Here is a 72,089-nt window from a genome sequence, read left to right as displayed (position 1 = left end):
TTGAGCCTATAACAACCTACCCGGTGAAATCCTAATGACCGAACAATCTTTTTGGAAGCAAGGCACAAAGAGCAAGATTTGAGTGAGTAAGAATAAGGATTTGGCTAAGCATAAGACACTCCTCGAAAATTCTTGTACGCCTTAGCTCGGTAGATTCTGAAAGAAAATCTCCGTAAGAAGTTTTATGGCGAACCAAGAGTATTCTGTCTTTAAGGCCCTCTATAATAGAAATAACTAAGGAAATCATGAAAATGATAAGGTATAACCAAACAAGGAATAACAATATGAAAGTACAAATATATGGATATGGCACATAGTCATAGAAGGGTAAAATTTGCGAAATAGTATTCACCCAAATCCACTTCTTGGCATTCAAAATGGAAGGACTCCAATGTGAGAATAAAGTAAGTAAGGATTTCATGTTCGATTACTATGAGTGGTGAAATGAGCCTTATAGTCATGTAAAATAACCTTTATAATGTGAGTTCACGTCAGCTCTATCGTACACCCCGTAGCCAATATGGTCATGTGCCAGCTAAATTGTGAGGAAAACTGGTTAGGAATTGATAGAACATGAACTGGAAGGGTTAAAGGCTAAAGGAGTAATCGCGCAAGTTCTTAGAGGTGGCAGATTTTGATAATGGCCACTCAATCTTGATGTGATGTTTATCAAGTTCCCATAGAGACTTAGGTTAAGTTAAAAGGACACTTCGGTTGGGTTAAGAAAAGCTTATCTTTTTTTCCCTTTTTCCTCTAAAAAATAAAAATAGTTTAGGGCTAAAGAGAGATAGAAACATTTCTCTGAACTGAGTTCGAAATCCTAGATATTTCTAGTTATTTTTTCACTACAAAGTACGTTTCATGACTCTGTCTCTCAAGGAAACATAAATCTGTAAGTATGATTGAAGAACTATGGTTTTGAAAGATGTCTGGGTTTAAAATAATGATAATGGTTACCCAGATGGGTTCTAACGAAGTGTTTCTGTTCTATAAGGCAAGGAGATTGTAGCATCTTACTGAATGATGGATCTGAAGGCTAAGCTGCTTTTTGAGGTTATCAGGTGAGTTCCTAGGCTGACTCTTGCATGTAAGTATGTAGTTCTAGGAACTTATATGCTAAGTGAAAAAATAGAGAAAATGAAACTAACAAAGTATGATGTGATGATTAAATTAACTTATCCAAATGCAAGATGGTCCCTATGAAATTTTATCTAAATATAATTGATCTAAATGTATGAATGAATGGCTTTAGGAACAAAAATAAACAACATAAAATAGGCTAGGATAATTATATTAATCAATTCAATTTACTTTATCATGCTTAACAATGTTCGAAAATACTTCCATGGCAACTTGATCTTTCATGAGTTTGGAAACCAAATTAACTTAGTGAAATATGCATTTTATTGATCATATTAAACTAAGGGTTTCTTAATATTTATACGAGGTTATAGAGATTACATTTTCAATAGTTTAATCACGTAAACTTAAAAACTATGCAAGATAATAGAGCTAACTAAAGATATTATGAACCTCAACTTAGTTGGGTTTAATTATCTAAACTGAGCATTGCACTATTCAATTATGTGTCTATTAGCCGTCATCTCGTCTGGTTAGGATCGTTCAACTAATCTGAATGCACCTAATCACGTATGAATGAAATGCATCATGATATTAATTGAAAACATGATCGATTGAGGCACAAACATAATAAACATCAATAAAATAAATCTTATTGAATTACCATAATCATCCTAGAAAATAGGATTTAAAATATCATTGATGATGTCAAAAATAATAAACTCAAAGAAAACATAATTAAAATAAATAAATAACAAGAGGAAAGAGTAAACTCTATTCAATTCAGTAGCTTTTGAATCTATTTTGACTTATGCGCTCCTCCGTTCTACTCAATGCTTCTTTGCTAAGGGTTTCAAGGTAGCTGGCCAAAGAATGCTTTTAACAAAACTTATGTTGCTAAAGGATGGAAAGGGAGATGGTGGCTATGCAAGGGAAAGAAAAAGAGAAATAGAAGAGAATGATGAATAAGAGAATGAATGAGAGATGAGTGTTGAGGGATGATGGCTGATTTGAGAAGTGAAATTTGTATGGTATTTATGGGTGAAGGTAAGGGGTAGAGTTTGCTAAAAATAGAATTTAAATTCCTTCCTTTTCTCTCACATATTTCCAAACTTTATACTAAGCACATCATAATATCAACATGAATCATAGTTTGCATGTATTTTCAACGTCAAACATAACATTCACCAATCACTATGCTTTCCTTATCAACTAAACACAGGAATCCCAACGTTTAATTAGTTTTCTTCATAAGTTGAGCTTAGAAATTCCTCTTCACTAATGTAGTCGGTATAATCATCCAATCCATAGGTCTTTTATTAGGTTGTAATAGGGTTAGGCCAAAGGTTGGGATAAATAGAAGGAAATTTTGAGGTTCAATCATCTTAACCCTAACTTATCTTGGGTCTTTCTGTTTCACAACCTTCATAAAATTGGGTCTTTGGAACACCCCCAAATTTATTTCAAACTCATGCTCAACTTTTATTTTTTTAGACTTTGAGCAAACTTTGCTCTTTATTTTTGAGAATTTGAGCACTCTTATTTGTTGCTCTTATTTTTTCCAGAATTTGAGCAACTTTTCTTTGTTCTTTATTCATTTTTTTCTCTTTTTTTTAACATGGGAAGAGCATGTAAATCTTTTCATATTTTTCCTCAAACTTTGATCACCAAGACAAATTTAGTTAAAATAGGTGCAAAAGAATAGGATAAAATCAAAAAGATGATAATGCGGCTTATAATGTAGTAATTTGCAATAAACAGGCCATTAATCTCAACAATTAAGTTTCAAGGGTTAATTTAATAAGGTCGGCTTGAAAGGCTCAAACAATCCAAAGAAAGTGTGCTTATATCATATTAGATTCTTATGCCTCCTAGGATTTATTTTGCCTTAAGAAAGTTACTAAGTCAATTCTAAAGACTTAAACCTTCATGCATGTCTATTTCTAAAGAAATAAAACTTTCATGGAAAACACTGCATAAAACTAAATATCATACAAGCATTCCATCACTCAAGATAACATACGAATAACTTAGATAAAATCAGAAGTCATGCTTGCATTTGAACATACATATGAACAAAAATTATTTCTAAAAATTCATTTATTTCAGTATACTTAAGTAAAAAGATTGAATTATACTTTAAAAATTCATGCAAAATGCCTTACCTCTCTTTAAAAAAGAAGCAATGTCCTCATTGCGAAAATAAAGTAATGAATGAAAACTGAGCACTAGGTAATGTTGAAAGAAAAGATAGGTGAGTCACAAAGACTACTTAAGTACCAAGTCTTTCTCCACAATCCAATCCTAGACAAGTTCATTCCCATTACCAGATCACTTTATTTTTTCTATTGAAGAGGCATTAAGCTTATATTATTCATGCTTGCTATTTTACTGTGTGAAAGCAAAATTCTAACTAAGAAATAAAAATAAACATCTAAAAAGAAATAAAAACTAAAGACAAGAAATTCCCCATTTTTATTTATTTGACTTATCCTCCTCGTCTTCCTCCTTTGATGTTTCATCCTCGCTTTCATTTTCATCTTCCTTCCATGACTCAAACATATAATCTGAGAACTCAGGAACAAAACTGTTAGAGATATTTTTAAAAGTATTTCTTACAGAACCATCTCTAAATTTTGCATATTTCTAATAAGCTTGTTGTTGGTTATGCATAAATTTCATCATATCTATCATAAATGACAATTCCGATTTCTTCACAGTGTTTGAAGAAGTGGGCATTGGAATAGTCAACTCAAGATCAACACTTGGTTCAACTGGCTCATCAGCATTTGGCTCCTCTCTTGGTTCAGAGACTTCCGATTCCTTTATCGATTCAAGATCATTCGAATTTTCCTTATATTCTACTTCTTCTGTCTCAATAACTGAGTTAGCTTCTATTTCAAACTTGTTCGATGACTCATCAGTTTCTAGTTCTGTTGGTTCACTCGGTTCTATTGGGTTTAACTTATGGACATTCTCCACTAACCTTTCAAGATCATGGGTTGTGATGCAACCTTGAACATACGGGCCCTTCAGGTTTATTTTTGTTTTAACTTGGTCCCTTAAGCAAAGTGAAGTTATCAATGATGGGAAGTAAGTACTTCGAGTCTTCTTTCTAGCACAATCATGGATCTCCTTATGAATATCTTCCCAACATTGATAGACTTTTCTTTCATAATTGCGTACAACAAAAGTATTTGCTCTATCGAGATGGTGGAACTATATGATAGGCATGAAACTATATCGAACAAAGTAAAACCATGCCTTAGCCAATAGCTTTAGATATTCCCTTCAATAAGAATGACTACCATACTTTCTTATAATTCATTAGGATCCCAAAATTTTCACTACATTAAGCATTTTTTGAAGAAAATCTCAATTTATGTTTGTCATCATGGCAAAATATTCATCTTCTTTAACATCAGGTAGGTTAAACAAATCATTACTGGGCTTATAAGTTAGGGGTACCTTTTTCTTACGCAGGCAGTTTACACAAATCATTACTAGGCTTATAAGTTAAGAGTACCTTTTTCTTGCGAACAAGAACTCCAGTAGCATCTGGCTTAGTTAAATTGGCATAGAACTCTCGAACTAACTCGTCATCGGGTAATGATCGTGCATCGCAAAAATAATTCCAATTGAGGGCATCAATCATCTTTTGAATCAGCAAAGACACAACCATCTTATCATTGCTTTCCAAGTTGAAACCTTTTTCTGGCATCATAAGTTGATTATTAAAGATGGAATTAAACCTTTCTCTTACTTCCTCCTCTTAAATCACAATGGGATTTTCAACAGAGGTTTTGGAAAATCTAGTTCTTTTACGAGATATTGTAATCTTTCTCGAAAAATAGGCAAATTTTCGGCAATAGATGAAGCAAGGGATTTTACGGCGACAGTAGGCTTGTAGCAACGACGGGTTTGCATCGAAGATAGGCGTGTGGCAATGATATGCTTTCTCCAAAAAAAGGCTTGCGACAGCAGTAAGCTAGGGTTTTGTGAAAAAGAAAATATTTGGGGGAAATTTTTTGAAATTTAGGCTGACGGCTAAGAGGAAAAAGAATGAGTGGTTAAGGTTTAAGCTAATTGCTTGAAGGGTTGTGAAATTTATGGTGGTAAAGAGGGGTTTATATAGTGGTGAATTAGGGAAAATTTATAGCAAATTTTTTCTACTTTAAGTGACTTGGGCAACAAGTAAAGATGGAGGGAAAAGATGGTGGCAATTTTAGGGTTTTGGGGAACCCTTATGGACAACACTGATGGGGTAAATTTCTCATTTTTGTTGTTTCAGGCCTTGAGCCCAAACTATATTTACAAACTAGACTTCTTTAGATAAGAAAAATTGATGAGTACTTAGGCCAATTTGACCCCTTTATTAAATATAAACAATTAAAGTTAACATTAAAAATAGGAATTAAAGTGAAAAACAATAAAATTAATCAGAAAATTTTTGCCCAAAAGGCTACATTAAATTAATTCCCAAGAAATGTTAGAGGGTCACAATGGTCTCGCTTAAGTTCCAATCTCCTTAGACAGAATTAATTAAATGTACTAATTTAGGGAAAATAATTTCTAATTATTTATAAAAAAAGTAATATCATAAAAATTAAGGGTCTATTAATTTGAACGAGATTTTAATTCACTCAACTTCGCCATCCTAATAGTGCTTGAAACGTTAACCATTAACTTTAGACGTACCTCCATAATTGTCGTATAATTCTACAGCTCCATATGGATAAACTTTGTAGATGGTATAAGGTCCTTTCCATCAAGATTTAAACTTTCCCGGAAATAACCTTAGCTTCGAATTAAACAATAATACTTTCTGATCTACTCTGAATTCACGAGGTTGTATATGACTATCACGCCATCTCATATATTTTTCTTTACGCATCTCGGTATAACCTCAACTCTTCCAACTCATCAAGTTATAGCATCCTTCTCTCACCGGCTTGCTTAAGATCCAAATTCAATTTTTCAAAGCCTAGTGAGTTTTATTCTCCAATTCGAGCGGTAAATGACATGCCTTTCTAAAAACTAGCCGACAGGAAGTCATTCCTAACGGCATCTTAAAAGCATTTCAATAGGCCTATAAAGCATCATTGAGCCATCGAGACCAATCTTTTCTATTAGGACACACCACCCTCTCAAGAATACCTTTGATTTCTCGATTCATCCTTTCAACTTGCCCATTTGACTGTGGGTGATAGGTAGTAGCAATCTTATGCTTCACATCATACTTGTCAAGCAACCATTTAAGTCATTTATTTATAAAGTGAGATCATTCCCGCTAATTATAGCTCTAAAAGTCTCAAATCCTGTAAATACATGCTTATGTAGGAATCACATGACTACCATAGCATCATTTGTTGGGTACACCTCCGCTTCAACCCACTTGGATACATAGTCCACAGCTACCAAATTATACTTATTACCATACGAAGAAGGAAACAGGCCTAGAAAATCAATTCCTCATGCGTCGAATAGTTCTATATCTAAAATATTTGTTAAGGGCATATCGTTCCTCCTTGATATGTTTCCGGTTCTTTGGCATCTATCAGAGTTTTTCACATATGCATACGCATCCTTAAATACTATAGGCCAAAAGAATCTTACTTGTAAAAACTTCACAACAGTGCGGGAACCACCAAAGTGTCCCCCTCTTGGAGATGAATGGCAGTGGTACAAAATCTCTTCAATTTCACTTCAAACTACACACTTTCAAATTATGTTATCTGCACATTGTTTAAACAAAAACAGATCCTCCCAGAAATAATGCAGACTATCATGAAGGAGTTTCTTCCTTTGTTGGTATGTCATTTCTCGAAGAATTATTCCACACGCTAAATAATTGGCAAAATCAGCAAACCAATGTATTTTATAGATTTGACTTACCTCAAAGATATGCCCATCAAGAAAATTCTCATTAATTGGAGCAAATGAAGAGGTTATCTCATTTTGTTCCAACCTCGACAGATAATCGGCTACTTGATTTTCAACAACTTTTCTATCTTGAATCTCAAGGTCAAATTCTTAGAGTAAAAGAATCCAACAAATTAGCCTCGGTTTAACATCTTTCTTCATCAGTAAATACTTAATGGCAACATGATCGGTAAACACTGTAACTTTGGTACCTATAAGATATGAACAGAACTTGTCAAAAGCAAAAACTATAGCAAAGAGTTCTTTTTCAGTTATCGTATAATTAATTTGGGCTCCTATTAAAGTCCTGCTTCCATAGTAGATAGGATGAAAGACTTTGTTTCTTTTTTGACCTATCACAGCTCAAACAGTGAAGTCGTTTGCATCACACATCAACTCAAAAGGTGAGTTTCATTCAGGTGTAACAATTATTGGGGATGAGATTAAACGATTTTTTAATTCCTCAAAAGCTTCTAAACATGTTTTATCAAAATAAAAAAACAATATCCTTTTCTAAAAGCATACACAAAGGTTTAGAAATTTTTGAAAAACCTTTGATAAATCTACGATAAAAACCAGTATGGCCTAAGAAACTTCTAACTTCTTTCACACTAACTGGAGGTGGTAATCTTTCAATTACATCCACCTTTTCTTTATCCATTTCAATTTCATTTTTGGAAATTTTATGTCCTAGGACAATTCGCTCCTTAACCATAAAATGACATTTCTCCCAGTTAATGACAAGATCCGTCTCCTCGCATCTCTTTAATACCTTTTCCAAATTACTCAAACAAACATCATAAGTGTTACCAAAAATAGAAAAATCATCAATGAAAACCTCACAAAATTTTCAATCATATCAATGAAAATTGCCATCGTACATCGCTGGAATGTGGCAGGTGCATTACGTAAGCCGAAAAGCATTCGTCTAAAAGCAAATGTACTATACGGATAGGTAAAAGTAGTTTTATGTTCGTTTTCTAGGGCTACAACTATTTGGTTGTATCCCGAATATCCATCTAAAAAGCAATAAAATTCATTACCTATCAGTCGATCTAACATCTGATCCATAAAAGGCAATGGAAAATGATCCTTACGAGTGGCTTTGTTCAGCTTTCTGTAGTCAATACAAATTCTCCAACCCGTGATAGTTCTCGTCGGGATTAACTCGTTATGTTCATTATTGACAACGTGATCCACCTTTCTTTGGTACACATTGTATCGGGCTTACCCAAGAATTATCTGAGATGGGGTAGATAATTCCCGTATCTAAACATTTGATCACTTCCTTCTGTACTACCTCTTTCATGATAGGATTAAGTATCCTTTACCCATCGATTCTACCTCGTTCACCTTCCTCTAAAATAATCTTCTACGTACAGAAGGAAGGGCTTATACCTCATATGTCAACTATTGTCCAACCAATTGCCTTTTTAAAGTTCTTTAAAATAGCAATTAGTTGCTCCTCTTGGTGTTCTGTCAATTCTGCTGAAACAATCACAGGCAAAGTAGAACAGTTACCTAAATAAACATATTTTAAATGGGATGGAAGTACCTTCGGTTCGAGTTTAGGCGATTCCTCGATTGACAACTAGGGTTGTATAAATTCTCGAACTTCTAACTCTAGCAATTCCAACCGTAGTGGTTGATCATAACTCCTCGGATTGGCTTCCATTAAAACCAAACCTTCATTACCTTTTTCATCTTTGAATGGTTTAGACCTTAAAGTGTTCTCCAATGGGTCTTCTTTAGAATTGCTTTCCATAGAAACTAAGGTTTCTAATTCCTCCATTACTGAACACTCTTCCACCGGATTGGGAAATTTCATGGCCTTTAGAACATTAAATGTTACCTTATCATCTTTAACTCACATGGTGAGTTCTCTTTTTTGCACATCTATCAACATTCTTCTCGTGGCTAGGAAAGGTCTCCCTAGGATGATCAGAACTTCCTTATCTACTTCAAAGTCTAAAACAATAAAGTCAGCAAGAAAAATAAACTTATCAACTCTTACCAAAACATCCTCGATCTTTCTCTCGGGATATGCTAACTAACAATCCGCAAGTTGAAATGTCACCGGAGTGGGCCTTACTTCACCTATTCCCAACAGTTTGAAAATAGATTTGGGCATCAAGTTGATGCTTGCTCTAAGGTCGCACAAAGCTTTACCTCAATACGATTCACCAACGTTGCAAGATATCGTAAAGCTTCTAGGATCCTTTAGTTTTGGAGGTAGCTTGTTTTGTAAGAATGCACTACACTCCTTCGTCAAAGCGACAGTCTCATACTCACTAAGTTGTTTCTTCCTGGATAGGATATCCTTCATAAACTTCACATAGTTGGACATTTGTCCTAAAGCCTCTACCAATAGAATCTTGATGTATAACTGTTTTAAAACATCCAAGAACTTCTTGAATTGTACCTTTTGTTTCTACTTATTCTGCTGAAGTCTTTGAGGATATGGAACTCTAGGTTGATATGGACAACTTCTCTGTGGAGGCAAATCTATAAAAAAAAGGGTGTTAGATTTTTCAAAATTTATTGGTTTAAGGTTTACCTCATCAGATTTTTCAACATCTGATTTTTCTATTTTAGGGACTTTAATTTTGGGCCGACTTCCCTTCTTTTCAGTAGGCTCATCTTCAACCGCAACATGCTTTGTAACACCCCTAGCCCATATCTATCTCCGAAATAGGGTTACAGAGCATTACCGTAAAAATATAACTTTAAAACATACATTACAAACCTCAACATAAACATATCATAAATCATCCATATATACGCATATCGTCCCTTAATCGAGCCCAAACACTTTAAAAACAATTTGGGACTAAATTGGAATCAATCAAAAAGTTCATAAAAAATTTAGTAAATTTGAACTGTAGGGGTCACACGACAGTGTGGCCAAGTCGTGTGACTCACACGGCTGAGACACACGCCCGTGCCTCAGGCTATGTAACAATTAAAATAGGAACACACGGCCGTGTCCCAGCCCGTGTCTATGCTCGTGTAACTTTCGAAGTTGGGTCATACGGCCAAGCCACACGTCCATGTGCCAAGCCATATAACTCTCAAAATGGCCTCACACGTCCATGTGCCAAGCCATGTGCTAGGATGTGCAACTGCCTGACTTGCATGCCTTAAAACTACAGGGGACACACGGTTGTGATGCATGGCCATGTGTCGCACACGGTTGAGTCACACGCCTGTGTCTCAGGCCATGTGGACATGAAATTGGCCAAAATCAAGTCATTTCCATCACCTAAACAAGCATGTACCTAAAAGCATTTTGTGCACATAACCAAAGCATCAAAACCTTACCAAAACATGCATGAAATAACCAATTCAATAAATCATAAATCCATCCAACCAATATGCCAACAAGACACCTTAAATGCATTCAACAAAATCTTACCTAAACATGGAAAACATTACCACATTTCATACATACACATCAAGTCCATTACCATTTCAAAACTTACCCTATCTTGACCACATTAAAACTATTCCATCACATACAATATTGGTCATGGAAACATGTATCAATACTTAGCCATATTGTCACATATCATCAATGCATCAAAAGTATCAAAAGCACATCAACCAAAATAACATATGCATGCCAAACTATCAACCAACATTCAAACACAAGTCCACCTATACATGCCATTATAACCTTGGCCAAAATATAAAAAACTATCAATTTAATCACCGGATAGTGTGATAGATCTTCAATAAGCTTCTAAATCGATTGAGCTTCTGATTATCTATAAAATATAGGAAAGAAAACTACGTAAGCATATAATGCTTAGTAAGTTTGTAAAACATGAACATAACTTACCATTTCAATGCATAATCTTAAATTTTAAACATGATACAATCCAACCATAAGCTTGGCATAAGCCTATGCACCACCGGTAACACATGTTAGTGCATCAACTCATAATTCACTTGAATTTACATAAGGAAAGCTAGGTATACATGAACATCATCATTTGAAATCATCATTTTCATGAACATAGATATACTTTCATTGAACAATTTCTTCTCAACCCTTTTCATAAATTCATGACATAAGTCATTTGAACACTTACCATTCCTTTCCTTTTCATACCGGTTGAACCATTTAAAATAAAATCAGATAGGTGGGAAAGCTCACACAAAGTGTGCTAAACATATAACCTTTCATTTCTTTTTCCTTTACATCATTGCTCACACGAGCTGTGAAATGGGTCTGCTCACACAAGCTGTTGGTTGAAACGTAAGCTACACGATGCTGCTCACACAAGTTGTAGAGTATCCGTAACAAGTGCGGGACCTCAGCCATCGGTAGGACATTCAAGATCAGCAACCGAAACATGAAAACCCTAATGACATGTCATTTGTATCCTACATATTCCTAAGGTTCAAACGAGGCTCAACAATCATCGTAGCATCGTTGGATTTCCTTTGTTTAATTACATGGTAAATAACACAATAACATATTGATCAAAATAACATTAAAATGTTATTTAGTCGTACGAACTTACCTCGACAAACAAAGTGTAAAAACGTAGTCGATCAATCCAAGGCTTTTGCTTTTCCCTGATCTAAATTTGTTTGAGGTCTATCTTGATCTAAATAGATATATTTAATTAATTTAATACTTCTATTATTCAATTCAATCCATAATTCATATATTTGTAAAATTATAATTTTGCCCCTAACATTTTAACCTTTTTACAATTTAGTCCATAAGTTCATAAATTGAAATTTAATCATTTTCATCCTTATTTTGTACTTGTTGAATTCTCTAGGGACCTATACCAACCCATAAAAATAATGGAATTTTACTACTTTTACAAATATGTCCCTAAATGACATTTTCATCAAAAATCACTTTACAAAACTTGTTTATTTAACAACAAAGACTCATAATATTTCATTAAAATTCAATAATAATGCAAGAAAATTCATGGAAAAACCCTAAACCTTTAACCATTTTACAAATTAGTCCCTGGGCTAGCTAGATTAAGCTACAACGATCCCGAAAATACAAGAATCATTAACTACGGAATTGAAATACATCTCATGCAGGGAAAAATGGAGTTGTTGTACCCTAGCTATGGCTTCTTTGACAATTTCAATTGAAGAAGAAAAAAAATTGAAGATGATATTTGTTTACTTATTTGTTTTATGGCTTATTTACCATTTTATAAAATAACCTTTAAAAACTTTAAGAATTTCAATAAAACCTTGCCATATAATTCCACTAACCTTATAAATGGTCTAATTACCATCTAAGTCCTCTTACAATTAAGTTTCATAGCTATTTAACACCTTTACCTACTAGAACTCTACTTTAGCACTTTTTACAATTTAGTCTTTTTCACTTAATTAAGCATGCAAATGTCAAAATTTCTTAACTAAATTTTTATATGACCTTTTTAACATTCCACAAACATTAAAATAATAATAATTTACTCATCGAATTTGTGGTCTCAAAGCCACTGTTTTGATTTCACTGAAAACGGGTTGTTACATGCTTAGGTTCCAAAATCTTACCACTTCGTAACTCAACTACCTTGCAATGTTTTTTACCCAAATTTCTCGGATTTTCTGTATCGCTTGGCAAGGCTCATTGCGATCTACTATGAAGCTCAGTAGCTAACTGACCCATCCGGTTCTCTAAATTTTTCAGCATTGCTACTTGACTTTAGATTGTTGCTGCTTGACTTTGGATCAAGACATCATTTTTTGCCATGTATGCTTTCAACAAGTTCTCCAAACTGTTTGATGACTCAGATTGAGGTGGTTTTGGGGCCTATTGGTTAAAACCTTGGGTTTGGTTGGGTTTATGTTACATCTGATTATTTTTCGGTCCATTTCTTTAATTACTCCAGGAAAACTTCGGATTATTCTACCACGAAGGATTGTAAAAATTGGACTATGGTCCTTGTCCACTTCTATTTTGATACTGGTTCCTTACATAAAAAAACTAATTCGGGATTTGAAGGGAAATTCTCAAAAGAATGACCATCCCCACATTATACGCAAGAAATAACATCATACTGACTTGGTGATTGAGCTACAAAATTATTTAAACCATTAATGGTAAACTGTTTTAACATAGAGGAAATAAAAGATACATGAGCAGAGAGTGAAGTCAGCGCGTCCACTTCATGCACTCTAGCTACTCGTCTTTCGGAAACTACTCGATTTGTCAACCATTGGTAATTGTTGCTTGCGATCTTTTCGATGATCTCGTAACCCTAATTATCAGAATTAGACAAAATCACACCTTTCACAGAAGCATCTACCACTAATCTTGTGTGCGGGTTGAGACCATTATAACATGTCTCCAACTGAATATAATAAGGAATCCTATGATGAGGACACTTACGAAGGAATTCCTTGAATCTTTCTCATCCCTCATATAAAGACTCATCATCCAATTGTTGAAAAATGGTTATCTCATTTCGCAACTTTGCGTTCTTACTCGGTGGAATATACTTTACCAAAAACCTTTCTGCTAATTCTTGCCATGTCGATATTAAATATGGTGGCAATAAATTCAGCCATGCTCATGCTCGATCTTGCAACGAGTACAGAAACAACTTCAAACTTAATGTGTCTTCAATCACACCAACTATTTTAAATGAATCACTCACCTCCATGAATACTCGAAGGTGTAAGTGTGGATCTTCCGTGGGCATACCACTAAACTGGCCCACCGTTTGAAGCATTTGAAACATCACTAGTTTCAATTTGAATTTGAGTGCCTCGATATTCAGTCTTCTAATTTGAAACATCATGCTTAACAACGTTCGAAAATACTTTCATGGCAACTCAATCTTTCATGAGTTTGAAAACCAAATTAAGTCCTCTAAGATTTTTTACTTAGTAAAATGCAATCATAATAAACTAAGGGTTTCTAAGTATTTATGCAAGGTCACAAGGACATTTATGTTTGCAACAGTTTATTCGCATAAACCTAAAAACTATACAAGATAATATAGCTAACTAATGATATTATGAACCTCAACTTAGTTGGGTTTAATGATCTAAATTGAACATTGCACTTTTAAATTATGTGTCTACTAGTCGTCATCTGGTTAGGATTACTCAGCTAATTGAATGCACATGACATTGATTGAAAACATGATAAAATAAATCTTATTGAATTAACATAATCATCCTAGAAAATATGATTTAAAATATCATCGTTGATGTCAAAAATAATAAACTCAAAGCAAACATAATTAAAATAAATAACAAGAGAAAAGAGTAAACTTTATTCCGTTTAGCAGCCTTTCGGATCTATTCTGACCGATGCCCTCCTCCGTTCTACTCGTTGCTTCTTTTCTAAGGGTTTCAAGGTGGTCGACCAAAGATTACTTTTGATAAAGCTTATGTTAGCTAAAGGATGGAAAAGGAGATGGTGGTTATGCAAGGGAAAGGAAAAGGGAAATGGAAGAGAATGATGAATGAGAGAATGAATGAGAGATGAGTGTTGAGGGATGAAGGATGATTTGAGAACTGGGATTCGTATGGTATTTATAGGTGAAGGTAAGGGGTAGAGTTTGCTAAAAATAGAATTTAAATTCCTTACTTTTTTTTCTCATATATTGCTGACCACAATTCATGAAAAAGGGGATGACTTAGTCTACTAATTTTGAATTCAAATTAAGGCTATTAATAGCCATAGGGTGGACGATTTCAACAGCAAAGTTGTTAAGCTGATTTCTAATTATTTTCCAACTGTAAGGACCTTCAATTAAATACCCCAAAGCTTGTTTTTAGGCAGCTATCTACTTGTGCCGAAAGTGGGCTTTAATTTCCCCTTGTTAGACAGTTTCCTTGTCCAATAATTAATCAGACTGTAACTCCCCTAACCTATCTCCACCGCCAGATTAAGGTTAAGGAGCATTATTAAAAAATCAAAAAAACATTTAACATCATCACATTAAATAAATTAATCATATTAAAAACCATTCAATCATATGCATTTGGTCCCTAAATTGAGCCTTCGAGGCCCTAAAAATAGCTTAGAAGCAATTCGAGACTAATTTGAAACAAAATAGAATATTTGGGAAAAAAGTGGAAAATTTTGAAAATAGGGGTCACACGGCTGTGTGGCTAGGCCGTACGACATAGCTCAAGCCATGTAACAATCAAATTATGGGACACATGGCTGTGTCCCAGCCCGTGTCTCCACCCGTATAACTCACTGAGTTGGATCACACGACTGTGTCGTAGGCTGTGTCTCAGACCATTTAACTCTCTAACTTGCAACACACGATCGTGTCGCAGGTCGTGTACTAGACCGTGTAACTCACTGACTTAATACACTAGGAATTTACAAATGACACACGGCCGTGTGACAGCCCATGTCCCAGGTCGTGTGATCCATATTTTGACCCTAAAAACATGTTATTTCAAAGCCTAAACACATCTAACCAACCATCCCATTTGTGTACACATTCAAGAGAGTTAAACAACATTCAAACACTTATAAACATACCATTTCAAACATCGTATTTCATCTAACCAATATGCCATTCAAAGGCACCACATTTGTATCAAAACATCATTGATCAAATTCAAACAACATAGCCACATTTCAAGCATAGAACCTAGTTCTTTTATCTACCAAATGATATCACAAATGACCATTTACATGCCATCACAAACATACCAAAAGGATCTTATATACAAGCACTTAAAAGTGGCCAAAATAATCTAACTTGGTAAGGCATTAAAGTCCAAACCAAACATAAACTTCAAGGCATATGCATACCAAAACATCCATTACACATTCAAGAAATACCATTACTGTAACACCCTAACCCGTATTCGTCGCCGAATTAGGGTTACGAAGCATTACCTAACAAACACAACCATTTTTATAATCAAACTGATCACAAACATAGAAATTAAACCATTTTCGCATGACTATTTATATATTTTACAATCCAAATCTAACCAAAATATACTCAAACCTATACATGCCATAAGATCGAGTTCAAATTTTTAACAAAATACCAAAAGAAGTCGATAGTGTGACAGACTATGCTGATGATCCCCGAGCTCGTAACGCGTCTCCAAAATCTATAAAACAAATGAACAAGAACAATCAAAGTAAGCTTTTATAGCTTAGTAAGTTTATAGCATATCTAAAATACATATAAACGAACATATGAAAAATCATTATATGCTTATAATCAAGTTACGTACACAATCATTAATTGCATATACAAATTCCAAATATACTTATCATTTTCATTTCATGAATACATATCTATGATCTTCCAAATACATATATCAAAAGCTTATATTTTTACTTATCAACTATATGAATCAAATGCACATTTATACTTCTAATCCACATGTGCCGATTTCGTACATGTATATTCAACAATTTCATAGCAACGAATATATGTACTTACTCACTAAACACATAGATCCAAACATTTATAAGCTCATCGAATACATATAAATAAGTATTCATATATTTATTCATTATATATAACCCAAAATCATTTATATATATATCACATGCATATAATCACTTAATTTAACATATTCACCGGCACTTAGCCTGCTAGGCTTATATCCTGATTCAGATCACCGGCACGTAGCCTGCTAGGTTTATAACCTGATTCAGATCACCGGCACGTAGCCTGCTAGGTTTATAACCTGATTCAGATCACCGGCACGTAGCCTGCTAGACTTAAAGTCTGAATTAATTCACTGGCACTACATCCGCTAAGCATCGAGCCTGAATACCACGGGTATGAAATTGGTCTTTCACAAAATTCTTTATAAGAAAATCTAGATATTCTTTATATCTCATATAAATCTTTTCAATAATTGTATCTCAACAAGAATCGAATTATTATTCCAATCTTCATAGCAAACATACATTTGAATAACATCTCTATAGTTCATATCATTAAATTCGGTTCATAGAACTCAATACCTGCATTCGAATATTATACATATTTTCTTCTATATTATAAGCTTCAACTTATAAAACTCAAAGCAAACATTAACTACATACATATAATTCATGTAATTAATTTCAACTTATCGAGTTCAATACATACATTCGGCTAACATACATGTAATCTATTAAATTTCATCCAACTTATAAAATTCAGCATATATATATATTCGACTAAATATATATATAAATAGAATCTATGCAATTTATTTTAACTTATAAAACTCAAATATACATTAACTAATACATATATATATACAATTCATACATTATATTTTAACTCATATACTTACACTTATACAAAATAACTATATATGTATATTATTACTTATTCGATATTTCCATATATATAAATATACTTAACATTTAAACCTTGAAATATGTTCAGAACTTATTCGAAAATATACATGTATATTCTTCAATTCCCACAGTGACATTCATTCAAAATTATAAAGTATATACAATATATACCCTTAATCAAACTCAAAGATTATACTTATTTATACATATACATATTCGAAAATTAACACATATATATACATATAATTTCTTACTTATACTCAATATATATAAGTATTTATTCATATATATACATGCTTATTTAATCCAACTTATACCAATATTTGATACACATACATATATATATCTTTATATATCTATTCGAACATCATGTAAACATATATAACAAACAACATTAACTAAATTCAAACTTTATTCACATATATACATACCTATGTTCGAATACATCACATACCTATATATATAGTTCCATATCTAAATTATTTACAAGGGCATTGATGTATGTATATTTGTATATTCATACTCATTCGAACCTAACACATATATATATACATAATTTTCATACTTTCCATTCGATTTATATACTTTTAAATTTTAACTAATTTAATATACATTTGATATTCATACATATAAACTAATTTAATAAAAATTAAATAGCTAATAGACTTACCCCGGACGATGGAAAATCGAAGTCGGACGATTATTCGACTAATTTGGCTTTTCCCTGATCTAACTCCAATTTCTTTGGTTCTCGATCTAAATATATTCAAAATAAGATAATTTATTTATTAACACATTCAATTTAATCCAAAAACGCATAATTTGGAAAATTACTATTTTGCCCCTAATATTTTCACTTTTTGCAATTTACTCCCTATTACATAAAACACAATTTATACAAAATTTGCCCATACCACACAAGGGCCGAATATTCATGGTTCTCATATAAGTCCACACATTGCATTTATTTCACATTTTAGTCCCCCAAAAATTTAATTTCACAATTTAGCCCTATTTACTCAATTTCACTAAAAATTCTAATACAAAACATATTAATCTATCACATATCTTTCATTTTTCATCATCAACTGTCACAAAGTCTAAGCATTCATCAATGGCACATTTCAAAATCATCAACAATTCACAAAATTAAAACATGGGTTTTGAAGAACACAAAGCAACGATCTCTAAAACATAAAATCATCAAAAACCGAACAAAATCCATACATTAATTAAAGCTTGAAAGTGCCGAATGAAATAAGCTTTAAACCCTTTTATTTTCTCTCCAATTTGGCCAAAAGATGAAGAACATGGCATTTTAATTTGTTATATTATACATATATTAACCTTATTGTTAATTTACTATGTTAACCTTTACTAATATATATATAAAACATATATAATAAGGTTACATTAGTCCTTTGCCATCCACTAACTTACATAGTGGGATAATTGCATAATAAAACCTCTAAATTATAAAGACAACAACAATTAGGCACTTCCATATTTAACCACTACATTTTTATTTTACGCGATTTAATCCTTTTATTTAATCAGACACTCAAACGGTGAAATTAAAGCACGAAATTTTTACACTAGTAAATTCACACATAATAAACACAGAAAAAAATATATAAAAATATTTTTCTAATTCGGATTTGTGGTCCCGAAACTACTATTCCGATTCGGGTCAAAATCGGGTTGTTACAACTCTCCCCCCTTTAGGGATTTTCGTCCCCGAAAATTCTTACCGGTGAATAGGTTTGGATAACGCTCTTTCATCGTATCTTCTGACTCCCAAGTTGCTTCTTCAACTCCGTGTTTATGCCACAATACTTTAACTAACGAAATTTTCTTATTTCGTAATTCTTTGATCTCACGAGCCAGAATGCTAATCGGTTCTTCTTCATATGACATATCAGAGTTAATTTCAATCTCCGTCGGACTAATCACATGTGAAGGATTAGATCGGTATCTACGGAGCATCGAAACATGGAATACGTTATGAATCTTTTCTAACTCAGGCGGTAACATCAATCGATAAGCAACCGGTCCAACACGCTCTATAATCTCATACGGTCCAATGAATCTCGGACTCAATTTGCCTTTACAACCGAATCTGAGTATTTTCTTCTATGGTGAGACTTTCAAAAACACTTTATCCCTGATCTGAAATTCTATATCCTTTCTTTTCAAATCTGCATAAGACTTCTGACGATCCGATGCTGATTTCAGACTATCCCAAATCACTTTCACTTTCTGTTCAGTCTCTTTAATCAAATCAACCCCGTGTATCTTATTTTCACTGAGCTCGGTCCAATACAATGGTGTACGACATTTACGACCGTACAAAGCCTCGTAAGGTGCCATTTTGATACTAGATTGAAAGCTATTATTATAAGAAAATTCAATCAAAGGTAAGTATCGTTCCCACGTACCTTCAAACTCGAGAATGAAACATCTCAACATATCCTCAAGTATCTGAATGATTCATTCGGATTGACCATCTGTCTGCGGATGCAAAGCTATGCTAAAATGTAGTTTCGTACCTAAAGCATCTTGTAGTTTCTTCCAAAATCGCGATGTGAATCTCAGATCTCTGTCTGAAACAATAGAAATAGGTACACCATGCAACCTTTGTGAAATATACAATTCTGCAAGTTTATCGAGCAAAAAATCTGTACGAATCGGAATAAAGTGTGTCGATTTTGTCAACCTATCAACAATAACCCAGATTGCATCTTTCTTGCTAGGTGTCAACGGTAAACCGGATACAAAATCCATCGTGACCCGGTCCCTTTTCCATTCAGGTATCATGATCGGCTGAAGCAACCCAGATGGTACCTGATGCTCGGCTTTAACTTGCTGACAAATTAAACATTTCGAAACAAAGTCAGAAATGTCTCGTTTCATACCGTGCCATCAATAGTGCTGTTTCAGATCGTTATACATTTTCGTACTACCTGGATGAACAAAAAATCGGCTATTATGAGCTTCATTCAAAATCACATGTATTAACTTTGAATTTCTCGGAACACATAATCGATTTCTGAATCTCAAACAATCCTCAGCATCAACTAGAAATTCTGAATCAACATTTAAGTCACACTGAGCTTGTTTTGCAATTAAATCATCTTCAGCTTTCTGAGCTTCACAAATTTGTTGAACAAGTAACGATTTTGCTTTCAATTCAGCTACTATCGCACCATCATCAGATATAGCCATACGTGCGTTCATTGCAAGCAAAGCAAACAGTGATTTTCGACTTAAGGCATCAGCAACAACATTAGCCTTTCCCGGATGATAGTCAATCACAAGCTCGTAATCTTTTAGCAATTCTAACCATCGGCGCTGTCTCAAATTAAGATCTTTCTGAGTCATCAAGTACTTCAGGCTTTTGTGATCGGAATAAACATGACATTTTTCGCCAAACAAATAGTGGCGCCATATTTTTAATGCAAATACAATAGCTGCCAAATCCAAATCGTGCGTCGGATAATTCTTTTCGTGCGTCTTTAACTGTCTCGAGGCATAGGCTACAACTTTGCCTTCCTGCATCAAAACACAGCCCAAACCATTTAAAGATGCATCACTATAGATAACAAACTCTTTACCCGATTCTGGCTGAACTAATACTGGAGCTTCGGTCAAAAGAGCTTTCAAGTGATCAAAACTTTTCTGGCAATTTTCTGACCATTTAAACTTAACGTCTTTTTGTAGTAACTTTGTCATCGGGGTCGCAATCATAGAGAACCCTTTCACTAACCGTCTATAATAACCAGCGAGCCCTAGAAAGCTTCGAACTTCTGAGACATTCCTTAGAGATTTCCAATCAAGTATAGCTGAAGTTTTACTCGGATCAACCCGAATACCCGATGCTGATACAACATGGCCCAGAAAACTAACTTCACGTAACCAGAACTCACATTTACTAAACTTTGCATACAACTGTTTATCTCGCAAAGTTTGCAACACAAGTCTCAGATGTTCGAAATGCTCAGTTTCGTCACGAGAGTAGATCAAAATGTCATCTATAAATACTACCACAAACCGATCCAGATACTGTCTAAAGATCCGATTCATCAAATCCATGAAAACAGCAGGTGCATTAGTAAGTCCGAAAGGCATAACCAGAAACTCGTAATGTCCGAACCTCGTTCGGAAAGCTGTTTTTGGTACATCAGAGTCTTTAACTCGCAACTGATAGTAACCCGATCTCAAATCTATCTTCGAAAACACTGAAGCCCCTTTTAACTGATCGAACAAATCATCAATACGTGGCAACCGATATTTATTCTTTATAGTCACCTTATTAAGCTGCCGGTAATCAATACACAATCTCATCGTTCTGTCTTTCTTTTTCACAAATAGAACTGGTGCCCCCCAAGGAGAGAAACTCGGTCGTGCAAAACCTTTATCAGTCAACTCTTGCAACTGTGCTTTCAATTCTTTTAATTCGGTCGGTGCCATGCGGTACGGAGCTATTGAAATTGGAGTCGTCCCCGGTAGTAACTCAATACCAAACTCTACTTCTCGAATAGGTGGTAAACCCGGTAATTCTTCAGGGAACACATCTGGATACTCACATACAACAGGTACTGATTCAATCTTCTTTTCTATCACTTTACTATCAAGAACATATGCAAGATAAGCTTCACAACCTTTTCTCACATACTTCTGAGCCAACATAGAGGATATCACTGCCGATAAACCATTCATATCATTAGATTCAATCCGAATAATCTCATCTTTCAGGCATCTTAAATCAATAGTCTTCCTTTTGCAGTTAACCACAGCATCGTGTAAAGTCAACCAGTCCATACCCAAAATTATATCGAACTCGTCAAATGGCAACAACATCAAATCAGCCATAAAATACAAATCTCGATTCATCAACGGACAATTCTTGCACACTTTTTCAACCAACACACACCGGCCCAGGGGGTTTGATACTTTAATTACAAACTCAGTAGACTCAACAGGTAGAGTCTTACTGGATACTAAGGTCTCACACACATAAGAATGAGTCGAACCAGGATCAATCAACGCAATAACATTAGTATCATAAAGAGTGAAAGTACCAGTAATAACATCTGGAGAAGAAGCCTCCTCTCGAGCTCGGATGGCATATGCTCTGGTAGGTGCACGAGCCTCAGATCGAACTGCTGTGTCCTTTGTCCCTCTCTGACTGCCACTTACATTACCCAAGTGCCTTGGCGGTCTACCCCGTCCTAACATATTACTCGGTCTAGTATTCTGCACAGTGTTTTGATCAGCTACCATCGGACACTCTCGAATGAAATGATCCTTTGAACGACTCTTAAAGCAAGACCTATCATGAAATCTGCAATCTCCAGGATGCCATTTCCCACAATGCTTGCATTCTGATCTATTTTGTCGAACACTACCAACGCTAGCAACTGAAGTAGCTCGTGAACTCACAGGGGGTCGATCTCGATCATGCTTAGGAGACCCTGCAGTAGCTTTAGATCGGCTATGATCCTCTCTGGATTTCCTTGAGGCCGACTGGAACGATTTACTAAATGATCTTTTACGGGAATCTCGAGCTTCATAGTCAGCTTTTCTCTTCTCTTTCCCGAGCTCCTCGGCTTTACAAGCTCGTTCAACAAGTACTACGAACTCCTTTATCTCAAGTATGCCCACTAACAGTTTAATATCTTCATTCAGCCCATCTTCAAATCTTTTTCACATAATAGCTTCAGTCCAAACACACCCTCGAGCATATTTACTAAGTCTCACAAATTTCTGCTCATACTCTATCACTGTCATCTGACCCTATTTCAATTCAAGAAATTCCTTACGTTTCTGATCAATGAATCTCTGGCTAATATATTTCTTACGGAACTTAGTCTGAAAGAATTCCCAGGTCACTCGCTCTTTTGGAACCACCGATACTAGTGTATTCCACCAGTGATATGCAGTGTCCCGTAGCAAAGATATGGCACATTTCAAGCACTCGTCAGGGGTGCAAGATAACTCATCAAATACTCGAATAGTATTATCAAGCCAAAATTCAGCTCGCTCAGCATCATCATCATCAGTAGCTCTGAACTCTTCGGCCCCGTGTTTTCGAATTTTATCAACAGGAGGTTTAAGTAATCTCATCGAATCACTTACTTGAGGTATAACAGGAACCGAAGATGGATTAGTCGGGGGTGGAGGTTGTTGTGCAACCGGATTAGTTCGGACATATTGAGTAAACCAGTCATTCATCATTTGGTAGAAGCCTTGTTTAGCCTCTCCCTCCTAGTTACTCGAGGTCGGTCGAGCATCTACCGGCTCTGTCCCTTGTCCGGGAGCAGGCGCTATACTCTCAACATCATCGGCTACGGCTCGATCGGGATCCATTACTATACGAAAACATATTTTAGATGTCAGCAGTCATCACACTATCTCGACATAAAAATATGGCATATATAGCTAGACTCATACACACTACGTTAGTCCAAGAATCGACAAAACCGTAGCTCTGATACCAATAAAATGTAACACCCTAACCCGTATTCGTCGTTGAATTAGGGTTACGAAGCATTACCTAACAAACACAACCATTTTTATAATCAAACTGATCACAAACATAGAAATTAAACCATTTTCGCATGACTATTTATATATTTTACAATCCAAATCTAACCAAAATATACTCAAACCTATACATGCCATAAGATCGAGTTCAAATTTTTAACAAAATACCAAAAGAAGTCGATAGTGTGACAGACTATGCTGATGATCCCCGAGCTCGTAACGCGTCTCCAAAATCTATAAAACAAATGAACAAGAACAATCAAAGTAAGCTTTTATAGCTTAGTAAGTTTATAGCATATCTAAAATACATATAAACGAACATATGAAAAATCATTATATGCTTATAATCAAGTTACGTACACAATCATTAATTGCATATACAAATTCCAAATATACTTATCATTTTCATTTCATGAATACATATCTATGATCTTCCAAATACATATGTCAAAAGCTTATATTTTTACTTATCAACTACATGAATCAAATGCACATTTATACTTCTAATCCACATGTGCCGATTTCGTACATGTATATTCAACAATTTCATAGCAACGAATATATGTACTTACTCACTAAACACATAGATCCAAACATTTATAAGCTCATCGAATACATATAAATAAGTATTCATATATTTATTCATTATATATATAACCCAAAATCATTTATATATATATCACATTCATATAATCACTTAATTTAACATATTCACCGGCACTTAGCCTGCTAGGCTTATGGCCTGATTCAGATCACTGGCACGTAGCCTGCTAGGTTTATAACCTGATTCAGATCACCGGCACGTAGCCTGCTAGGTTTATAACCTGATTCAGATCACCGGCACGTAGCCTGCTAGACTTAAAGTCTGAATTAATTCACTGGCACTACATCCGCTAAGCATCGAGCCTGAATACCACGGGTATGAAATTGGTCTTTCACAAAATTCTTTATAAGAAAATCTAGATATTCTTTATATCTCATATAAATCTTTTCAATAATTGTATCTCAGCAAGAATCGAATTATTATTCCAATCTTCGTAGCAAACATACATTTGAATAACATCTCTATAGTTCATATCATTAAATTCGGTTCATAGAACTCAATACCTGCATTCGAATATTATACATATTTTCTTCTATATTATAAGCTTCAACTTATAAAACTCAAAGCAAACATTAACTACATACATATAATTCATGTGATTAATTTCAACTTATCGAGTTCAATACATACATTCGGCTAACATACATGTAATCTATTAAATTTCATCCAACTTATAAAATTCAGCATATATATATATTCGACTAAATATATATATATAAATAGAATCTATGCAATTTATTTTAACTTATAAAACTCAAATATACATTAACTAATACATACATATATACAATTCATACATTATATTTTAACTCATATACTTACACTTATACGAAATAACTATATATGTATATTATTACTTATTCGATATTTCCATATATATAAATATACTTAACATTTAAACCTTGAAATATGTTCAGAACTTATTCGAAAATATACTTGTATATTCTTCAATTCCCACAGTGACATTCATTCAAAATTATAAAGTATATACAATATATACCCTTAATCAAACTCAAAGATTATACTTATTTATACATATACATATTCGAAAATTAACACATATATATACATATAATTTCTTACTTATACTCAATATATATAAGTATTTATTCATATATATACATGCTTATTTAATCCAACTTATACCAATATTTGATACACATGCATATATATATATCTTTATATATCTATTCGAACATCATGTAAACATATATAACAAACAACATTAACTAAATTCAAACTTTATTCACATATATACATACCTATGTTCGAATACATCACATACCTATATATATAGTTCCATATCTAAATTATTTACAAGGGCATTGATGTATGTATATTTGTATATTCATACTCATTCGAACCTAACACATATATATACATAATTTTCATACTTTCCATTCGATTTATATACTTTTAAATTTTAACTAATTTAATATACATTTGATATTCATACATATAAACTAATTTAATAAAAATTAAATAGCTAATTGAAGTCGGACGATGGAAAATCGAAGTCGGACGATTATTCGACTAATTTGGCTTTTCCCCGATCTAACTCCAATTTCTTTGGTTCTCGATCTAAATATATTCAAAATAAGATAATTTATTTATTAACACATTCAATTTAATCCAAAAACGCATAATTTGGCAAATTACTATTTTTCCCCTAATATTTTCACTTTTTGCAATTTACTTCCTATTACATAAAACACAATTTATACAAAATTTGCCCATACCACACAAGGGCCGAATATTCATGGTTCTCATACAAGTCCACACATTGCATTTATTTCACAATTTAGCCCTATTTACTCAATTTCACTAAAAATTCCAATGCAAAACATATTAATCTATCACATATCTTTCATTTTTCATCATCAACTATCACAAAGTCTAAGCATTCATCAATGGCACATTCCAAAATCATCAACAATTCACAAAATTAAAACATGGGTTTTGAAGAACACAAAGCAACGATCTCTAAAACATAAAAATCATCAAAAACCGAATAAAATCCATACCATAATCAAAGCTTGAAAGTGCCGAATGAAATAAGCTTTAAACCCTTTTATTTTCTCTCCAATTCGGCCAAAAGATGAAGAACATGGCATTTTAATTTGTTATATTATACATATATTAACCTTATTGTTAATTTACTATATTAACCTTTACTAATATATATATATAAAACATATATAATAAGGTTACATTAGTCCTTTGCCATCCACTAACTTACATAGTGGGCTAATTGCATAATAAAACCTCTAAATTATAAAGACAACAATAATTAGGCACTTTCATATTTAACCACTACATTTTTATTTTACGCATTTTATTCCTTTTATTTAATCAAACACTCAAACGGCAAAATTAAAGCACGAAATTTTTACACTAGTAAATTCACACATAATAAACACAGAAAAAATATATAAAAATATTTTTCTAATTTAGATTTGTGGTCTCGAAACTACTATTCCGATTAGGGTCAAAACTGGGTTTTTACAATTACAAAAGGTTCTATACATGCCATATATAACATTGGCCAAAATACTCAAAAAAATACCGAAATGGTTGCTGGATAATGTGATAGATCTCAGACAAGTTTCTAACCGATTGAGCTTTCACTAATCTATAAAAGAAAGGAAAGTAACTACGTAAACAACGAGTGCTTAGTAAGCTCGTATAAACTCAAACGTAACTTACCATTTCTTTAACATAATCTACAAAATAAGCATAATTTGATTACCAAGACCATAAGTTTAGTAAAAGCCTATACAAGCACCATCAAACTCACAAGTTAGTAGGTTCATCCATGATACATTTGAGTTCAATCATATAGTAAGTAGATTTCATATACACATCATTTAACTCATCAACCTTTCCATAATATCATGAACCATTTCAATTGTATGCTTACCGTGTCATTTCCTTTACTTACCCGTTGAACCATCTAGAATTACATCGAATACTCGGGAATGCTCACACATAATGTGCCTTTCTATATAACTGTAATCTTTCCTTTTCAATGGTGCTCACACGAGCTGTGGAAATCCGCAACAATTGCAGGACCTCAGCCATGGTAGGACATTTAAGACCAGCACCCAAAACATGAAATCCCTAATGACATGTCATTCGTATCCTAAGAATTCTTAAGGTTCAAACGGGATTTGTTATCTGCCAAGTATTCGAATATCGTTTTATTACCGAATAAATTATAAATATCATAAAATCAATGATTAATCAACCAAAGTAATGTTTAATAAGCATAAATTCATATGAACTTACCTCAATAACTATGGTCGTAGAAGTAGAGTTGAAAGCTAATTCAAAGCTTTAGCCTTTCCTCGGTTTAAGTCTAGTTGTCGCTTATGTTGATCTAAATAGATAATTTCATTCAATTAAGTACTTCAAGTATTCAATTTAATCCATAATTCATATTTATGTAAAATTACAAATTACCCTTAATACTTTAAATTTTCACAATTTAGTCATTCAACTCATAACTTGAATATAATTCATTTTAACCTAAATCCATATTAACCAAAGCTACAAGGAACCTTGAAACAACCCATATTTACCAAAAATTTGCAAAAAAAAACCCATGGATTTACACTTTTAACAATTTAATCCCTATTTCAAAATTCATCAAAAATCACTTAACAAAACAAGTTTGTTTAACAACTAAGATTAAAAATCTATCAACTAACTTAAAAATATATTCAAACTCAACCATGGAAAGTCCCTTAACCTTTAACAATTTTGCAAATTAACCCCCAGACTAGCTAGATTAAGCTAAAACGAACTCAAAATATAAAAATCATTAAAAACGGGACATAAAATCATACCATGCAAGAACAAAGTTTTGGTTGAACCTTCAAGCCTAAAATGGTGTTTTTCTTCTTCTATTTTTGGTGGATAAAACCATGAATGAAGATGATACCATTTTGTGTTATTTTAGTTTAAGTTTTATTTATTTAATTACTATTTTACCCTTACTAATTTAACTTTAAAAACAACTAAATCATGTCCATTTTAGTCCACCATGAACACATATGGTATAATTATCATCTAAGCCCATTAAATCTCCTTTCCATAGCCACTTAGCCCTTTTAGCTAATAGAAACCCACTTTTACACCTTTTTTAATTTAGTCCTTTTTACTTAATTAACCATTTAAACGTCAAATTTTCTTAATGAAAATTTAACAAGACCCTAAGATAATCTCGTAGACAATAAATAAATATTAAAATAATAATTCACTCATCAAAATCGTGGTCCCGAAACCACAATTTTTGACACCACTAAAATTGGTTTGTTACACAGACATGTCTATCTTTTAGTACATCTTTTACCGGGTCAAATTATCAACCTCATGAACCAAGTGGAATGGTTTTGTCGTCCACATGAATTGATTTGTGCATGTCCGTGTCCATGTTTCATTCACATTAATCATATCTTTAATGGTCCTTTTGCATAGTGAAAAATCACATTTTAATAAATTAACATGAAATAATATAAAATATGTACAAAAATCATGTAATTAAGCACAATTTCACATACTTTATAAATTCATACCCAATATTATTAAGTAAAATTCACTTATTTTAATAACAATTACTCAAGATGAACATATTTATTAAGTAAAAAGGTAGTAAAAATATATAGAAAAACCCTATATAATTTCGAGTTTACAGTTATGCACACAAAGGAAGTTAAGTGGCATGCTTAATTTTAAGAATAAGTTTATTAAATATCTTTCCAATATGTATATAGTAGGTCAAGAGATAAAATAGAAATTGATGAAATTTTATTATCATGAATTGTATATGTAATCCATACAATGTACATCCACAAGAGGCTTAGTCATATTCATAGATAGAACTTGAACATAAACAAAAATAAATTTTAAGTTACATCAGTTATAAGGCATAACACCCAATACTTGGATCTGGTTCACCGAGTCGGGTGGAGGGCATTACAGAGCTATTGGGACTTCTTCTTGATTATTCCTTTGTTGTTCTTGTGGCTCTTCAAACAATGGATTTTCTCGAGGTAAATTTATAACTGCGGGTGGATCGGTGTTCATGGCTGGATGCTTACGTCTAAGTAATTGTTTCAGATTTGGGTAAGGTTCAATTGGAGTGCTGGAGCTTCGGTTCATACATGACCTAAAAAAAATAAAAATAACTAAACAAAAATTAAAAATTGTATCTATAGGTCCTAATGTTCCTCCTACTTATCTTATTAATTCTAAAAATTTTATTTTCAAAATTTATTGTTGAAACCTCCCTGGCAACGACGCCAACAACTTGACCGCCTATAAATGTGTTATCATTTATAGTTAAATATAACACAAGAAATATGAGAGATAAGAGCGGCGGTGTCCATAAGTGCATGGGTCAAATTGTAATATAGTTTGTACAACGAAATACTTTGGGAGTATTCTGAGGATTGTACCCAATGGAAGATGGAATAAATAATGAAAATGCTTTTACCATAACAAGTCTAAGTAGTAATAATTAATTCCTATATTACGATGAACCATAAAATAGATAATGTTAATAAAAAGAAATAAATAAGAAAACTAAACAAATGAAATAAATCCATAAAACAATCAGGAAGATTAACTCGCTTCACGATTTATAACTAACTTCAGATTAGGGTTTTAGGGTGGATTAGCTATCGATTAACTAATTATTACCTCTTGGCCTCTAATTAACTAATTGATTAGTTGATACTCATTTTTCTCTCGACCTCACTTTCTCAACCAGGATAAACTACGATTTACTCGGTTCGACTTATCTCCCAACCTTGTCTAGCCTATGATAACTTTCTAAGGTTGTCAAGCCTAGTGGTTTAAGCACATGTAATTCATACCAACTAATTCTTCTTGAGAAACCCTAAGTCCTCTATTAATCACATCCCCATCTACTCATTAATCCCCTATTAGGGGTTTAGCCACTCATGTTATTCAGAATCGCAGTTTCAATTGAATAAGTCATGTGAAGAACACAATTGATTCAAAAGAGAAAAGATATTTGAATAATCGTGGATTTGATCTCGAATAGGGAACGGAGTAGTAAATCTTTTGATTGGAATAAGGAATTAAATTGAATGTAAAAGAAAATATAAACTGAAGTACTTAAATTAAATAAATAAAATCTTGAATCAAAACTGATTTCAAGAAGAGAAATGAAATAGTTAAGAAAAACCAAAAAGAAAATAATCTAAATCTACTCCTAAACTACTAGGGTTTTTGGAGTCTAGGATGACTTAGTTACATCGAACCCCTAATGTATCTTTGGCATATCCTAGGTCTTTGTATAAGTTTGATTGCAGAGATGAAAATAATCTGATAAACTTAGGCAGTACATCGACGTACGCGCCACACCCCTTGCGTGGTGCGACACAACACCCAAACTCTACCTTGGTTGTTCACTTTGTGCCTTAATGTCCCGGGAAGCTTGTGCATCACTCAAACCTTGTTTCCACATCAATTGGGTCATTATATCTTCATCCTACACACTCAATTAAACCAATTAGCACAACCTACGGCCCGTGTCAGCCTATTGGGTCAGAACACCTACAAAATGTGATAAAAAAACTTATATTACTAAATTTTAACCCTAAGACCTATGTGCTGAAAACATAATATAAAATCCTAAATCGATTATAAAATAAGCTCTTTAAGTACGAAATTAACTCGAATTAACTACTACATTTGACGGTAGGTCAAATTCCCGCACATTTAATTCTTTACTTGTCCTCAAGCAAACTACCCAAAATAAAATAAAAACAAAAAATAAACTAAAACTAAAAACAGGAAATAAACATGCAAAGGGAGAAAATGTACTTTAGCTAGTTTGATACAGACAATTAGATCGAGCATCGACACTAGAAAGATTTGCTTAAATATATAACTCTAGCAAGAAAGTTAAATAATTCAAAGTTATTTACACCTACATAGATTAGTTCACTAAATTACAAAGTACACAAGTTAAAGAAAATTAAATATAAATCTTCATCTAAATGTGTATACGAATATAGTATTTATTTTTGTAGAGTATAGTAAGCTCAAATATTTTTTTCCTACTCGGTTTATTTTTACCCATGCTATGAACTCTAATGTAGTAATATTTCCCCGATAATCCGTTTTGATTTTTTTATTTATGCCAATATGATCAAGATTTTTGTCAGGCACTTTTTATAAAGGTTATACTAGTCATACTACGTTGTTTCAATAACCATGGATTTTACTGAGTACTTTCTTTTTAATTTGAGCATCCTACACTTCTACAAGCATAATTACCTTTTCGCATCTACCTTTATCACGTGGTATATTTAATCTCTTGTGCCTATTTAAAGCCTAATAAACTGAACTAAGTAGTCTACATATAAACAACCTAATTTTTTTAATTTTAGATTAAATTTACAATTTAAAAAAACATCCTATGTATATGCTTCTAACCAATCACTTGTATTTCTACAAGCTCAAGCACAAACATGCAATAAAAAACAAAAAAAAAACTACAAAAAGAAAATAAAATAACTGAAAAGAAATTTTTTTAAAAATTTTCCTAAGTCACCCCCACACTTTATTCGGCACATTCTTCCTAATGTGCAATTAAAAATATAAAATAAAGAGGTTACCCGATTGGCGTGATATGTGCAACTCAATTGGTGGGACTACTTATTCTTTCGGTGTTGGCTCGTAATGGTAGTGCCGTAATAAATTGTGAGGTTCCTACAAAGAAAAATCAACAGGAAAATATATAGAGAGAGAATACTAAATCCTAGCTACTTAAAAACTATAGAAAATAAAAATAAAAATCATCCCATATAAAAATATACTACAACAATCCAAATATATAAAAATGTTCAAAATCAAACGGACTAATATTCCAATTCTTCCACTAGCTTCCAAAGTCTCTTCTTCTTCTTTTTGTCGTGATCGCTTTTATTGGTTTCATTCGGAGTCGACACATGATTATTTTGCTTCCTTATTATTGCTTCCCTCTGATTATTATCTTTAGTAGTGTTGCCTTATATTGTAGTATGCCTACTGCTCGATGTTGATCTCTCAATTGGTTTTTCGTTTTCCCATTCGCGATTGTGTCATTGAATGGTGGTGGGTATGGTGCCGTCCACGAAGTAGTTTTATGCCATACCTTTTAGCATAGCCTTTTGCAATCAACTTGATGTAGAAAACACCCTGCACAGTACATTCAAGATGTGCTCGAATGTCGTCTTCCTTTAATACAGCTTGCTCTTCTTTGTTGTTGATAGCGTGCCATTGATTTGTGGGCTTGATGGTCTTGGAGTGGTTTTCTCTAGGGGGTGGCTATGGCAATTGAAAATCTTTAATTCCATATTTCTCAACTGCTCGGGTTGCTAACTTCCCACGTTCTTGATTGCACGCAACTTGATATTCCAAGTGTTGTTATATTCGCACAATCATTTCTTCCAATTTCTACTTCTGTGGTTGTGATATGTTACTTCTTGCTTGCCTTATGTCCATGTGTGGTTTGAATGGTTCAGAGTTTCCATCTGTGCTTCGTCTTGCTACCATTCAATGCTATTTCACAAATAATTGGTTTAAGCTCAATAGGTGAATATGGCTATATTCGAGAGAATATTTAAGGTTGGTGGCTTGGAGGGGGTTGGTTGTTGATAAAGACATCATATAGAGATGTTCCAGGGTTGAATTTGTTATGCAAACTTGGGAGATATCTTTAAAGATCGCGTCGAACCAAGATCGGAAAGTTTTCAAAATTGGCTTATGTCTCGCGCCACAAAGAAGGTATGGCACAACATGATGCTAGTTGTTCCCCTATTTGCATTGAATTCGAGGTTGTGTCGTTCCATACGTAGGATATGGCGTAACACAGCTTCGATTTGGCCTCTTCGAGTCTTGTAGACGGTCCTTGATTGCCCATACATGCACCTTAATAACATCTAGCTCCACCATTGTCATCGGAACCCTGGTTCCTTCTAATTTTGGCTTAAAATGCACATCTAATTCCTACTTCTGATGAATCAAAAACAAAATAATATACAGTATGTACAAACTAATTAAGTTCAATAGTTAAAAATTTATGTTGTGCTACCGAACTTGTTCGGCAATTTCTTGAACTTCACCATCGACTTTAGCTATCGATCTCACCCATCTCAGTCCTTCCAATTGATCCTTTGTAACAGCCCAATTTTGACCCTAATCTGACAAAGTGGTTTCGAGACCACGAATCCAAGTCTAAAAATATTTTAATATTATTTTCTGTGTTAAATATGTGTGAAATTATATATGTGAAAGTTTCGTGAAATAATTTTACTGTTTGTATGCTTAATTTGAGAAAATGGCTAAATTGCGTAAAGTGAAAATTTGAAGGTTAAATATGAAAGTGCTTAATTGTTTTTGTCTTTATAAATTGGAGGTTCTATGTGGCAATTAAGCCATTTTCCAAGTTAGTGGACGGCATTAGGTGATATATATGGTTTTCTTATATTATTAATATAATATATATATGTTATAATAAGGTATAATATATTATTATGTTATAATAAACATTAAAAAAAGCCATTATCATTTTTTTCCCTTCATCTTCATCACGAAACAAAACAAAAGAAAACATAGAAACATAGCTAGGGTATTCGGCCATTGTTGAGCTTGATTCAAGGTGAGTTCTAGCTCGGTTTTTGATAATTTTTATATTTTTGAGATCGTTGCTTCGAATACTATTCGACCCATGCTAGAATTTTTGATTTTGATGAATATTTTGAGTTATGCCATTAATGAATAATTGTGTTCTATGATGTTTGATGATGGATTATGAAATATATGTGTTAGATTAACATGTTTTGTCTTTGAATTTTTGGTAAATTTGAGTAATTAGGGCTAAATTAAAAAAATAAATTTTAGAGGGACTAAAATGAAAAATAAATGTAATGCATGGACTTGTGTGAATACAAGGAAGATTCGACCTAGCTATGTTGTTGTGAAATTTTGTGTAAATTGTGTTTTATGCAATTGGGATTAAATTGCAAAATGTGTAAAATATTAGGGGAAAATGGTAATTTGCCTATTTATGTGTTTTTGGATTAAATTGAATGTTTTAATATTTAAATTAGCTCATTCTGGATATATTTAGACCAAGAACCAAAGAAATCGGAGTTAGATCGGGGGAAAGCTAAAATCGTCGAATAATCGTCCGATTTCAATTTTTCACCGTCCGAGGTAAGTCAACTAGCAATTTAATGTTATTAATTAATATATATATATATACATATATATATTGCATTTGGATGAGCTCAAATTGAAAGTATATAGCTTGAATTTAGTCAAAGTAAAAATAATATGTATATATATAAATATATGATTAATGTTCGAATATACATATATGTATACAGATATATGTAAGCTCTTGAATTTAGTTGAAGAATGAATATGGCTTATGTATAAATTCTTGGTTATTAATCGAAAGGTATGTATAGTGTATATATATATATAAGGTTTGAATGTATATATATGTAAGTACATATATGTACAAACTATTGGATTGATTAAAAATATATATGTTATATTTGCATAAGTAGTTTTGAAATGGTATGTACATGTGAGTTGAAATTTATATGTATATGATAGAATTGAATGAGCACATAAATATATATTTACATGTATATGTTTTTGTATTGAGTTTGGGTATAATTTTTATATAAGTTTATATGAAGTTCGGAAATACAAATATAATTGAATATGTTTTTGTGTTAAATTTAGGTATGACTATTATATAAAGTATGTATGAGACTCGAATATATACAAACTTATATATGTACATGTTTATGTATTGAATTTAGGTATGATAATTATATAAGTTTATGTGAGATTCAATTATGTAATTATATTCATGTGAAGCTTTTGAATGGAGTTGAAGGTACAAAATTGTTAGCTTGGATTACTATAAGATGTTCGAATGTATGATATTAATAGTAGGCCTTAATATATTAAGTTATATATCTGTATATGATCATATGTATAATTAAGTTATTGAGCTGGATTCAATATCTGAACTTTATATACCTATGTGGTTTAAAGGTATAATTTATATATATTGAGCTAAATTTTTATACATGGAATCTTATATACATATACATTTTGAAAGTGATTTGTATTTATATAGATTGAGTGTTCAGGCTCGGTGCCTAGCAGGCTTGTCGCCGGTGAAACATTTCAGACTTTAAGTCTAGCAGGCTTGACGCCGGTGAAACATTTTAGACTTTAAGTCTAGCAGGCTTGACGCCGGTGAAACATTTCAGACTTTATGTCTAGCAGGCTAAGTGCCAGTGTATTGAATCAGGCCTTAAGCCTAGCAAGTTTTGTGCCGGTGAATCTATTCATATCATGTGTTTACATGTATCGAATATGTGTATGATTTAGTCATATGGATTTATAGAATATGTATATACATTTGGTCATTGTGTTTGATGAGCATATAAACATTAGTTTATATGTATTTGATGAGTATGGATTTATATATATATTCAATTTTATGAAATTGTTAGGTATATTCGCATTCAGATAGATGTATGTGAGACATCTATATATGCATTTTGGTAAGTATAAATGTATTTGGTTATATTCGTTTGATGTGTATGTATATATATATTCGGTTATAAAATTTGTTAAGTACATAAATATGCGTTCGGTTACACACATATGAAGTGTATATGCATTCGGTTTTAGGTATTTGATAATGATGTATGCATTTGTTTATATGTAAATGATATATAAAAGTATTCGGTTGTAAGTTTTTGATGAGTATTTAAATATACAATTGTTATGCATATTGTATATACATATTTATATATTCATTGGTAAGCATTCTACGAGTACATATATTTGATTATAAATAAGATGATTATGAGTAACAAATATTCAAATAGTAATATATGTCGTATTTGCGATTTCAATAAGTTTAATTATGAATTTATATTATTCTTTTTTATATATATTTTAGTTATGCTATAGACTTACTAAGCTATGTAAGCTTACTTTGTTTGTTTACGTCTATCTGTTTATAGATCAAAAAAAATCAAATCAAGCTTCAAGCTCAGGGATCGTCAGCAAGTTTATCACCTTATCTATTGTCTCGGTATTTAAAATATTTAAATTCTAACTATGGCATGTACAGACTAGATAAATGTTTTGAAGGTCGTACTTTGTTGTATTGTATATGAATATAATAGCTATACTAAAATGGTTTATTTCCTTATAGATTTGCTAGTTTGTAATGTCTTTACTAGTTGGATTATAATGTCTTTGTTTATTAAAAATGGTTAGAAGAGAAGTTTAACATTTTGCATATTTAATGTATATGTATATGTATAATATATATGTATTGATTTTGAGATGGTTGTGTTTTGTTCAGTAATGCCTCGTAACCCTAATTCAACGATGGATACGGGTTAGGGGTGTTACATCCTTCTTCCATTGGAGTCTTACCATTTGTCCCATTCCTACACTAACACAACTAAAGCGATACTTCAATCAAGTTGCACATGATTACCAGATATGTTACATTGTCTATTAGATCATTTCTAATCAAGTTGCACATGATTGGTGAGTACAAACGAAATTGGCCTTTACTTTCATATTTTAGACATAATAATGCATTTGTAATATTTCATATTCTAATTATTATTATTTTATTAGTTCGTAAAATATTAAATATTGTCAAATTGAGTTCGCGGCCATTCAAAATGTTTAAGAGTATAGGATAAATTTACTTTTTTTTTTTTGTAAAAGGTTTAAATGACATAATTATGTTTATATATTTTATAGAAAATGAAGAAAATAATATATTTGAAAATAAGAAAAGAAAATACACTTATGAACGTTACTTGTATTCCATCGGTTAGCTTGTTTTTATACAAGTTTACATACTCTAAATAAGGAAATAAAATAAAATCTAATTCTAGAATTAAGCCTAAGAATTTGTAATAATATTTTCTTCAATTTAGCTTTTGTTTTCTTGTATTTTGTGTATGTCATTTTATATGTGATATCAAATTTAACCAGAAATTTTATTATATTACAACTAATTATTTTTTTATTATACACATATCTATATATGAAAAAGCGATTGTATACATACATATCCATATATGCATGTGAACTTAGTTTTTAATCCTTTCCTTTCCTTTTTTTTCTTATTTTATAATATATGGCATGATGATAAATTAAACCTTTAATTATACTGATTAAAAATGAAGTTGAATCAACTGCTATAAGATTTTTAGCTTAATTATATAATGAGAAATCGTGTTTACATTAATTAAACTATGAGAAAGCATTTATACATCAATTATATTATGAAAATGTGTATGTTTACATTAACTATACTATGAAAATATGTTAACATTAATTATAAAATGGTAAGAAAAAAATCACTAATTTCATACATAAAGACATCTTATTGATAGGACTTAATTGAAACCCCAACATCATCTTGTTTTGAGAACACCAGAAGAGTCAGCAAACTGCTTTTGAGAACGGAAGTTTTGACCATTTTTGAAGTAAGAAAAACCGAACAAATGTGTGTTGTCGTATGTACCAAGAAAAAGAAAGACTAAAAAACTGCTGATGCTGACAAGGAAAGATAAGAAGAAGATTATTACTGAGCAAATCCAAACAAAACATGGATTCATTTTGTTTTTGTTCTTTTCATAACGTTGTAAATTCTTTAGAGTCTGCAAAGATTATGATTGCTAATCATAAAAATCAACTTTTGAATTGATTGATAAGTTGCCCACTTATTCCTGACAGAAACCAAGCAATGGCTTCGAAAAACTTACACTACGTATTATTGGTGGACAACGTAAGATTTTCTGTTTTCGAATTTACATGTACACATATTTGTTCTTTTCACAAAACCTTTCACTTGACCATAGAAGCTGGTTGGCTAGGCCTGGAAACAGCACGTGATTGATACTTAGAGAAACATAAATAAAATAAAAATAAGAATTAAAAACTCCGACCCACGTTATAAACCACAGAAAACACCCTATGTAGTTTTCATGGATATAGAGTGTAGACAGTAGGAAACTCATATATTCTATATAATATACACATTTATGCACAGTATTCTTATGACTTTGACGTACCATTTATCTTAACAGCATCTAGTTAAGCTTAGCTTAGTTTAGCTTTAAAATTTACATGCACCATGGGGATTGCAAAGCGTCCCAACCAGTTGCTTCCATAAGGTTGCTAGCGAAACTGCCTGGATCACCCATCATTGGAAATTCCAAAGACATAGCAGTTTCAGCCCAAATGGAGTCGTCTAAAAGAGGCAAGTTGGCGTTCATATTTTCCCAGAACCCCTCAATTCCATCTTCAGTAATCTGTCCAAACTTTGCATCCATGTTCCCTTGAAGAGCAATGCTCTCGTTGGGGAAAGAAGGCATTACTGAGGAGTCATTGTTGTACACTGGTATTGGTGTCATGTCATTGACCCTAATAGTTGGGTTATTTGATGATGAACTGATCATACTCATACCTGAATTGCTCACGTTTTGGGGTTGGTAATTCACCATCGGAGCCATCTGAGGATTAGCTGCTGAAGAAGGTTGAGACTGAGGGTTGTTGGCACATAATTCAGGCAAATTGAGCTTGGCATCCGAGCCATAGAGTTTACGTGCGGCAGCATCGTAAGCCATTGCTGCTTCATGAGAAGTGTCGAAAGTTCCAAGCCAAAGACGAGCACCACGATTCGGTTCACGAATTTCAGCAACCCATTTACCCCAAGTTCTCTGCCTCACACCTTTGTAAGTGCAGAGAGCGTTTTCTGGACCACCTTTTCCTCTCATGCACCCTTTTCTCGAGCTTGCTTGTGCTGGCTTCCTCGCTTGTTTTCTTTCTCCAAAGCCACCACCCGTCATTGATGTTGACATTGTTCCAACAGGGAACCTGGGGGAGTAAGGAAAAGGTGCAGAAAGAAAGTGATTGATAACTGATAAGCACATTGGGGTTAATGGTATTTATATGATAGAAAAGGGGAGATAAGAGCTCCAATGGGGGTGATTAAGCTTGCCCGAAACGTGTCTTAAGATGGGTTTGGCATGGAAACCCTGTTAGCTCGTGTCGACAGCAAATCTCACTGCCATTTCTCATAGACACACTTGGCCTAGGCTCTTGTCTGTACACAAGCTCATGTGGCAAAAACTGAAGAAAAAAAGAAATGGAAAAAGTAGTTGGATTTAGGAAATTCTGGAGGAGAGAAAAGAGGAAATGGATAATGGTGAATTTAACAATATGGAACGGCGTGATCGGTTGGAGATAAGAACAATTCTTTCTGAAGTTAATTAAAATCCATCACCATAAACGCAGACTGATTAATTAATTTTTAAATTCATTTAAATTAATTAAACTTATTAATTAATTAATCAAAATATTTTTGTTTAAATCATATATAAATTATATAAAATAAAACTCCAACCCCAACCCTAAAAATAACTAAAAACAAAGGAGAAAAGATGGGAGGGTTATAGAGGTGACATCTGACTTGGTACACTGAATGTGATTTGGAAGGTCAAAGTGAAAGTGTGATACTCAAATGGGGTCCATTCTGCTATAACTTCGTACACTGAATGCTTCCGAGTTGAAAGGACTCAGGGTGCCAACTCGATTGTCTCCACTCTATTCCATGTGTGTAAAGTAGGTAACGCATTCACAAGTAGAGTAAAACAAAATCTTGCATAACAAGTAAGTTGGAGGCACTCCCCTTTCGAGGCTATAAAAAGTTGTATAGGCCAATATTATCATTATGTATGTATGGAAGAGCATATTTCAAATGAAAATCCAACTATAGGAACCCAACAACTCATCTCTTAAGTCCAATATTGCAGGGCCCTAGATTTAGCTGAAGTACAGCAGGTTACACTGCAAACTTGGCCCTCTTTGGGTTATCATGCCAGGCTTTTTGTGCTGCTCAACAGGAAAGAAAAGAAGTGGCAGTAAAATATAAAGGCGGAAGTAAAAATTCTATACTGCAAGAGTTAAATTATATTTTTTATTAAAAAATAAATAAATTAATCTTTATATATTAGATTAAGAAATAAATCAATCATTTTTGTTAAAAGTTTTGTCTTTAAAATTAGTGTTCCTGATAGAATAATTAAACAATGACATGTGGCTTATTATATGTATGTCACACTGACATACAAAGACCAATTTTTACTGTAAAAATAGTTGAAATTTTTAACAAGTGATGAATTTATTAATTTACTCAGATTTTTCAAACTCTTACACTTTTACCTAAAAGCAAATGATGGCAACCCAATTAACAAATAAAAAAATCCATTTATAGAATGTATGGGAACCTCTTAATTATCTTATTATTAGTTCAAGTTTCAGAGTCATTTTTATATGATCTGCAAGTCCCTAGTCCAACCCAACACAGAGGAGGATCACATCAATACAACTAAACCGTGAATTAACCTTTCTATCATTAAAAACATCATTTAGTACGTATTATATAAAAAGAAATGAGATAACATGAAATTTTAACAATTGTTTTAAATATATCTTTTCTAACCTGGTATTTTATTTTTTTTATTATAAGTGGTACTAAAATTATTTTTATATTACTTATTTTACATTAAAATATTATATATATTAAAAAAATCTAGACTGCCATATATTATAACCTTTAAAAAATATTTTTTATTACTTTTACTTTTTTTACATTATTTTTCTTATTTTTTTCTATTTTTTTCCTTTATATTGTTTGACAATGTTAGTAATACTCGAAATTTACCTTCCCGAAGTTGAGATGTTGGTGATTAATTCTCTTTTCAAACTTTACCGGCTGCTTGCTAGACTTGAGGAGATCAAAAAAATTATTTCATCAATCAAAATTAATGTTTTCAAAATCGGACCAGACTAGCCATTTGGATGGAGAACCAATAGAGATATCACTTTTGAGATATGAATTGAATCGATTGATCCGCGAACTAATGCAGATTAATTTAACCAAACTAAAAAAAATCAGTTTAAATGGTTTTCTCTATTTAAAGTATTTTTTTATAATTTTTAATAACACGAACTAATCAAACTAAAAATTAGTGGCATGACCGGTTCAACTATCAATCTGGTTCTGAAAATGATCAAAATCATGAAGTCTAAAAAGCTTACACTTGTAGAAGAAACCTACTATTAGGGAAAGAATAACCGAAAAAGATATAAAGTAAAAAAGAAATATATATATTTATTTATTTATAAATCCCTTTGTTGAGTTGGTGTCCCAACGCAGTTATAGAAAATACTTTAATGTCCCTTCGCATTTAAAATAAATTATATTATTTGAAAAATAAAAATGTCTATGATGGGATTTGAACTCATGTCAATTAGGTTAGCAAAATTTTAAATTTATCACTTAACCAAAGTTTTATTTTTACTATTTTAATTTTATTATGCACACTTTATTAGCTCCAACAATTGTATACATTAATAATGTTGTTGATTAAGATGGTATCACAAATTAACTTAACACTAACTTAAGATAGATGACAACACCATAATAAATAACTGTATTCATTTAGTAATCTTAACCTGATATATTCAATATGTTTAAATTTATTTTAATTACAATTTAATCTAACTTTTTTTTTATTTTAATATCGTAAATATTTAATGTGTTATTATTAATTAGTTTCAAATTATACATTTCATTAATTATTATATGTTATTTTAAACACAAATATGTGTTTTAAATACATAGTTTTCACACGCATATGCATGTAATAAAGTTTCTAGTATTTGTAAAAAGAAAATAATACTTTTTATCTTTTTTTTGCCACATGGTAATTTTTAATTATAAGTACCATTTGCGACAAAAATTTTTATTTAAGTGCCAAAATGAAAATAAAACCGTAATTTAAGTATCAATTTGTAAGTTAAACCTTTAAAAAAACAAATATTTTTTATTTCTAGTTTAACTTTAAATTTAATCTAACATTTTTTAATAATATAAAAATCTAAATTGAGATATTTAATAATATAAACTAAATTATTTAAATTTTAAATTGTAAAAAATAATTTATTAAAATTTTTTTTAAAGGGTTAATATATACGGAGGTATCTAAACCTACTTGTTACATAAAAAAAATTGACATAATTGATGCCTAAACTTAAAAATCATAATCCAACTCGATACTTCTTTTATATATCTAACTAACATTGTTAAATATACTGACGTAACATTAATAACTAATAACATGATAAAAAAATTTATACTACATATGAGATTATCATTTGTGATTATGCTATTGATAATCAGTGTTAGTTTAACTTATATTAAGAACGTCAGTAAAGTAAACATTGGCTTACTATTTTCAAATTTTAGTAGGAATAAAGTGAAAGAAAAAATTAAGTATGAAGTAAGTACAAAATAACAAAGCACCTCCATATATAATCTTTTTTTTTTAATTGATGTGCGTTATAATAAAAAGGATAAGAGATTTCCCCCGACCAATTCGTGGTGTGGAGGCAGTCATGGCCAAAGACTTTTACGCACAAGTCGAGCACTGTAAAGCATCATAATTTGGGCTTTATAAGCCTGACTTTTGAGTGAGTAAGGAATCTGAGGGAAAGCAATGGCGGAAGAGGGACAATTAATCAACTGCCAGACTTTTGCTTCATGGAACGAGCAGCTCCATGCAGCAAACGCCTCAATGAAACTGGTAGAATTTTACTTTTTTCTCTCAATTTCCCAAAATTTTGAGAAACTGGGTTTTCTTCACTTGGTTCGCTTTTACCTTTTGTTCGTTTGAATTTGATTCCCCCAACCCCCCCCCCACCACCCCGATTCCCAGAGGTAATGCACTGAATTAAGCGAAAAAAATTTGGGTTAAATAGTGAAATTGATTGTTTACGTGATTCAATCATTGATGGGCTTGAAATCAGATGTCAAATTTACTATTACTTGCTAGGAGTTCATTACTGCGATTTATGTAGTGTTCTTTGCACGATCTCGTTTCTTTAGCGTAGTTAGTGCTTGCATTAAAAGAATAGTCATTAGGATTCCCTTTTTACCTACTTGTTCTTAAAAAAAGATTTCCCTGGTTAGGCGGTGGTAAGTTTCACAGCTTCATGGTGCGGGGCATGCCGTTTCATTACACCCGTCGTTGTAGAGCTTGCTAAGAAGCTGCCCGATGTCATATTCTTGAAGGTGGATGCGGATGACTTGAAGGTAAGATCTCTTAAAAGCCTTTGCTAATTATAGTTTGTAATATAGCTTTTGATTTATATTAACTTCACGACATGCTCTTGTATTTTGCAGACCGTGACTCGAGATTTTGCCGTGGAGGCATTGCCTACTTTTATCTTTATGAAACAAGGCAAAATAGTTGACAAAGTTTTGGGGGCAAGGAAAGATGAATTGCAGCAGAAAATAACCTTACATATGTTGAAAGCATGAATCAACTTCAATTACTCTTCGAATTCTGCAAGTTGTTTCTGAAACTAGAATTTAACTTATAGATCTTATACATATCTGTCTCTCAGATACGAAAATTATGTTCTTGTATGTCTTGTTCGATACTTTCATTATGTGCTTGTAGTTCTTAGTATGAACATCAAACTCGAAATTGCTTGTATATACCTACTACACCAATCTATTTATATGTTTCAAATGGCTGTCATATAATCATGATTCGTATCTTAGTAGTCTATCATGACAATGCTTTGTCTTTCTCAATTATTCAAACAAACTTCCCAATGTAACATCTCAAGGCTTGCTTTTTATGTTTTGGTTTGTTATCCTATCAAGTGAACCACCATAAGCCTTGAGGGACATTCTTTAGACTACAAGACATGTAATAAATGGGGAATTCCATGCTTGCCTCGTTGGTTTCCTGGTTCCATGCAATGATACTCCACTGTCTTTGGTGGCCCCAAAGAAGAAGCCACTTTGTCGTTACCTCTCATATTGGTCTCTCAGACAGGGGAAAGATATTATTTTCATGATGCTTTAAACCAAATGCAAGCTCACTTGACCACTAACCCAAAATACCACTGAACTCTGTTAAATCATACATGGTATCACCAGCAATAAGGGTGCCATGAGCATGCTGACTGGAAGGGATTACATAATCTGGATAAGCATTATTGCTATCCACGTTACTCCTCTGGTCAACCTGTAATTTATCCCACTAGGTGAGCCAGTATCTCCTATAGCAATATGTTGAGACATTGCTCTCTTGCAATGGCTTGTACATTTCTACATCAGGGATATGATCAGGTTTGCTGTGTCCAACCCGTCCTGGATGAACATTATCAGCATCAGCAACTTCAGATGTCATACACTCTTACAATTCTTCTCATCTTTCCTCGGATGTTGAAGAATTTTCCAAGATTTGATGGGTGGGTCCATTTTACCAAATTCTTTGTACTTCTCTTCGATCATGGTTGTTAGTCGATTAGTGGATACCAAAATTAACAATGCATGTCAATGATACTAGTGATTTATAGGTCAGACAATTGCACTTTATCTCTTTACTCGGCTCCTGGTCAGCAATGGTACTTGGATTTGGGTGTGAATAGTGGATAACCCTCCTGGTCAGCAATGGTACTTGGATTTGGGTGTGAATAGTGGATAACGGCATGTATCCGCACGGGTATGGTTAGTTTTTTCTAAGTTTTTTCATGTATTTAGAGGGCTTTTGAATTTCTTCATATTTGTGTGACATATATGAGTTTTGAACACAAGAACAAAATTTTATTTGATTTGAGGTGTTTAGACAGTTTATGAAATGCAAGTTAAAAAAAGAAAAGAATTTTATTTTTATTTAATTTATAATTAATTTTAATATTTTATGATATAAAACTAATATTTTATATTTAAAATCGTAAAAATAATTTAAATGTTCTATATATAAAATATGTTTCACAAAAATATCATATAAAAGCTTATTGATTAATATTATTTCTTTAAAATTATTGACAAATCATATTCAAAATCTATGAAGCAAAGCTTATTTTGTCAAAAACAAGTCTAAAAATTCAATGTCAAAATTTAAAATGGAAAAAAATGATAAATAAATCAAATTAAATTATGATGGACGTTTCTTAAATTCTAAAACGAACCGATCAAACCGAACCAATACACTCCTACCTTAGAGTCCCTTTTAACTATTTTCTACCTTGCGAAGCATTAGTCCAGCCCGGTCCGTACAACTTGCCACAAGTGGACACCGACAATTGGCACTGTTTGTGGGAATCTGAGAAAAAAGCCATGGGTTCTTTCGAGCAACCTTGCCAACTAGTTTCCTCAACCACATTTATCTCACCCTCGCAATGAATTATAATTTTCGAACCCCCAAACTGAAGTTGTTAACCCTTTCTTGCAATATGTCTCTTTTAATATCTCACTAGCCTACTTCATTAGTTGGGTGCAACCTGGCCATTGCCAAAACATCTTAAGCACAAAGCTCTCCTTTGCTATTCATCTTACTAGCGGAGACAGTCGCTTGAATCAGCGTAAGAGTTCCAATAATAGTCACCTTTAGCTTTGCAACAATCAGAATTGTATCTCTATTAGTCATGTTTGGCCATTGGATGCGAACAATTTTCCCAAAATCTTTCTCCATCATTGAGATCAACGCCACCATCTACATTTCAGCAACTAGATCACCACTTTCATTGTGCATCTCATTTCCATCTCCGCTCGAGTGTTTTTACAGCGCAACAAATTATCTTGGAAAGAACCCAAAAGCAGTTGAAAAAGATCATTCAAAAATTAAAAAGATCAGCAAAAGAATGCACATAGACCTTCCAAAAATGTTCAAGATCCAAGTAGATTCGAGCAACGATGAACTTGTTCTTGCAAAAATTTGTGTTAAATGGATTTCAAAAGCTTCAAGGAGATGAGTTCCAACTTAACAATCAAGATTTCAAATCTTGGTTTTCAATAAAATCAAGAAACAACTCTTGGTTTGATATGGGTAGATTTGAAGAATTTGTCACACCTGATTTTTTCATCAAGACTTGTTCATATTTGACTGGAGACCCTGAGTTATTTTATAGATTTCAATTTGATCCTACGACATCTTATTTGTACCAATTTGTAAAACTTGGAGGCTAAATTGGGCATTAGTGAGGATTGTCAAATTTTCTAAGAGACCTGTTGGGGAATAATGGCTTGTTTCTAATATTTTATATTAAATTGGGTTAGTGCTTGGATGGAAAGTGTTGAACGATCAATATGAAAGTGGCTATATAAGGGGAGAAGGAAAATGGAGAACAAATATTTTTTTTTCCTTTTTTTTCCTTCTTCCAACTTCTTCTCAACTATCATTTTCTTTCTAGATATTTTAAGACTAGAGATAGAGGAATGAAAGGATTGAGCTGCATAAGGGTGAAAAATAACAATTTAGCTTAATCAAATGCGAAATTTGTGAATTGGTAACGTTCCTACACTCTTCTGTATTTTTTTTTTATTTTGAAGGAAAGAAATAAACTTTGGATATCCGGTTAAATGTTGGTTATAAGGAAAAGAAGCATGTTAAGTAGATAATTTACTATGCATGTTGTCAGAGCTCGATTATCATACTTGTAAATGTCTCATGGTCGATCTCATATGGTTGTTACTGTTTAGCCAATAAAGACAGAGAGATACTAGACGACAAGGGGAAAGGCAAGCCAGTAGGTGATGCGTCCTTGAGATATTATGTCGGTGAGTTCCTGAACTCAAATCTTCAGTGTTTGTCTTACATACCTTTTTACTGTGTTGTTCTAGTTGTGTGTTATGCTTACGAGGATGTGATATCTTGTTGGGGTAAAGTTACCAAAATTGTGGATGTATTGTAATGACCCAAAAATTCACGGGCATCGGAAAAGTATAATATCGGGCCTCCGTCTTAGTAAATTGAGTTTGAAAATAATTATTAGAAATATTTATTAAACTAGTTGTGTGTTTAATTAGGTTTTAGATAGGTGAATTTAGCTTAATTAAGAGTAATTAGTAAAAAGGATTAAATTACAATAGAAGTGAAAGTTTAATTATAGATTAAAATAAAATATGAGGGACTAAATAGGTAAATAAGTCAATGGCTTAAGATTAGGCGGCAATACATGGAAAAATCTTAGATTTTTTCTTGATTTATATTATAAAAATATTGTTAAATTAAAATATTATAAATTATATTAATTAAGATTAAAATAATATATTATAGGAAACAAATAAGATAAAGACAATTGTGTGATGATAAATAATACATGTGTAAAATATATAAAAACACACTTGTAATAAAATAAAGCATTTTCTTATAGTTTAAGTAAAAGATATTTGTGAATAAAATATTATTATGTGATTATTATAATATATTATTATTATTAACTAATGCATAAAGGAAATAAAGTAAGTAAAACAAAAAAAAAAGAAAAAGAAAGAAAAGAAGAACAGAAAAGAAACAGAGAAAGAGACGAAAACAGGGGAAGAAAAAGGGAAAGAAAAGAAAGAGGGAAAATTAGATTTTGAAGCTTGAAGTTTAATAGGTAAGCTAAATCAAGTCCTTTTCTCTTAAATTTGATGTTTTTTGGAACCCTAGAGTGAAATACTCTTGGATTTAAGTTGAAAATTTGAAAGTTAATAGATTTTTGAGTAGGGTTTATGTTGAATAAATGATGGAATTGAAGTTTTATTTGATAGAATTTCTAGTTAGAGTTGATAAAAGGATTAAATTGTGAAGTAAGCTATAAGTTTTATGTTTGTAGGAATTAAATTGAGGAAAATTCGAAATTAATGAAATATGCTGAAAATTTGGTAGTTAAATTTGAGTTTAGAAGAAATTTGAATAGAAATAGAGTGTAAATTAAATTAGAAAAGTAAATAAATTTAGTTAGGATTAAATTGGAATTAAAGTATAAATTAGATAGAAATTTTATTATTATTATAAATTAATGTTGTAATTGATGGTGTAAATTATTATTATTTTCGTAGCTAACAAGGAACTCGAGGCATCGACACACAAAGGAAAGGAGAAGGTTATTGAGGAATAATCGAGCAAAATTCGAGTTTGTATTACTATAATTCAAATTATTTATTATTTGATTTTAAATTTAAATTATGTGTATGGTAAGCATATGATAAGGTAAGTGACTTTATTGACTTGAATTTGGAAAAAAAATTTAAATTGAATGAGAAAAGTATGTGTTGATATTGAACTGTGTTTAATTAGTGAATGGAAAAAGTATAATTGATATTGGAAATGAATTTTTTGAAATAAAAGTGAAAATTAGATTATGAAATTTATATACCCTATTAACTAGTCGGGCTGAGTCGAATATAATTGGCATGCCATAGGATTTAGAAGAGTACGGGATTTATCGGCTTTGCCGATCAGACACTTTATGTGTCGTATCTCAGACACTTTATGTGTCGTATTAGGCACCTCGTGTGTCGTTTCAGGCACTTATGTGTCGTATACTGATCAGGTATTATGTACCGTTTTAGGCACAATGTGCCGTATTGGTGTGTTTGGGTTGGAATTCGTGTATCCGTCAAAGTCCAGATTGTTTGTAACACCCCTTACCCGTATTCGACACCGAAATAGGGTACGAAGCATTACTAGAATACATAGACTTGTAACATATTAAATCGAGTTACAAAATTTCATTCGAATTAAGGTTTTCCAAATTGTTAACATTCTTTTATAAATCTTCACATTATAACTCAAAATATTATAATTATAACAAATAGGGCCTACGAGACCCAATACTTACTCATGTAATTCAATGCTTCTTTTCCATTTCGTTTAATTCATAATTTCTCATTTTCACAATTCAAATAAATTTCTCAACCCAATATACATTTCAGTACCACAATAATTCTTTTAATTCAAAACATATCACTAGAAACTTCTATTTAATTCACGTACAATTCAATATCATTAAGTTCAATACTAATACATATTAACTATTTAACTCAATGTTTATCGATTTTACCATTTATTAACACATTTATAAAATTCTTAGTAGTGCAAAGAAAACATCACTTAAGCTTAAATAACAACATCGAATCAACTCATCATCCTGATTCCTCATTTTACTCTTCAAGTGTGAATTTAGTATTTCATTTTCTTTCCACATCCATTTCCTACGAATATCACACAAAACAATAACATATCAAATATAATTCACAATTTGTATTACCAACATGAGTTACCCCATATACCATTCATGGCCTTACTTCATACCAAATCATATACCAAATATACCATACCATACATACATACTATGAAACTTTATTTTCTCACATGATCCATAACTAATAATGCACAATTATAAACATCATTTCTTTTCAATCGTTTGTCGATTATAAACGAGCATATGGCCAATTATACACAAATCATTCATATGTTCTTCTAATTTTCCTCCTCCTCCTCTCCATTCCACATCCTTAATGTGTATAACACACTTAAACAACATTAACTACAATTTCACTATTCACTCACATGTATATTCAAAGCTGTCTATTCGAGTCAGAGTCACTAAATTATTTTTATCTGGAGCTACAAAGCTCCAAATTAAGATCCGTAAATTTTTCCTGAAACTAGACTCACATATCCTCTTACCATAAAATTTTCAGAATTTTGGTTTGGCCAAATAGTACAGTTTATTCTTTAAAGCTTCCCCTATTTCACTATTCGACAGCTCTGACCCCTCTTCACTAAAAGTTAATTATCTCTTTGTACAGAATTCAAATGATGCTCCCATTTTTCTATTGAAAATAGATTCATTGAGAAATTCAACCGTGTAAATTTCAGACCATAAATATTTTTTTACAATTTTTAGTGATTTTCCAAAGTCAGAACAGGGGATTTCAAAATCATTCTGACCCAGTCTCACTAAAATTCCAATATCTCAAAATATATAACTTCGTTGGCCATTCTTTCTATTTTATGTGAAAGTAGACTCATTAAGATTTAATTTCATGTCTTATTCAACCACTAACTCAATTTCTAAAATTTTTGGTGATTTTTCAAACTAACATCACTGTCACTGTCCAAATCTATTCTATTCCAACATCCCTCATTCACATAGCACTATAACCATTTATTTTATAACACAATACAAGACTTCATCACTTCAGTCACTCTTTCGCAACTTATCACGTTCTAATCACATACTCATATCTCACTGAACATGTCGGTATAACAACAAATATTTGGGGTTTTTCACACAGTACTACCCATGTTACTTTTATCATTCAATACACGTAGTAGCCTCCACATAGTACTACACACGTGATCAAGTTTTACGGTTCACGTAGTAGCCTTCACATAGTACTACACATGTGATCAAGTTTTTACGGTTCACGTACTAGCCTTCACATAGTACTACACACGTGACCAAATCTTTTCGATACACATAGTAGCCTTCACTTAGTACTACACATGTGACCATCATTTATCGATTCACGTAGTAGCCTTCACACAGTACTACACACGTGACCAAAGCTTCTCGGTACACATTGTAGCCTTCACTTAGTACTAGACATGTGACAATTATTTATCGATACACATAGTAGCCTTCACACAGTACTACACACGTGTTCATCGATACCTTATTCAAATCTTTACCATTTCGACAGTTCCACAAAGACTCTTACTTTCCAATAATTTACAATTTCTCCATATCACATCATAATATCAACTTTCCACTCCACTCCATAACCAAATTAATAATTCGATTTAAATCACTTCAACCATTACTTGCAGTTGGTATATTCATAAACCAAGCTGATTTTAAACAAATCAACTATCAATTTCAAATTTCTAACTTTAATATAACTATTTCATATCCAACCCTTTCGCATATATTGTCACGAAATATAACAAAAATAATTATAATAATTTATTAATTACATACAACTTATTTTGGTGCAACAATATAGAAATTTAGCAATTTAGTCTTTAATCTTTTCTTTTATCCAATCAAGGTCGATTCCACTTCTTTCTTGAACTATAATAACACATTTGACTTATTTAACATGCACATTCATCAAAACAATTCTTCACTCAAACTTTGGCAAAATTATAATTTTGCCCCTAAACTTTTACATATTTACACTTTTGCCCCAAAGCTCGGAAATTAAACTTCATCTCTTATTCTTATGTTTTATTACATGCTGAACATTTTTCCCTTCTATGACAATGTCAAATTCCCACTCTAACACTTATTTATGAACATTAGGTATTTTTACCGATTATGTCGTTTTACTCGTTTTCACTTAAAATCGCTTAGCAAAAGTTGTTTAACATAATTTCTAGCTTTATATTCTATCATAAAACATCAAAATAAACACATTTCACCTATGGGTATTTTTCCAAATATAAACCTAGGTTAAATTATTGCTAGAATAAGCAAAATCAAGTTACCGGGACTCTAAAAACGTAAATAACATTAAAAACGGGGCTTAGAATCACTTACTATGGAGCTTGGAAGCTTGAAAACCCTAAAAATGGCTTCCCCCTTGCTGATTTCGTCCAAATGAAGAAGATGAACACAATTTGTCATCTTTTTCCCTTTTAATTCATTTTAATTATTAGATTACCAAATTGCCCCTAACTTAAAAATTTCCTATTTCACTTATCTCATGCCCATTTTTGTCTACCAACTTAAATAATGGTCTAATTACCATATAGGGACCTCCAATTTAAAGTTTCATAACAATTGAACACCTCTAACATATAGAACTCAACTTTTACACTTTTTACAATTTAGTCCTTTTGACTAAATTGAGTGCCCAAACGTCGAAATTTTCGAACGAAATTTTCACAAAATCATTCCGTGAAATCGTAGACCATAAAAATATAATAAAAATAAATTTTTTCTTGTCGAATTTGTGGTCCCGAAACCACTATTCCGACTAGGCCCAAAATCGGGCTGTTACATTGTTAATAGGGTGAATAATTGAAAGAAGAAAATTTAAAATTGTGGATTGAAATTTGAGATTGAAAATGAAAGGCATGAATTTAATGTTTATGTAGTGATTGAAATTATTACATGTAATATATGATTGAAATTGAAGAATAGCTAAAAATTGTATTGTTATTGTTAGTTAATGAAAGTTTATAAATTAATTGATATTTAAGAAATCAGATAGTTACATGCTTGGTAATTATAATTCTTTGTTGTTATTATAATTTGAATTATGGTAATACCACTGAGTATACAATACTCAGCGTACGGTTGTTTCCGTGCTCAGGTTAAAAAGGGATCAAAGTCTCGGTTCAGCATCCAGGACAATCCCGACTCCGACATAAAGATTTTGGTGATGTTTTCTTCCTTTAAGAGAAAGTGGCATGTACATAAGAATTATAATAGTTATTTTGGTATGTTATGTAGTTTTGTTGTAAAGTAAGATATTATGTATTTTGATGATTATATTAGCAAATTGGTAGAAGTCCTTTACGGCATTGGTATCAAATTGAAATGACTTGATTAGTTTTATGTGTTAATTAGAAATGATAATAAGATTTTTATTAAATAAGTTGTTATGTCAATATGTCAAGTAAGATTTAAGTATATAAATGCCTTGGTTGAAATACTGGAATTGGGTTGGTTATGTTTGAAATTTTGTAGGGGGTTGTATGTAAAAATAAGCAGAAATGCTGCCGAAATTTTTATAAAAAAAAATGAATGAAGTCAATTAGTAAAATTGATATAATTATTTGTAAATTGTTTGATATGTCATGTAATGCCTCGTAATCTTGTTCCGGCGACGGTTTGGAGTTAGGGGGTGTTACATGTATATTATGAGAAAAGGTACATGTTGTTGTGAGCTCAAATTTTGGTGTATGGTGATTTCTAAATTTTTTGCTAGTTACATTGCATGTCTAGTTTTGATGAAATTTTTGCAGTAATGTTGATGCATGCTAAGTTGGTGTGCAAATGCATACCCCTGTTGTAAGCATAAGTTGTTGTATTGATAAGTAGTTTCTGGGTAAATTACTAGTGATTTAGATATATTTTTGAATTCTTGATATGTGTTATTTTGATGAAAATAATTGATATGCATTGTATGTAGGGATGTAATGATTGATGAATGAATAAGGAGATATCATGTTGTGTACTTTGTGCCACATGTTATTTAGCTTTGCGAAAGTTCAGTTGGACTATACGAAGATTTACACGCACAAGTATGTGATGACCCTACGAGGGTTTTTCTTAAGTACGAGACTCTTTAGAGTCTAAGGTTAAAGACTCATGTATGTATGCAAGTCCCATGGCCATGGCCATACGCAAATTATGACAGTCCGTTGGACTTGTCTTCATGATTCAATCATGCATTAAATGCCTCTGGTATTGATACTTTTTGTTGGAGGTGAATTTAATGATCTGATATTTTAATCCCTAATGACTCTATTTATTTTCTCAACAATCACAACGGTTGGAAATAAATTAGAGGATATATATATATATATCAACATCTAAAGATCCTACAACAACAAAAAAGAATATATCAAAACAACCTTTGTGCCATATATTTTCATTTTTTTTTCAAACACTTGTGAGCCTTATTTGTATTCTTTTACTCAAGTGTTTTTCATTGTAATTGAGCTTAATTTGCAAACACATCAATCTTATAAGATTATTTCTTTGTTTGTTTCTTTGTATCTCTTTGAAAGGAGATGTATTTTAAGATTTGGGTAGAAATCTTAAGAGAGCGTAAACCTTGTTCTTAAAGGTTGAAGAAATTAGTGAATTTGGAAAAATAATTAGTTGTGGAAAGTTAAGGTAGTAGAGTAGGCAATTTGAGTCGAATCACTCTAAATTCTTGTGTTCATTTTCTATTCTTTCTCTCTAGCATCCACAAATTTGTTTAAAAGTCAATCCCCCTTTTGACATTTTCGGTTTGATAAATTGAGTTAACAAAAATTATTACTTAAAAAGTTGAGTTAAAATACTTATAATTGAAGTAAAAGTTGACAAAAAAAGTTTTAAAAAATTATTTTATAATATATCAATTATTTTATTGTATAATAGGTACTTGTTATTAATATTATATTTGAATTAGCAAAACAATTAATATATTTTAATTACATTTATTAGTTATTATTTTAGATAATGATTACATGAGGTAAAAATTATATGGTACAAATGTTTTAATTATGATTTGATTTTTTTAATATTATTAAAAATTTTATCATATTTAAATTGTTAAATAATTTAATATATTTTAATTATATTTAAGGATTGAATTAAAAATTAATTGTAATAATTTAAAATATATTATTTTAAAACAATTAAAAATTAAATGTGTAAATAAGATATACACATGAATCTAGTTTTAATTAAAAAACCCGATTAAATGAGTAAACTATTTGTGGGGGAAAAAACGTAAACTATTTTAAAGAGCGTCATGTAAAAAGGAATTTGTTTGTAGCAGAAGGCGGCTTTAAAATAGAAACAACCCCTCACTCAAGAAACCTCAGAGAAGCCAAAAAAAAAAAAGGCTTTCTTCCAAAATCAAACGATTTCGATCTCTGATCTGGGATTTGTTACCATGAGCGACGGAGAAGACGCTGTACGGCGCCATAATGCGATTGCGGAGTACCGAAAGAAACTCCTTCAACACAAGGAGTACGAGTCCAGGGTTCGGGCAGGTCTCCTCCCATCTCATCTCATAATCTAACACTAATATGCCCCCCCCATTTTTCTCTTTCGCTCGATCTTCCTTTCATTTTACATCCGAATTATTATTTTTTCGTTGTTTCCCCCGATTTGTGATTTAGGTTTTTGCTTTCCCATTTTCGTTATTCTTCAATTCCATCTGCTTTTTCATTTTTCTGCATTGAAAATATGCTTTTTTTGAGAGTTCCCCTTTTCCCTGTTCTTTTTAGAGATAGCTTAAGTAGGTAAAAATTGGTGAGAAAAGCTGTAAGCTTTGATTGCAGCGGTACATAATTATTTTGTTTTCAACTAAAATTATGCTGTTCAATGCCTTCGACTTGGACTGATGATTTTATTTAATGGTAAAATTAGATTCTTGCTTTCTTAGAAAATAAAAGACCAAGAAACGAAAGGAAAAAAAATGCTTGTAGATTTGGCTATTGCATAGTGAATTAGTTGTTTGAAGTCCGGATTTTTGTTTTCCGACTAACATATATCATACATGGAATGGTTTTTGACACATAGCTATTCTGTTGGATGTTTAGGTAGGGAGAATCTGAGAGCTGCTAAGAAGGAGTTTAACAAAACAGAAGACGATTTGAAGTCTCTTCAGAGTGTTGGACAGATCATTGGAGAAGTTCTCAGGCCTCTTGACAATGAACGCCGTAATTATTCCTTTTCCACAGTTGCCTTATTCTTTTAGTGTAGACGTTTGTCCAAGCGGCTAAGCATCTTTAACATTTGGATATCAAACTTACAAACTTAATTTGATGTGTTCTTTTTATTAAAATTTCATTGTTTGGCATCTTAGTAGTTGCATTTGAATTTCTTAGTGTTTGTTGATTCTTTTTTCTTTAGAATTGATAAATTTCTATACGTTGGATGTTTATATGATCTTTCAGTGATTGTTAAAGCAAGCAGTGGCCCTCGCTATGTGGTTGGTTGCCGCAGCAAAGTTGACAAGGAGAAACTGACTTCTGGAACTAGAGTGGTCCTTGACATGACAACACTTACAATCATGCGGGCTCTTCCACGTGAAGTAAGTTATATTAGCTTCCTCTTTAGTTCAGCTGTTTTTATGATATCAAAGTAAGTTCTCTTTTCAAATGTCTGATATTGTTTTACATCTTTGGATCACAGGTTGATCCAGTTGTTTACAACATGCTACATGAAGATCCCGGTAATGTTAGCTATTCCGCTGTTGGTGGTTTATCTGATCAAATTCGAGAACTTAGGGAATCAATTGAGCTCCCTCTAATGAACCCCGAGCTTTTCCTTAGAGTTGGGATTAAACCTCCCAAGGTGATTCTTGCTTCCCATCTCCCTTGTCTCTCAATTCTGGAGATTCAAAGAGTGTACTTTTGTATATATTGATGGGTGATGCACACTGTCATCACGTGATGTTTGTTTGGGAATCATTTGAAATTTCTCATCTTAATTGCAGGGTGTCCTCCTTTATGGACCTCCTGGTACTGGCAAGACATTGTTAGCCAGAGCAATAGCAAGCAATATTGATGCTAACTTTTTAAAGGCCAGTATTTTTTTTATACCATGTAACTTGACTTTGTGGTTTTATATGTGACATGTTATCTTGTCCTTGAATGAATGCATTACCTTATCATCTGAATTTAGGTCGTTTCAAGTGCAATAATTGACAAATACATTGGAGAAAGTGCGAGGCTGATAAGAGAAATGTTTGGATATGCTCGTGATCACCAAGTGAGAGCCTTGGGAGTTTTGAATTTTTTTTATTGCTTCTTTTTTGTTTCTGTTAATATCATGCTTATGTTTGTTTCTTTTTATTCAGCCTTGCATCATCTTTATGGATGAGATTGATGCCATCGGTGGACGCCGTTTTAGTGAAGGAACAAGCGCTGACCGTGAAATACAGAGAACGCTGATGGAGTTACTTAATCAGCTTGATGGATTTGATCAGCTTGGAAAGGTACGTTGTTTTATTATGAGCATAGTTCGAGATTGTGATTTGAAGCAAATATTCTAACACTTTGAACTGATTACCATGGTCTGGAACTCAAATTTCTCTCAGTTTGTCATTCATTGACTCTGTACAGAGGTCACTCTTGAGAAAATATTATCAACTTAAAATTGTTTTGCTGGTGCTTAGGTTAAAATGATCATGGCTACAAACCGACCTGATGTACTTGACCCTGCACTTCTTCGTCCTGGGCGGCTAGATAGAAAAATAGAAATTCCATTGCCGAATGAACAATCGAGAATGGAAATCCTCAAGATCCATGCTGCTGGCATTGCTAAGCATGGTGAAATTGACTATGAGGCTGTTGTTAAACTTGCTGAGGTTAGTCAAAGTTGGCTTGTTTGTTTTTCATGCCTGTAATCCTCATTACTAATATATTTTTAATCAACCATTGGTTTAGGGTTTTAACGGTGCTGATCTACGAAATGTTTGCACGGAGGCTGGAATGTCAGCGATTCGTGCAGAACGTGATTATGTAATCCATGAAGATTTCATGAAGGTAGAAGCTTAGAACTTGAAATACCGCCGCCTTTTGTTTGTCTTATGTGCATTATAACTTCCTATTTTTTACTATATTTTGGCATAACTATTGAGAAAACAAAGCTGGAGAACTGATGATAATATATGCTTACCTCACACACTATATGTGGTGAAAAATTTCAGGCAGTAAGAAAATTGAACGAAGCCAAGAAACTGGAATCTAGTGCACACTACAGTACTGATTTTGGGAAAGAGTAGAGAGCTTACTTCTTTTCCGTTTTTGGAAGCCATGGAGTACGGGGCAGTGCATTATATTTTAGATGTCTTCTAATTTGCTCAAGTTAAATGTTGGCCTTTATTTAAGAAATTCGGGATGATGTATCTTTAAATATTACAGCTTTCACGACAAAGGGTTGCACAACAATGTTGCCATAATTACAGCTTGATATGCTCCAGGCACTTGTTGTATCTATGGAGCCTAGGGAGGGCCAAATTCAAGCTTGATTATGTTTTATAAGATTTGTTTATCTAGTTAAAACCGAGTCTAATTAGTTCGAAAATACATGAATTCTATTTATTTTATCCAGTGAAATTTTCATATATTTTCTTTTCCAAAATCAAATAGATCTGGATAGATTTTCGGTATAATTTTTTTATATAATGCTTATTTTTTATATATAATTCTTTTTAATCTTTAAAATATGTGTTCTAAATTTGTTGTAATAGTAATAATGCTAATTAACTTGAGATTCAATTCAATCAACGATTGTTAAACCCAATATGCACGTTTAGTTCAACATTACTTTTCTGTTTACTTTCTTTCATTTCATGGTCTTTGCAGATTAGAGGTCGGTTAATAGTCTTCAATGTGCAGATTAGATTGGTTTTAGATCAGTTCAATTTGATTTAAAAAAAAAATTAAAATTAATTCAGGTTTAATCATTTTCAAATTTTGACTATATTTTAAGTTTTGATTATCCTTTTCAGTCGTTCGATAGATCCTAGTTTTTTGCATTTTGCACTTTATAATTGAATTGGTTAAACTATCAGTTCGATCAATAAATCATTAGAAAATTCATAAAATATTTAAAAAAAAATTAAAACCTGATTCAACCACCCAATTCAATCCATCTTTACCAATTCTCCAATAGATCTGTTCAATGCCCCAACCAATTCCCGGTCCTGCCAGTCCCCATTCAAGCAAATTATACTTTAACAAAAATAAAATAAGATAAAAGTTAAACAAATTATGTAATTGATTTATTTTATAATTATTATCATAAATAACTTCTGTAATAGTCTTTTGAATGGACAAAAATAGTTATTATGATTCAATTGTTATAAAACTGAAAGGGAGACAAAGAAGAGAATCTCCAAGTTAAAAGAAAATTTGCAATACCCAACGTTAGCATATGTTCATTAATATATTATCAATAGAATTGAGCGGCAAAGGACAGTAGAATACTTGCTCGTCATTTTCCCAATCAATTCAGTGCTTCGGTCAATGGCTGAAACTGTAGGTTCCCTTTCAGAGCAGTCATCCAGAGGATATTATATATAACATTCAGTTGCATCTTTCAATGAAACCTAATAAAACAGAAATTTCACTTCATATTATGTCCAGAAATAAAGAAATAAGTTCATCGCCTTGGACTTTGAAAATCCCCCTACCATTAGACGATCATATTACCTATAGAATTCCAAACTACACATTTCTACTCTGCTCTAATTCAAAGTTGGTAGCCCTCAAGACTCATGCCCTACCTACCACTAGCTTATCGGCAACCAAAATAACGGAAAACACCAAAGGAGCACAAGTTATAAGATGGGTCAGTCATCAGTGTAGGAAATTTTCTATGGCTATCTTGTTGACAGTATTACCTTAAAAACAGGATGGCGAATCTCTAACTCAAGAAGCTGAGATTTGATTGCATTTGAAAGTTGAGACTTGGAAGCCTGACTCGTGGAGAATGGTCCACAACCCTTGGATTAAGGGAAAGGACAATATATGCTACAGTGATAAGCTTTTGTGATGGAACGGGCAGGCCTCTCACCTCAGGGCAGTAGAGGAAGGAACTCAATCTTTCCTATGTCTTGCCCAAAACCCTTTCTTTCTGGCAGAATCATTTTCTGATACGGATCTGCCCCACTTAGCTCCAATTGAGAAGTGGCGCTTCAAGAAAGGCTTTGCCAAGGAGCTTCTCCGGCTTGAACTGGGTTCTAATTTTGGAGCTTTTCCTTCTCGCTTGGCATTTTGTTGATGGTTAAAATCATTACAATCACCATCCGCAAAACTATCTTTAACTCTATTCTTGAATAACTTAAGATGTTTGGCCATCAACTCCATTTCAGCTTTCAAAGCTTTTCTGGATATCTTTGAGACCTGCTTTTCTCCAACCATACATATTGGGCAGGCTGGGTCATATCTGTCAGCCTCTGGCGTCATAGTTTCCAAGCATTCAGTATGATAAACATGTCCACATACAAGTACGGCTACCACTGAAATTTCATTGCAGCTCCACGAAGATCTCTCAGCCAAAAGCTTTGAGCAAGCCCCACAAGTTCGCATACCTATGGATGGAGAATACGAGACCCCGCTGCTACATCCACTTATCTTGCCATCACCAGAACCAGAGTGTTCACTATCAAAAGACCACCTTTCTCTTTGAGAAGAGGCCACAAGCTCTGAAAAAGTGCGCATAGACCAGCCATCAGAAGAGCCACCATGAGATCCAGCTGTCAAGTCATTGCTACATGTGGAGAGCACAAAAGATGACCTTCCTTCAGACATTGAATAATTATTTGGTGATTTCAGTCCCAGAATTCGACTATCAGAGACCTGCCTCAGTAGCCGGTGCCCAGGTGAATGGCGAGCCCATCTAGATGGGGTTGAGTTGGAAGGAATATGGCCAGACAAAGTTTTTGTAATTGGTGGTGAGGGTGGTGAAGGTATACAAAATGAAAGCTTTGGTGCAGATGAATCCACAATATCCGGCGATTCTGCCAAATTCTTCACCTACAGGATAACCAGAAGGGCATGTTAAAGACCATAAAAAGGGGTAGAATAGGCTAGAGCATCCAAAAGATAAAAAGACAACACACACAAGCATAAAAAACTTATTCAACTATCTAAATTTACCTCAATGGAATAATTACTTGCCCTTGATATGTCTGCAGCAACAACATAAAACAATTTCAAACAAAATACGAAAAGATAATAGAAAGGGGGGAACTGACACCAAGCCATGTTACTGAAAACTGCAATGAGAGAACATAGAGTGGTAGGCGATAGCAGAATGCATATAACTAGTAAATAAATAAACATAATATTTTATGTTCATTCTTATGAGTTATGATAATGAAGTCAACTAGTAAATACCATGCATCCTGCATACTAAAGGTGCGGTAGCTGGGAATTGAAGACCATTAGAGCCTTTCACATCAAGTTAATAGACAAAATTATACAAACGACATAATTTCAAGACAACGAACATAGAACAAAAGTTCTAAGCAAATTTCCGGAAATCTTATGTACAGTAAAGATGCTTATAGGAAAAAGGTATCTCGATAAGCTACCTACTTATTAACAAATAAATTTACCTGAAGAGGGGGTCATCATATTCCTACCCATATCTTCACGGATAGGGAATTTTTGACAAGTAGGTATTTCATAGTTCTCAATCTCAAGTGCATTTCTTTGATCAGAAATATTACGCCTACCACAACCTAATGTCCCTTTTCTCTCCATGCTAACATTTCTGCTAGCTCTATTAGACACCTGATAAGAAGGCTCTTCAATTTCATCAGCTACGCACCTTTGACTATCCCATCGGAAGCTCCATGATGGCGAACATGTCGTATTTCTATGCAAAGTCTCAACTCCAGTTCTCTTTGGAAGGGTCCTTTCCCTTGCAGCTACACAACAAGCTGATCCCATGATCACTCATATACCTCAAAAAAGAACAGTATTGCAAATTCACACCACTGATTCAAGCAACGCAAAATGCAAGGTGAAGTACTGCATAGGGGGTAAACAGCAAGTATTTCCTGTAAAATATATACTTTTAAGGATAAAACAATAGCACAAACTTTGGAATTCATAATTTGAACAGATAAAACAACTGCAACCAACTAAACAAACTCAAAATACAACTACTTCAAGCTAACCACATGTTTCATTTTCCTTAAAGAATTATTTTCACAAGTTTATTTTATTTCCCTCATTAGAACAAGACCAAAGCTAAAATTTAAAATAAATACACATGCGCACGCACCGGAAATATTAGTATTAAAAATGAAATATGCAGTTAATTACTAGGGGCTCGAGAGTCTTATGCTTTTAGATATCAACAACAATAAATAAATTGAAGAGTAAATTGAAAAATAATTACTAGCAAATAACACAGTTCAGCTGAGGAAAAACAATAATAGCGAAAAAATCAGCTGGTTGAGACCACCTTCCTCAATTAATCATCCATGTACCTGACTAACTCCAAATTTAGAATAGAAATAATGTAAATTGAGACATTTAAGACGCGAATATTTACATTATTAAAGTGTTCAACTACTCGTGAGCATAAATTTGTTCGACTTTGATAATTAAAAAGATTAAAAGAAGCAAAGAATCATCGGTTCGAACATTTACTAGCTGTGTCAAAAAAAAAAAGCTCAAAAGTTCAACGAAATCTGAAAAACAAAAGAAAAAAAAGGGCTCCAATTAGGGTTCAAAACCGGCTGCGTTTCATATTCCACACGGTGAACTGATATCAAGCTTTTCAAGTGCCGAAAAATATCATCCATAAAACAACAAAAAATAAAGCGACAATAACAATATAATCAATTAATTAAAAAGGAACTTACAGATTCAACAATTAGGCAGTCAAGGAGGTGAAGAAGAGAGAAAGAGAGAGATTCGAACGGCGTCGAAAAATCCGGCAGCGGTCAGAGAGGATCGGCCGATGCTCACGACGGAACAACGAGAGAGTCAAAGGGCACGGATGTGGGATTGTGCAACGTCTGTTGGTACTGAAATTTCTGCTTCTTTTTACGCTCCCTTTCTTTCCTTCTTCCCTTTTCTTCCGCCTTTTTATTTATTTTTAATTTATTTTTCATAAAGAAAAACGTCTCTTTGTTATTTTAATTTTAAAGTGTAAATTGTAATTATTCAACCATTACCACACCAAATTACGAAAACTTTTGAGTTTATCACTACTGTTTTTTTCTAATAATAATAATAATAATAATAATAATAATAATAATAATAATACATCTAGTCCTCAATTCTTACATATCATATCAATTTAATTTTAATTCTAAAACTTTTATTAATTTAATCCTTAAATACATCTTCGTTATAAATCTAAACCATAAAATATATATAAATAAATTTTATTATACTGTATTAAAATATATAAATAATATAATAATTCCTCAAATATATATATATTAATATTTTACAGTATATTTTGATTGTCTTTTGCCATCAATTCATGCGAGAAGATACCAAGATTGCCTCTGTTAGAGGACTGTAGACGTTGGCATTGACATACCCATGGATAAGACTAACATCTGCTGCATTTTGATTCCTGAAGTAGCTTCCTTCATTTGATCATCAGTCTGTAAGTATAACTGAAAAGAATAAAAGCTTCAGCTTTGGAGTGTTGCAATCCAACATGGTAGGAAGCTATTGAGTTAACTCTAACAGGCTTTTTGACCACTTACAAAGATTTGGAAATTTGGTTTTTTACTGTTGGTTCTCTTACGATAGCTAGTGCCATATAAGCCTACAAAATAGTCAACTTACTGTTGAACCAAACAATCCAACTTCTTGTGTTTTTTATCCTCAAAGGAAACAAGAGAGATGTGAACAACCATAACACTAAACCCGTATTTCATGTCTTAGTATAATCAAAAGATATAGGGGAAACCAAGATAAAAAGCCTTAAACACTTGCATGCAAATGTTTTCCCTTACATGAAAGTAGTATCATCATTACCATGTTCCTATTTCTTTATGGTTGTTTCAAAAAATAAAGACAGAATATATATATACATTGAGGAAATATTATATATTATTTATATATTTTTTAATATAGTATAATAACAGTTATTTATAAATATACTTAATTAAAGGTTTTGAATTTGTTTTATAACTCTGATTTATGATGAAGATGTGTTTTCAGATCAAATTGACAAAATTTGTAAATATAAAGGGTTATGTTTGTTGAATTATCTAGGTGCGTTTTAAAATTAATTAGGGAAATAGGCCGTTTTTAGGAGAGAGAAAGTGAAAGCGCGTTCAGTTGGGCATGTTTTTTGCATAAATGGCAAAAAAGCTCGTCCAGTTGGATGCGCTTCCACTTTCTCTCTCCAGGGTTAGGACTTTTTATTTTTTTTATTAGGTTTTAGGATTTTAGGGTTTTTAGGGTATTTTGAAAGTATTTAGGGTTTTGACTGAGACGACAGAAGTTCTTAGGTAATTTTGAGGGGTTGGGGATGTGATAATGCACCTCTGCACACATATATTTCATATGTCATGGTGGGATAAGACCATCGCCTTAGAAACCTATCGTAGGGAAATAAGGTTTCAAGGTAATAATGCTTGATACGATCAGGGGTCGAAGTCTAGGTGGAGATCTCAGTCGGAGGTTGTGCTGCGGTCACAAGTTCGAGTATAACCGGGGGGCTAGGTGACAATCGTTATGCGGTCAAGAGTTTAAGCTTTCTGGATACCCATAAAAAATGCCTTATATATACCATAGATAAGATTGGTGTCATAATCATATGGAAAAAATTTGGGGACTTTCGGTGTAATCAACATAATCTTTTTCTCTATTTCCAAGCAGTCGGTATCTTTAACCTTTCATTCTTGTTCGAAGATTGACACCGAGGTGGACACAAGGGGCTCTAAGGTGGAAAGAGGATGTTCCAACACAGTAGAGGTTAAACTCGGGTCGATGCGGCAATGGTCGTAGTTATTAATGGGTTGTGTAATAACGACAACTGTTGTCTCCCCGAAAAGAGCATCACCTTTACTACACCGTAATAGATGCTCCCCGCCTAAGAGTCCTCTTGTGTCTACGACGGTGCCAACCTTTGAATAAGAAGGATGGTTAAAGGTACCAGTTGCCTAGAAATAGAGAAAAAAATCACACTGATTATAGTGGGAAGCCCTAGAGTTTTTTTGTATGAATATGTCATCAAAATTCTGTATGGTATTTATAGGACATCATTTTTGGGTATCTGAAAAGATTGAGCTCATGGCCACGTAATGATCATCAACTAGCTTTCCAGTTATACCCCAGTCCATTACAACATAATGGTCATCAATTGAGACCTCCATGTCGACTTCTACCCTTGACAGTAGAAAGTAAAACCACCCCATAACTGACTTCCCTAGGATAGGCTTCAGAGGCAATTATTCCATCTTGGCATGATATATGAAATGTGTGTGGATCAGAGTGATACTCATCACTAATGACTCAAGAATACCTCGAACGTAAACCAAATATTTTTAACGATCGAAATTTTTAAGGCTGGGAAATGATTTATAGTCGTAGGGAAGATGAAACTTGGTGTGTGTGAGCCCTTTTATAGCCGTAGGAAAGGGTCTGTTTGCAAAGAAAAACCTTGAAAGCACACTACAAGAGTGATGAACATATTCTAAATGTGTTTAAAGTGTCTGAATTATTCAAAGTGATAGGCTTTTTACATGAGAAATATGGAATTTGTTAGAGGAAGCTTGTCTAGGCTGGAAAGCTCCCCTTGCTGGGTGAGCTTCCTTTAACAAATTTCCTTTCTTCTAGCAGTGAAAGTACCTTTTCAGATGCTTGTAGAGCACGTTATGCAACGCAGAATCTCTCGGGAGCACAGGCGTGATGAAATTATATAAGTTCTGAATGCGTTATGAAAATTATTTGCTCCATACAATATGCAACGAATGTGTGCATTCATAAACTAAATCTAAAGCACGTATTCTCTTTCTACGTATATAATTCTCTCATAAATGGGGCAAAATTTTCATAATATAGACACACATCAAGTTAATATCAAACAGAAGAGCCTTGTGTTGTGAGAGTTGTGTTCAGTCCTTTGGACAACTCTTTACTCTCTTTTTTTGCGTTTGTTCATTCAATTTGTGACTGATATTGAAATGAGCCGACGAGTGAAATCCATTATATACTACGACAATCAAATTTGTAATACAGAGGTTGAGGTTGTGTTTGTAGGAGTGAAGTCCGTGGAATTTGCGTTCAATAGTACCATTCAGATGTGTGAGCTACGAACCAAAATTAGGAGGAAAGTCAGCAGATCGACCTGGGGAAAATTATGAGATAGTAATGCAAATTTCTTGCTTCTGTTGACTCATATAAGTATGAGCTATTTGATGTAATTAGCGAGACACATCTCGAGATGATTATATCATCGCACATGACAAGTGGAACTATTGTTATTGAGTTATACATGGAGTTCACCGATGTTGTTAGATCTGGCCCATCTTCGACTACCGTCGTGACGAGTACGGGTATCGAAGCTAAAGTAGAAAGTCCTACTACACGGTTGTGTGGTGAGTTTTCTGGCCTATTACAAGCGGCTACTATGATGTTCCCGAAACATTTATGGGTAAACACTCATCGGTCTTTGGCATCGATCTAAACTTTGAGGGTCAGTACCAGTCGAGGTATCAATATAACCAAAATTTAGACACTCGAGCTTGACATTCAATCAGTGCATTCAATTTTAACTTCGGTTATGGGTCGATGTTATAGGGTAGAAGCAATTGGTCCTTGGGAAATACGTCTAAGGTGCTGCGGAAATCAGTTGGTTCCTGGGAAAAGAGTATTCCACCAGTTATTTTGGACCTTTGAGCAATACAAAGAAGCATTTAACCACTGTAAGCCTATGGTCCAAATTGACGTCACCTAACTGTATGAAAGGTATCAACAGCGTCTGTTGCTTGCCGTTGCTCAAGACGGTAATCGAAAGATCTTGCCTATAGCGTTCGCAATAACACCCAAAGAAACAACAGATGATTGAGATTTCTTCTTGAGCCGTTTGCCCGCAGCTTGACATTGTGTCATATTGGACAGGTGACCCGAAATACTCTCAGCGATTGATCATCACGGAGCCCTTTGGGATCGTACTCATCATCGGTACTGCATACGATGTATGGGATCCAACTACCATAAAAAATATCCTTTGGCAACTGAGTGAGATCTAGTCATTAACATGAGTTTGTAGTTCGAACTATGTATTCACTGCACATCAAATATTCATACCGGGTTATTTCATTGCACTAACCGGTAGCTTTTTCTCCACAGGTTACAAGCTCGTCTAAAATTGATTCCATCAAATTTTAAACAACCTAAGCACCATTAACACCTATTGTGCGGCGTATGTATCAAATATGCCGTTCGAATAGTGGACGTAGCCATACGACGGGGGTCTATGATACGGGCACATATGTCAAACTTAGCCGAGTGCATCAATTCCATACTGAAGGGGACGCATAATTTGTCAGTAACATCAGTTGTCAGAGAGACATACTTTTGATTGACCGCATTATTTCTTAAGAGGGTGACTGCATATGCTGGTCATATAGCGAGCGGTGGTACATTCTGCGATGACGTGATGAAAGAGATTTGGCGAAGTACAGTGAGAGCAAACACTATTACATAGTGTGCCACTCACGTTAGAATCTTGCACACTAGGCTCGACCAGGAAATGTCAGATGCATCCTATAGTATGAACTTAACGAAAGGGACCTGCAATTGTGGGAGATTCCAAGTACTTCAGTTTCTATGCATACATGCAATTACCGCATGTGAGAATGTACGGATTGAGTATGCACCATACATCAACGATGTCTACTGACTAGAACTCATTCACAGTGTGTGGAGTCTTGAATTCCCACCTATCCCAGATAAAAGTATGTGGTCGCCAATGTCTAGAGTGCCATCCAATTTGGTACCAAACAAAGACCTGAGTTGCGTCCTGAAAGTCTGCCCGAATTCCACCAGGATAAGGAACAATATTGATATTCAGGAGAGAGATGATCAACAAAAATTATGCGGGTATTGTAGAAACCCAGGGCATACCAAGACAACATGTTCTCTGTACAGGGATACGTTGGGGTCTCAGCGTCGATAACATTACTTTATACCAAATTTCATATTCATTAGCGTGCTTCGCATACTCCCTTTGGTTCAATTTATTATTTATTGTTAACTTACGCATAACTTATGATCGATAGTAACAAAGACAAACGTATTGTTTTAATGAATAACCTCGATTTTTTATGACATATTTATATTTACATCATAGTATTTATAACAAAAAATACACTTAATCCTATCGTTGGGGAGAATGTGTGCCGCAAGATGATGAATAGTAATTTTGTGGAGGATTTCTGTGTACAATCGGGTGTACAACCGAAGGTGTATCTGGAGGTACGGGCTTATAGACTTGCTTCTCATCATCATCATCGCCTGAATATATACCTAGCACAGCCCCTTGGGCAATCGTTTCTTTGGGATCGACAGCATCATAATGTTCCTCCGTAGTCGACTATAGTGTCGTCCTCACCTACCATCGTGTATCTACCACTCCCGCATCCGGTGGTTGCGATGATGAGCCACTTCGGTAAAATAGTGATATGTTTGGTGTTTGGGTTACTATAGGTGTGTAGTCATAAGATGCCTTAAATCTCGGGTACGTTAAAAAGGTATTGGGCATCGACATTGTCATCAACTACTGCATGGTCGTCTACATCGGTATCATCATTAGTGGCAGTGAATACGTCGGTGTCTTTCTCGACATGGGGTTCGACATCGACATCTATATGGGGGTGTAGTATATGGGAGACGTCGATGCCTCTAAATATGTACCTATAGGAACAGAATAATCGGTCATGTGTAGTAGTGGTCCGTAGTGCGGTGGTGCTTGTAAAAAACATAGAGTTACTAAATTAAATGGGAATAAGTAGAGCGAACTGACTTGGATATTGCGTAGCCACAGACAACACATTTTTTTGGAGGGGATGACGAACCCGTCGTGCGATCGCGTCCCCTCCTACGCTGTTGTGGTGGTTGACGTTGCCGCTTTGGCTAAATTTGCCTACTCCTCACCTCCGGTGGTAGTAGATACGGTTTGCCAACGGCTCTAAACCATGTTAAGTAATTATCAAATTCTACCGTGTCCGTCTAGAAAAATGGTCGCGAGCGGGTATGGATTCTATGCTACGATCCCAAGCCTAGATGTGCTTCTTGTGCTTCTCCGCTCTGTCCTCGTTGTTCTTCCCCCGCATGTCCACCTTGTGCAGTTCCTTCATGTCTCACGGTGATGGTGGAATTCGTTGCCTATACCTGAACTACCATAAAACCCGGTTTGATTCATGCATTTCCATCATCGCGTACACTATCAACGACACCTTCGCGTCCCACATCTTCTGATTTTCCAACGCTTCTGAAGGGATGCAAGATATGATCTCAGGGTCCGTATAAAACGTCCATTCAAACTAAAAATAGATTTGTAAATATCATTACGTACGGATTTTTTTAACGAATCATTGCATAATTAATATAGGTTTGAAAAGGATAGGTAATTAACCTTGGTTTCGAGTATTGATCTAACAGCAGCCTAACGTTTTCCAAATCGTCAGGTACTCCCACGTAACTCGGCCCATGGTTCCACCTGTACAAGCTATATATTAGTCAAAACATATGATAAATAAAAACATTTACTGCACAAACCTTGGTTTCGAGCATTGATCTAACAGTAGCCTAATGTTTTCCAACTCGTCAGGTACTCCCACGTAACTCAGCCAGTGGTTCCACCTGTACAAGCTATATATTAGTCAAAACATATGATAAATAAAAACATTTACTGCACAAACTACGTATTTATCGATAAATGATGTTTACCTCGTCACTAACGGAAACGTGTATGGGTTGGTCATTTTTGGATGTAGTAACGACATTCCCTACTAAACCAACGATTACAACAGTAGTAGGCGACCACCGGTAGACATCTTATCCGGTTACGTTGTCTGACAAAGCTCCCGGTATAACGTGGACAACATGGTAGATCCTCAACTTAGTTTTGTACAGTCACCGAAGTCCGTTAGATATAGAAGCCACCTTAAGTGCACCAAATTTCTAGATTTATCAGGCATTAAAATGCCCCCAATTAACCTCATGATGAATGCTTAGACATATTGTTGAATGACTTCCTTCGTTGCGCCGTCAGAAAGCTTATTGAAATTTGTCTCCAACCAATTGATTGATATCTGACCACCTTCAAACTTGTTTAGGACCTTGCGCAACATTCCAATGCAGAGGTCCACTTTCCCCCGGACCACCGTTGATCCTGTGATGACTGGCCCATCCATCAACAGTCCGAGCTATAACTTTACGTCCTCGAGTGTGATTATACACTTGCCGCATAGAAAGTGGAAAGTGTGCGCTTTGGGCCCCCATCTTTCCACCAATATGCTGATTAGTGCGGGGTCGAGTTTGCAGTCCCCACAAATTTCAGGGATCGGAGGCTCCTCGTATTATGTATAAATGCCTCTAGCACACAATCATCTGCCTATTTATAACATACAAATTATTTCGATTTATCAAATTTTTTTTAACATAATTAAAAAAGGAAAATTTAAATTTCATCTTACCATTGCTAATTGGGCGGAGGAAATATGGTTGTCGTCGAAGTAGATTAGAAAGGCGTCCGTTTTCGAGAAATTGATTCGAATGAATACAATATGATATAATTAAAAAATAATATTTTTAAATGAAAATATAAATAAATATTAAATAAAAAGCGTGAGAGAGTTGAAAGAATTTGAGAGAAGGATGTGAATGAAAAAAAATGAAAATTGGGGGATATTTATAGGTTAAAATAAAAAATATTGTTGGGGGATTTAAATTTTTTTTTTACCATTTGGTGCGACAACTGTTAAAAAATTGTTGCATTTTACTGTTGATGGAAAACATATCCAACTAGATGAGTTTTCCTGCCACCTATGTAGAAAGCGCGCCTCACTTTATCTCTCCTAAAAACGACTTATTTCCCTAATTAAAATGAAAAACGACCTAAAGGCCAAATTAAAAAAATTCGGCTTACTCTTCTAATTTAGCCAAAATGTCCACCCAACTTGCCAAGTAATTATCATATATTCATATATAAAAATTAAATATGTTTTAATCTTAAAAAATAACTAAATCTTTAGCACAAACATGATGTGGGTGAAAGAAATAAAAAATTAATGTAAAAAATATATTTATTAAAAATTACATAAAATTAATTGATTCTTTAGTTTCAATAGTAAAATTAATTGTTTACCTTTTATGTTGTTTTAGGTTCAAGTTTCGTTATAATAAATTTTTATGTATTTATTATATAAAAATACAAAAATATCATGTCTTATTTACTTTTTAATTTATTAAATACAACTTAAAGGACGCATTGCAAAATCCCATTTGTGGGGTTAAAAATTTTCATTGCTAGTGTATTAAATAACTATCTTATATGCATATAAAAATATTAAATATTTTTTAATCTTAAAAGAGTAACTAGATTTATAACACATCCATGATATCGGTGAAAAAATGAAAAATTATGTAAAAAATATATTTATTAAAAGTTCACATAAAATTAATTGATTCTTTGGTTGCAACGGTAAAATTAATTGTTTATCATGCATGGTATTTTGGGTTCAATTTTCATTTTGATCAAATTTTTATTGATTTACTATATAAAAATACAAAACACCATGTCTTATTTATTTTTTAATGGGATAATATAATTTTTGGTCATGGACTTGGAAACTAGGTCCACTTTGATATATATATAATTTTTTTCTTTTTTGAATTACTTTGATATTTGAACTTGACAACTAGATTCATTTTGGTTCATGAACTTAAAAAATATAAAAGTTTGATTATGTGACATTCTGAGAATGTGCTACATCATCACTTGAAAATAAAAAAATATATATATAAATTTTCAGGTGATGACAATGTACAATATTAGAATGTCATATATAGTGTTCTAATAACCGGACCAGCGGTTGAATCGAGCAAACCATTGGTTCCTAATTCAACTGATTTGATCAATTCAACTACTAGACTAATAATAATTAAATAATTAATTACAAATTCTTAAAAATCAAAAATAAAAAAAATTATTAAACCGGTTCAACTTGTCCAACTATTGGTTTTTTACCAAATTTTTTATTTTATCGGTTTTGATAAATTACTGATTCAATCAATTTAACCTCTTTGATTGTATCAGTATACTAGTCGGTTCTCGATCCAATTAGTCCAACCCAATAATCCAATCATGTTTCAAGAACATTGTTCACACCATCAAATCTTTACGGAATCCAAGTTTAGGGACCAAAATGATTTTAATTGTAAGTTCAAGTACCAAAGTGAACAAAAATAATTATATAACAGACCCATGATTATCCTATATTTATATATAAATATTAAATAACTATCCTAT

At 33.1% G+C, this 72,089-nt stretch overlaps 4 protein-coding genes and 1 non-coding gene across 9 annotated transcripts; 3 read left to right on the top strand and 2 right to left on the bottom strand.

Moving 5' to 3' along the window:
- The first annotated feature begins 13,362 nt into the window (after window positions 1-13,362).
- Window positions 13,363-13,469, top strand: LOC121214923 (small nucleolar RNA R71). The gene has a single exon (XR_005910661.1). It is a non-coding gene; the product is annotated as a small nucleolar RNA R71 (small nucleolar RNA).
- A 24,882-nt stretch (window positions 13,470-38,351) lies between these two features.
- LOC107910207 (dehydration-responsive element-binding protein 2D) lies at window positions 38,352-39,553 on the bottom strand. 3 transcript variants are annotated; one of them, XM_016837988.2, is made up of 2 exons: window positions 38,992-39,553; window positions 38,352-38,922 (listed from the first exon to the last, which is right to left on the bottom strand). In XM_016837988.2, exons 1-2 carry the CDS (start codon window positions 39,455-39,457, stop codon window positions 38,648-38,650), a joined length of 741 nt encoding a protein of 246 aa, XP_016693477.2. In that variant the 5' UTR covers window positions 39,458-39,553; the 3' UTR covers window positions 38,352-38,647. The 3 variants fall into 3 exon arrangements, with proteins under 3 accessions (XP_016693477.2, XP_016693478.2, XP_016693476.2); XM_016837989.2 differs by having other exon boundaries at window positions 38,352-38,901; window positions 38,992-39,550; XM_016837987.2 differs by having other exon boundaries at window positions 38,352-39,551.
- Window positions 39,554-42,871: 3,318 nt separating this feature from the next.
- On the top strand, window positions 42,872-44,125 carry LOC107910206 (thioredoxin H-type). The gene is made up of 3 exons (XM_016837986.2): window positions 42,872-43,174; window positions 43,561-43,683; window positions 43,774-44,125. Exons 1-3 carry the CDS (start codon window positions 43,088-43,090, stop codon window positions 43,909-43,911), a joined length of 348 nt encoding a protein of 115 aa, XP_016693475.1. The 5' UTR covers window positions 42,872-43,087; the 3' UTR covers window positions 43,912-44,125.
- Window positions 44,126-54,807: 10,682 nt separating this feature from the next.
- On the top strand, window positions 54,808-58,167 carry LOC107910205 (26S proteasome regulatory subunit S10B homolog B). The gene is made up of 10 exons (XM_016837985.2): window positions 54,808-55,102; window positions 55,655-55,774; window positions 56,012-56,148; window positions 56,250-56,411; window positions 56,554-56,640; window positions 56,742-56,828; window positions 56,917-57,054; window positions 57,235-57,426; window positions 57,506-57,604; window positions 57,769-58,167. The coding sequence occupies exons 1-10, from the start codon at window positions 55,003-55,005 to the stop codon at window positions 57,841-57,843; spliced, it is 1,197 nt and encodes a 398-aa protein (XP_016693474.1). The 5' UTR covers window positions 54,808-55,002; the 3' UTR covers window positions 57,844-58,167.
- Window positions 58,168-58,893: 726 nt separating this feature from the next.
- Window positions 58,894-62,692, bottom strand: LOC107910203 (uncharacterized). Of its 3 annotated transcripts, XR_001687538.2 has the most exons (5): window positions 62,446-62,692; window positions 61,186-61,632; window positions 60,725-60,756; window positions 59,467-60,601; window positions 58,894-59,172 (listed from the first exon to the last, which is right to left on the bottom strand). XR_001687538.2 is itself a non-coding variant. In XM_016837983.2 (4 exons), exons 2-4 carry the CDS (start codon window positions 61,520-61,522, stop codon window positions 59,663-59,665), a joined length of 1,308 nt encoding a protein of 435 aa, XP_016693472.1. In that variant the 5' UTR covers window positions 61,523-61,632; window positions 62,446-62,692; the 3' UTR covers window positions 59,179-59,662. The 3 variants fall into 3 exon arrangements, 2 of the variants coding, with proteins under 2 accessions (XP_016693472.1, XP_016693473.1); XM_016837983.2 differs by lacking the exon at window positions 58,894-59,172 and having other exon boundaries at window positions 59,179-60,601; XM_016837984.2 differs by lacking the exon at window positions 58,894-59,172 and having other exon boundaries at window positions 59,179-60,601; window positions 61,186-61,603.
- Between the last annotated feature and the right edge of the window lie 9,397 nt (window positions 62,693-72,089).

This window comes from Gossypium hirsutum, chromosome D02 (genome assembly GCF_007990345.1).
Source record: "Gossypium hirsutum isolate 1008001.06 chromosome D02, Gossypium_hirsutum_v2.1, whole genome shotgun sequence".
Taxonomy (NCBI): Eukaryota; Viridiplantae; Streptophyta; class Magnoliopsida; order Malvales; family Malvaceae; genus Gossypium; species Gossypium hirsutum.
The sequence above is the reverse complement of the archived record's forward strand: the minus strand, read 5'-3'. Positions and strand labels throughout refer to the sequence as shown.

Coding starts and splice junctions, on each gene's coding strand:
- LOC107910203 (XM_016837983.2), bottom strand. CDS start 61,522: ATGGGATCAGCTTGTTGTGTAGCTGCAAGGGAAAGGACCCTTCCAAAG. Junction 60,757..61,185: donor TATGATGACCCCCTCTTCAG/GTAAATTTATTT, acceptor TTGTTGCTGCAG/ACATATCAAGGGCAAGTAAT. Junction 60,602..60,724: donor CAAGTAATTATTCCATTGAG/GTAAATTTAGAT, acceptor GTTATCCTGTAG/GTGAAGAATTTGGCAGAATC.
- LOC107910206 (XM_016837986.2), top strand. CDS start 43,088: ATGGCGGAAGAGGGACAATTAATCAACTGCCAGACTTTTGCTTCATGG. Junction 43,175..43,560: donor CAAACGCCTCAATGAAACTG/GTAGAATTTTAC, acceptor TTCCCTGGTTAG/GCGGTGGTAAGTTTCACAGC. Junction 43,684..43,773: donor TGGATGCGGATGACTTGAAG/GTAAGATCTCTT, acceptor TGTATTTTGCAG/ACCGTGACTCGAGATTTTGC.
- LOC107910207 (XM_016837987.2), bottom strand. CDS start 39,457: ATGTGCTTATCAGTTATCAATCACTTTCTTTCTGCACCTTTTCCTTAC.
- LOC107910205 (XM_016837985.2), top strand. CDS start 55,003: ATGAGCGACGGAGAAGACGCTGTACGGCGCCATAATGCGATTGCGGAG. Junction 55,775..56,011: donor GCCTCTTGACAATGAACGCC/GTAATTATTCCT, acceptor ATGATCTTTCAG/TGATTGTTAAAGCAAGCAGT. Junction 57,427..57,505: donor CTGTTGTTAAACTTGCTGAG/GTTAGTCAAAGT, acceptor CCATTGGTTTAG/GGTTTTAACGGTGCTGATCT.